Here is a 59,032-nt window from a genome sequence, read left to right as displayed (position 1 = left end):
TACTGGGTGACGCTTGGCAGGGATGTCTGTATAGGAGGTCACAATGCATGGGCATAGGTAGATAGGGGAACAACTCTCCATACAGTGGTCCCTCTCCCCACAGTTGAGGAGCAGTGGGGACAGGAAGCAGGGGAGGATGCTGTACTTCATACAATTGGTGGAAGGTTTGGGGTGGTTCTGATGCAGCTCTAGCTACTCATTGCAGGGGAAGCGAAAGTCCTTTCCTCTCCCCCTCCAACCCATCTAGGACTAGCGGCTGATCCCAGCTCCCCATAGGAGGCACTGGCTGGGGTGTCCCCAGTCCAGTGGTGATTTATTCCTGTGCTTGCTGCTCTGGATGCCCGAAATGATGTATCTGTACTGCTAGGGAGTGATGCATGACTGCTCTTGCAGCTCCCCTTTGCTTCCCTGTCAGAAAATCATTTTTCTGTGTGAAAGAAAAGAAATTGGCAGGGAACATGAATTCTGCCCATGCATGCTGGCACCAAATCCTCCCAGGAATACTCTGTGTTCTACAAAGGATGAGGATCATCAACTGCTTAAGGAAGGGATTTCAAAGTAAGGAAACTATGGAATCATTGCTTTTCCTCTTCTGTGGATTTCTACCCCTTTGCATCCAGTTTCCCATTGCTTCTGGGCACTAGTAGCATCTCAGCCACAGTAACTGGAAATTATTTCCCACTAGCTCTCCATTTCATTCCATTACCTAACATCTTACACTGTATCTTTACGACAACAGTCCAGTTGCCCTGCTTGCTTCCTGCTCTTGGTTCATATGCAAGTTGAAGATCTATACAGACAGAGTGCACCAGGTAGAAATAGCACGGAATGTCTTTGTACTAAAGAGAGTGAACATCTGTAAAAGCTGCTGAAACAAGGAGAAGGCAGCCCCATGTGACTACCTATTTCTCTGCCAGTCACCAGTAAATGCTGCCAGTGGTTATTGAACCACAACTTTGGATCATGGGGTGTGACATTCCACAGGATACAATCTTTATTGTTGAATGTTCCCTCAATTCTCCACCCTAGGGTACCTTTTACACTGCTTTGCTGTGCAAGCAATCACACCTGATCAGCTCAAACACACTCTGCTTCCAGCAGGTCAAATGATTTCAAAGCAAAGGTGTCTCTCACCACATGCTCCAGCAGTCTTACTGGCTGTGCTTCTTGTAGCCAGGATCCCTCCACCAATTCACTGTTAATTTCCTTGTGGTTTTGATGCTGTGAACAGAGAGAAATTTTCTTCTTCCTTGATAGTCATCTCCAGCTGGGATTCAGGAGACAAGTCAGTGTGTGAGGATGGAAAGTGCCAACTTTTCAGTGCCAAAATGCAGATTCCTTACTCAGACCTTTTTTCCTGCCAACAAATGGCCATTTAACAAGGTGATAATCCATTTGATTTTGTTGACTGGCTGTGGTGTCAGTTTGCCTTTTGTCAGTAAGGAAGTGGTCTCTCACTGCTTTTCTAAACTCGGAACACGTCTCAATGTTATACAGTCGTATTTTATAACTTTACATACAGTGTGGCCACATATATTTTTCCGGGACAATAATGATCTGCACATGGTGAGTTTTCAAGTAACACCTCACAAGGCAAAATGCAGGACAATGTAGCACTTTAAAGACTAACAAGATGGTTTAGTAGATGATGAGCTTTCGTGGGCCAGACCCACTTCCTCAGATCAAATATTCCACCTCACAAGGCACACTTTGAACATAGAGATACAGACTGTGACATGGGAAGCAGAAGTAACCTAAGGTTATGTCTAGACTACATGCCTCTGTCGGCAGAGGCATGTAAAATAGGCTACCCGACATAGTCAATGAAGCTGGAATTTAAATATCCCCGGCTTCATTAAAATAAAAATGGCCGTCGTGCTGTGCCAGCTCAGCTGATTGTCGGCACAGCGCGCCAGTCAAGACATGGATCAGTTGAAAGGGGAAGCCTTTATCGAACACTCCTGTAAACCTCGTTTCACGAGGCATAAGGGAGCGGTCGACAAAGGTTTCCCCTGTCGACCGATCCATGTCTTGACTGGCGCACTGTGCCGACGATCAGCTGAGCTGGCACAGCGCAGTGGCCATTTTATTTTAATGAAGCCAGGGATCTTTCAATCCCAGCTTCATTGACTATGTCGGGTAGCCTATTTTACATGCCTCTCCTGACAGAGGCATGTAGTCTAGACATACCCTAAGAAAACAATTGTGACTGATCATTAGTTTCTTTTGTAGTAGTGACCCTAATCTGTGACTAGGGTCTCATTGTATGAAACAAATTACACAAAGACAGGTCCACTCAACAAAGCTCTCATTTAGATTTAGACAACACTCGGGGACGGTGCCCCCTACTTGCTACACGTGCAAACCCAGCCTCCCTGTTTCTGGGGAAAGGCAGGCCCGGTTCTCCCCCTGGCCACCAGCCTCTTTTCCCCCCCCCCCCCCCCCCGGCCTCTTGCAACCCCCATTGGCCTCCAGAATTGTTTTCCAAAGAGTGAAATATATGGTCAGCTATGAATCCTTCGGTCCTTTCCATTTAGGTTGTTTTTCATATACGTTAAGACCTGTAACATTTGATACAATGATGTTGGACCCCAAATTTTTCCTTGAATAAGCCACAGAATTCTGAATTTGGAATGTATTACTGCCTTTTCCTAGGGAAAAATTGTATGGATTACACTACTGTTGTTTTGAATTATAATACATTGCTTAAAAATGAGCTATATGCAGTTTGGTTTGAATTACTGAATTCTTGTGACTTATTACTTGTATTCATTACAAGCTCTGGCCTTTAGTTTTCCAAGCAAAGTTAAATAACACCACTTTTATCCTCCCTTCCCCCTTTCTTTCAGGAAGCAGACTCATTACAGATATTTTTTAGTTTTGTCATGGAGTCATAGACCCCTCTACACAAGGCAGATTGTGTGTGTCAGGGAATTGTGTTCTAGCACCCCAAACATGATAGCACAGATTGCCTTGGATAGGTAGGCAGGGAGAAAGCATGTGGGAATTATGTCTCAGAATTGTGTTTCAGACTTGTAAAGATTAGGGCTCAGTTCATTCAAATCAATGGAGTGATATCAAGGATAAACTTGCTTTTAGGATTGAAACCCAACCCTAAAACATGCGTATAACATGAGTTTGGTACTAGGGCTGCATTTAGAGAGTGGACACGTAGCAAGGTTGGTTTGCAAACTGATGCAATCATTGGAGACTCAATGGCAGACTTATGGTTGTTAATTTCTTGCTGAAAAGGGTTGAACTTCTGACTAATTTCCTGAATTATACTGTAATTTAATCAGTTGTCTTGATGGTTGCTGAACTATGTTTATCTTATACTATACGAACTCAAGAATAATCCAGATGCTAGTTATGAGATGTGGCTTCCATGAAAGCTCCAGAAGCTACATCTTATATTGGAATCATTCCAAAGGAAAAATGAAAGACGATGGAAGGCTTATGCTATACTGAATGGGTTGCATTAGAGATGCTGATGATTCACAGTTGCTTAATTGAAACATGGAAGTTTTCAACCTTAGTGACAAGGGGAAACAGGCATATGACATTGTGCTTTTCCTTTTTAAAAGCCATTTTTAACTTTCATGACAAGATCTTACTTGATTGGAGCAGGAATATGTCACTGCATACTTGATTTGGAAGAACTTACTGCCAAACTCAGTAAGGAAGCAGCCATCAGGGGATTGACAATAGGGGACTTACATAGTAGAATAGAATTTTGGAGGAATTAATTCTGCTTAAAAAATGAATTTGTCATCCATGTTACCCCTGAAACAAATTTTACCCTTCTTTCATGCTCTTTATGGATGCCTTTTCCTTGTTTTGAAGCAACATTAAGTTATTTATCTTTTTCCTGGCCTTTCACATGAGGATTTACCAAACCAGGCATGTCTTATAGGTGTACATTTTATAATCCAATAACTTTATACTGCAGAGCTGAAAAATGCAATGGAACAAACTAGTATTCTAATGTTTGCAGCATTATTGCAGCCATGTTGGTCCCATGATAGTACAGTTTGGACCTCCATGGTCCGGCACCCTTGGGACCTGGCTGGTCTTGAACAAGGGAATTTGTCGGATCACAGGAAGTCCCCTGTCACTGACCTCTCAGGCACCCACTGACTCTGCTTCTGGCCCCAACCAGCCCCCACTCCCTTCAGTTGGCTGTGCTGCTGGCCCTGGCTGGACCCCTAAGCCCTAGGACTCCCAGCTACGCCACCTGAGTGCCCTGCTGCAGGGCTTGTAGCCGCCCCACGGAGCTCCCTGCACTGCCTAAACCCCTGCTGCACACCTGGCTGCACACCAGACCTTCCTGTGCCACTTGAGCCCCCGGCGCTGCAGGACCCCCTACACTGCCTGAGCCCCTCCCATGAGACTCGGGGATGCACCACTGGAGCTCTCTGCACTGGCGGACCTCCTGCTGTGGGACTCTATTGGCCTCCAGAGCTCCGTGCCCCAGAGCTTCTGCCACATCGCAGGATTCTCCACGCTGCCTGAGTCCTCTGGCGCTGTGCTCCCCATATTGCTTGAACCCCCTGCTCACCACTGGCCTCCCTGCCCCTGAGCTCTCTGGTCCAGGAACATCCATGGTCCTGCTGGACCATGAATATTGCCAGACCATAAAGTCTCGGTTTAGGGAGGTACAACCTGCAGAGAGAAAACCATCTTTTGGTGAAAGAGACCAGCTTTTCAAGTTACACACAGGTCACCAACCAGAGCAATTGGTCTAATAAAAGATATGATCTCCCTCACCTTATCTCTCAGTATTCTAATGATCACTTGCCATTAACTAATTTTCATCTGCTCTTCTACAATAGATCTTAGATGCCCTCCTCCCTGCATGCCAGGGACCTATTTTCTACTACTTATACCAAGGGCTCTGTTTGTCCCTTTCCCAACTCTCTTCACTGTGGGGTCCCATGTCATGCCAAAGGCGTTGTTCCTTTCACTTCTCTCCCCCATCCCCAGTTCCCCACACCATGCCAAAGAAGATGGGCATTCCTCCTCCCTCTCTCCGCCAAGTACTCTTCTTCCCAAATTGGAAAGGATAGATAGCTAGTAAGGTACTCTCCCTTCCCCAACTACAGCAGGCTGTAAGGAAGCAGGACCTTAGGAAGGAAGAAAGAATACAGTAATTCCTCATTGAACATTATAGATGCATTTCTGAAAATGTTCATGCTAAACGAAAATGTGCTATGCGAGGTCAATTTTCCCATTAAAAATAACGGAAAAGGTGGGGCTGGGTTTCAGGTGGTGGTGGCAAAGTCAATGTTTTGTTGGTGCTGGGTCATCAATGTCAACATTAGATATCTAGCAACACAAATTGCTGCAGTTTGTTAAAATACAAACACGTGAATGAACGGAGGAGCGCTGTGACCACATGTAGTCATCTACTCATGCATATTACTAATGTTTTCACCAACTTATACCACCACGCGAAGTAGTCCGCCACTTGATTATTTTCGTGTTATTTCAGGGACGGTCGTGTTGCTCAAAAAACGTTTCCTAAAAATAATCATGCTATTGCAAAAACGAGTTAAACGGGCATGTGTTAAACGAGTAATTACTGTACACAAAGCTTTTCTCTCTCCCCTCTCCCTCCCTGTTCCTGCTAGTGAGTAACTGCCCCAAGGCTCCCAGCAGGGAAAGCAATTATTTTTCTTGGGTCATTCGGAGTGCCTGTTGCAGTCTACTGGGTGGATGAGCAGTGGGAAAGGGGAGGGAGAAGGGGAGGATTGTTATGAGGTGTGAATGATTGCCATCAACAGATAATACTGGCTCTGCCTGTCACCTGTTTTACCTCTTTCAGTGTTTTAATTGCTTCAGAGGGGTAGCCTGGTTAGTCTGTAACAGGAAAAACTTAAAAAACAAGTAGACTAGTAGCACCTAGTGGGTTGCGCCCATGAAATCTCGTGATACAATTTACGTGTTTTGTTAGTGTTTTAATTATCACCCAAAATAAATAGGGTTCTGACTATTGGTGCCTAGAACATTTCCTGACATTTGGAACTGATCACTTGGTGTTTCTACTTTCTGTGATTCTATGAAGTTATGTGCTGCAAGCCTATTACTGAAAGAGTTGCAGATTATTTCACCAGTGCAAGTAAACTTTGGTTCCTTTCTATTGAACTTTTTAATCTTCTTAAAAGATCTAAAATAGACTTGAGCCAAAAGTGTTATATTAGTATACTGATATTTTGTTCTTGTCCACTAGGATCTGGAATAAGACCATTGGTTCCACAGAGGCCATTGAGTCTGATTCTGTTTCATTTGGGAAAATATGTCTCTGCATTCATGACAGCTGAAAGCAATCTTAGCAATAGGAAGAGTCAGACTGTGCTTAAATCCTGCAGCATGGGCAGAATAACAGGAAAATCCTGTTTTGAAGGATGAATAAGTAAATATTCTATCCTGAAAAACAAGGGAAGGGACAGCACAGAGAATGGGCCAAATTCTGCCTTGAGTTACACTTGTGCCTTTAATAGGGTTACCCAGGTGTAAATAACATCAGAATTTGGACCAGCATGGGTCTTGACAGAGTAAACCCAATAAGGAATCAGGTTTCTTAGAAGCTCTCACACAACTGAGATAATAATCAGTTTGCTTAATGGCTACATAGACTCAGGCCTCAACAAAAATAACTGTGTTTCAACGGTGTCATGACCCATGGTTATGGCCCAATCTTAGTTTTTTCTTGTCTGTATGGATAGAAGAGAAAGTATGTGATAACCATGCTAAGTAAATGAGAGTTAACACACAATCTTCTACCATGCTTACACCAGATTCTGTTCTCAGGGAACTGAAACTTCTTACAATGTAGCACATCCACAAACAGGTTTTGCCATCGCATATAGAAATGGTTTCCTCAGTAGTGTAGCCAAGAACCTGAAATTAGCTCTTCCAGATGTACCTGCACTAAGGGAAAGAATGTCTAATCAAGAGCAATAGTGTTCCTCCTCATAGGAATATCCACAGGGGAATATCAGGTTCTCCTCTTAGTTTCTTAAGGGATTGTCTCCACTACCAGTGGGATCAACATTCTGGTGATCAATCTATGGGGGGTCAATTTAGCAGATCTAATGAAGACCTGCTAAATCAACTGCCAAATGTGCTCCTGTTTACTCCAGTATTCCCCCAGAACAAGAAGCTTAAGGTAAGTCAAAGGGAGAGTTTATCCCATTGACCCAGCACTGTGTAGACACCACGCATAATCGATCTAAGCTATGTCAACTCCAGCTATGTATATTACATAAGTGAAGGTGCATGATTTAGGTCAACATTAGCCTGTAGTGTACACCTGCCCTAAGGTAACTAGAAGACAGTAAAAGTAAGAGGTATGGCTTCACAATGCCAGAAATCCTGGGGGTCTGTGGGAAAGAGAAACTGCAGACACACATTGGGCACTCTTCTTCCCTTTGCCATATCCTGATCTCTTCTTCATTGGCCACAAACAGGCCTTTGTAAAACTTCAGTCTCTGAAAGGCATGAAGACACAGAGACTTAATTAAAGTTGCTCTTAAGAGTATTAATTTAGACATAGATTACAGTGTGACGGTCTCTCCCCATGCTTTATGAAGTTTGGCTTATGAATATAAAAATGCATAATTGAAAAATGCTTTAAACAAAATACCTTATGTAACCTTTTAATTTCAATACTACAATTTGCTGGATCTGTATATTCTATTTTGGTGCATGTATTAGTCTAGCATGAAAAGTTAGAAATACAAAGTATGAGACTGTTTATAGTTTTAAATGTGCTCATGAAAGCCATTACTGATGCCCCTGAAGCCTTGATGACAGGGTGATCAACTTAATGACCTGTTAACAGCCTTGTTTGTCCTGTAAGTCCAAAGGTGATTGGACTAGTAAGACTTGTGACCATATCACCTAGTACTGGGATTCCATTTTGAGCCAGGTAGTTTTCCATGGAGAGGGGAATGGAGAACAAAGATTCCCACCCTGGAAGGAAGACTATTTGAGCAAGTGGAAGTTATTAGGTCTTTGTCTTCGGCTGACATGACATACTTTAAAAGAGGACTTGGGACCCAGACTGGAGTAAAAGATCATCTTTGACCTCAAGATTATGCCTATAACAAGAACAGCTCTTTAGGGTAAGGATCTACCCTAGAATCCATTTGCCATAAGTTTTTTAATTAATTAGAACTAGCTACGTGTTTTCTTTTCATTTTTTAGTAACTTGCTTTAATCTGTTTTCTTTTGCAATCACTTAAATCCTACTGTTTGCATTTAATAAAAACATTTTTGTTTACTATCAGGCCCAGTGTAAATAATTGTAACCTGGAGTGGGGGGACAATTAGTGTGCATAGCTCCCTTTCACTGATAAAGAGGGCAAACATTCTTATGAGCTTTCTTTGTGTAAAACTTTTACTCAGAGAAAGATGGATTTATTTGGGGTTTTGATCCCTTTTGAGGGTTGGTTTCCTGGATGCTGTGCCCTACAACTGCATCCTCCCAGCGCTGAAATGGTTCAGTGTCTGCACTGCTCTTCAGGGGAGCAGTAATCCCAACTCTGTGCCTTGGCTGGGGGAGACCAGAGAATCTGGTCCAGCAGGACAGGGTGGTGGGGAGCCCCAGAGAGCAAGAAGGCAGGTGTCAGTGGCATAATCAGCATACCATGGAACAATCCCAAGGGGTCTTCTGTGACCACACCCCATCTCAAGAGGTAAACAGGTTGGTCCTCCAAGAATCTCTACTGGTATTTATGCTGTTCATCTTGCTCATAAATGAGCTGGAAACGGGAGTGAACAGTAAGGTGGGGAAATTTGCATATGATACAGAAATATTCAAAACAGTGAAGTCCAAAACTGACTGCACTGCAAACTAATGCACATTGGAAAAAATAATCCCAATTACACATACAAAATGATGGGATTTACATTAGCTGTTACCATTCAAGTAGATCTGGGAGTCACCATGGACAGATTTGGAAAATATCCACCCATTGTACAGTGACAATCAAAGAAGCTAACAATGTTAGGAACCATTTAAGAAGGGATATATAATAAAATAGAAACAATCCAAATGACACTATGTTAATCCATAGTATGCCCAGCCTTGAATATTAGGTGCAGTTCCAGTTCCCGTATCTTAGAAAAGATATATTATAATTGGCAGGGCTCGACAAACAATGTAATCTACTTGCCCGTGGTGAGTAGATTACACCCCGCTGCAGAGTGATCTGTGCATGTGCAGAACGATCTGCGCATGCGTGCAGCGCAGAACCGCACAGCTGGCGAGCGGGGCTCGCTGCCACTCGGCGAATCCTGCTGATTGGAAAAAATATGGTGAAGTGCTACAAAAATTATTGGGGTGGGAAACAGCATCCATATGAGGAGAATTTAAAAAGAATGGGACTGTTGAGTTTAGAAAAGACATGACTAAGGGGCTATATGATAGAGGTCTATACCATCATGAATGTTTAAGAGAAAGTAAAGTGAATAGGAAAATGCAATTTACTCCTTCATATTAATTGGGGTCACCAGTTAAATTAATAGGGAGCAGGTTTAGATCAAACAAATGGAAGTATCTCTTTACACAACACAGAGTCAACCTGTGGAGCTTGTTGCTAGGGCCCGTGAAGACCAAAGTATAACTAGGTTCAAACAACAAGTTCATGGAGGATAGATTTATTAATTTATTTTAAGATGGTCAGGGATGCAACTCCATGTTCTGGGAATCACTAAACCTCCTTGGATCATTCAAAATTGCTCCTATCAGGGATGACTCATATCTGCTGAGTTGGGAGGCACAATGTAAAGGGGGTTGCAAATTGAGTGAACAGAGGACAGACCAACAGAAGGAGTTTGCCTAGGGAAGTTCCCACAGGTGGTTTTTGGACTTCAGGCTTCTGTGAACAGTTAATACACCATCTGAAGAAGTTCTAAGAAGAAAGACAAAAATGGTAAAAGTCTCAGGGGGTAGCCATAACTTAAAAAATCTTAAACAATGAGTGGTCCTATGTCACCTTAGAAACTAACAAAAAAGTGTATAGTATCATGCAGCTTTACTCATCTAAAGAAGTGGGTTGTGCCCAGGAAAGCTCATCATACTATATATATATTTGTTAGTCTCTAAGGTACTACAGGACCACTGTTTTTTAAAGTTTGTTGACAATAATGATAGTGAGTGATCAGCTTTTGTGACTTGCAAAGGGTGTGCCATGTTTGTCTTCCTTCTAGAGGATCGAAGCAATTTTGTCTATACGAAGTGCAAGCCCAAGTATCTGCCCAGTGTTGCACCAGAGAAAATGAAGACTTTTTGGATAGAAGTCCATGTTTGCTCCTGCAGGCACAGCATGCTGAAGAATCAGAGTGGGAAAGAAAATTGGGAGCATGTGGCCTTCAGAAAAAGAAAGAGGAGAACTCGTGTACCCCCAATGCAGAGAGAAGTAAGAAACCATTTTCAGGCTCTCTGCACAGTTATTATGGTGAAGAATAACAAGGAGTTCTGCAGCACCTTAGAAACTAACAGATTTTTTTAGGGCATAAGCTTTTGTGAGTAAAACCCACTTCATCAGATGAATCGCAGAGAATGGTTTGGAAGAGTTGTCTGAGGGAAGAGATCAGAAGGAGATCCTGTTGACCAGAAGGCATGGGATGCATTGTCCTAAGCATAGGGGTTTTATGACCACCACTCCCAAAAGGAGGAGATGGGTGGTGGTGGTCAGAGACTCCCTGCTAAGGGAGAGAGTTATCCATCTGTCATCCAGAGCTGGATACTTGAAAAGTGTGTTGCTTTCCTGGAGCTAGAATTCAGGATGTGACTGAGTGCCAGCCAAGACTGATCAAGCTATCAGACTGCTACCCTTTTCTACTTCTCCATGTGGGCACCAAGCATATTGCAAAGAATTATCTTGAGTGGGCCACTCCAGATTATATGGCTCTACAAAGAAGGATAAAGGAGTTTGAGGCACAAATTATGTTCTCTTCCATCATCCCTGTTGAAGGAAAAGGCCCAATTAGGGATCATCACAATGTAGGTAAATGTGTGGCTGTGCAGGTGGTGTTGGAGAAAGAGCTTTGGATTCTTCAACTGTGGGATATTTGTTCCAAGAAGGAATGCTAAGAAGAGATGAGATCCACCTAACAAAGACTGGGAAGAGCATCTTCACAGGCAGGTTTGCTAATGTAGTCAGGAGGACCTTAAACTGTTCAGGAAGGACAAGCAGGGTAGAAAAGGTGGAGTTGCACTCTATGTCAGAGAGCAGTATGACTGCTTAGAGCTCTAGTATGAAACTGGAGAAAATCCTGTTGAGAATCTGTGAGTTAAGATTAAAGATGAGAGCAACAAAGGTGATGTCCTGGTGGGCATCTACTATAGAACACCAGACCAGAAGATGAAGCTTTCTTCGGACAAGTAACAGAAGTTTCTAGATCACAGGTCCTGGTTCTCATGGGAGATTTCAATCACCCTGACATCTGCTGGGAGAGCAATACAGCAGTGCACACACATTCCAGGAAGTTTTTGGAGAGTAAGGGATAGCTTCCTGGTGCAGGTGCTGGAGGAACCAACGAGGGGTCATACTCCTGCTGACCTACTGATCACAAATAGGGAAGAATTGGTAGGGAAAGTAGAAGTAACCATGAGATGTTTGAGTTCAGGATCCTAACTCAATTTAATTTTAGAATATGATATTACATTTAAATATATATATTTTAAATTCTCTAATGTAGAGAAATCCATCTAACCACTAGTGTTTTCCGCTAAGCCTTCAACCTCAATGTGATGAGTTGCCCTGGGAAAATGTGAATTATTTATGACTTCTTGCTGAAAGCATGAGTAGTGTCAATAGAACCTCATTTGATTGAATGGATTTGTAGAGACAGTTTCCGTAGCAACACAGAGCCTTTCCCAACAAAACATCATCTGACTGGTCATAGGTAATGCAGAAAAGCAATAAATATTTACATACGAAGTAGGGATGTGAAAGTGTAGTTGATTATATTATTAACTGATAAGCTTAGGCTTATCGGTTAATCTGGTCAACTACATGCATTCCCCCTCTTGCTGCCTCTCTATCAGAGGCAGCAAGGGGGAGAGAAGCAGGAGCTGATGCTGGAGGGAGCTGGCTTAAAAGCTGGTTCCCTCCAGCACCAGCTCCGCAGTGCCGCCTGTTCCCCCTTACCCTCTGTTGCTGCCTCTCTCAGAGGCAGCAGTGGACGGGGTGTGCCAGGGGACGTTGCAGCCAAGCAACCTCTGTCCATGGCAGGCCAGAGCTCCCCACAGATAGATGCTACTCAGCATCCCATGGAGCAGCCTCTGTCCATGTTGAGCTTGGGCCCTCCACCGGTAGAGGCTGCTTCACAGCAGCAGCCCCTGTCCGCAGGGCATCTGAGATCCCTGTGAACAGAAGCTGCTCTCAGATTCCCCATGGACAGGGTCTACTGCTGGGGACCAGCCTCTGTCCGCGGCCAGCCCAGGCCAACACAGAGAGAGGCTGCTTTGCAGCAGCGTCCCTCAGACCCTCCCCTCCCATCACCTGCAGCAGCCTCTGTGGGTGGCTCAGACCCCTGCAGGCAGGAAGCTGGTTTTTAAACTGACTCTCCTTGCAGATCAGCTCCCGCCTGGAACCCCATGCTGCTTCCTTTGATATGGAGGCAGTAGCATAAGGATGGTAGGGGGCTCCCTGGATGTGGGGCAGTAGCATAAGGATGGTAGGGGGCTCCCTGGATGTGGGGCCGGAGCATACTGGCTGCCGGCCCTGCCCCTAGGGACTCTTGGATACTCAGGTAACCGATAAGAATTCATGCAGTTACACAACTATTCAATTACCCAATATCTAGCATCCCTAATACATAGTTGGGAGTTACATAATTAAAAAAATAATAATAAAGATGAGTAATAGGTTGCTTTGGATTTAAGAGAGAAAATGTACAGAGAGGTATCAGATCTCTTTTGGACCATATTTTAGTAAATATCTCTATTAACAATCTGGATGACAATGCAAGTAGCACAGTAATTAATCAAAACAGATGATGCTAAATTGAGAGACATAGCATAGAGAAAGAAAGAACTGATATGAAGATGAAGGGATTTTAAATGTTCCGAGGTTATATTTTCTTCTCCACAGTTGGAACAATGCTGGACTGACAAGAGCTGAGACAAGTGAATCCAACAGGTTTTATCCTCATCTAGGATTTTGTTAGCCTTCAGCGTTGGGTCATGGTTATTGGCAGTCTGTATGCTTCTTTTGTAAAGACAAATAATTCATGATCTGAAATCAGGAATTTGTTTGCATTCCAAAAAATTAGTTTTTGGTATTTGATATTTCCTACAGAATGTTAATTTAAAAAATAAATAGCTAACACATCTGTCTGCAAATTTTAACTTCAGACTGTGAACAAGCTAGTGCAGTGATCTCACAGATTGATTTCGGATCAATGTGCTATCACCTTGCTTGTCTATACTAAATAGGACACTCAGGAAAATTAATACAAACTAACTTGTAAATTGAATTAGTTAAACCACATTAAACTCCTGTGTGGATGCTCTTATTTGGGCCCCTTTAGACCTTAATTTGATTGAACAGTGAATTCAGATAAATCAAATTAAGGCCACTTTAATTTTGAATAGCAGCAACCATGCAGGGACTTAATGAAGTGTAACTAATCTACTTTAAATTCACATATTCTGCTTATTTACACCTCTTTGCAAAATAAGTTGTAACAACAAAAGTGGATGATAGTTTACCAGTATTTCTCAAAGTGGTCCACAGACCCACTCTGAGAAAGCTGCTACTGGGCCGCTCTAGTTTGTTTACTTACCAGCTCCGCAGACATGGAGCCTCGCAGCTCCCATTGGCTACAGTTTGCTGTTTGAAGCCAAGGAGAGCAGCGGGAAGCAGCAGCCCGGGTCGTGCTGCTTCCCACGGCTCTCTTTGGCTGCAGAGAGTAAACTGCAGCCAATGGGAGCCGCAGGGCTCCATAGCAGCGGCGGTGGTAAGTAAACAAACTGGAGCAGCCTGGTAGCAGACTCAGAGTGGGTCCATGGACCACTTTGAGAAACACTGGTTTAGACATAACCTCTGTGAACTTGAATGTAATATAAACTTAATGGATTATGTATTGAGCACCAAAGCAAAGCAAGGTCCATGATGAGGGCCGATGGAGACTGACCGAGACTGCTGACGAAGGAAAGGTCAAGGGAAGCATGCACTTCCTTCCCTAATGGACTATGTTTCTTGTTGCAGGAAAACCACCAGACTGAAAAGGACCTAGGACTAATCTCATTGCAGGGCGTGCTCCATCTATGAGCCTGTGAACTTTGCCAGAGATTAAGACTCTTTTTTCACTTCGTGGGTGGCTCTCCCAAGGACATTTATAGACTGAGTTTTAAAAATCCACCCACCTTCATCTGGGACAGGATGGGTTATGCTTATTGTTTTTAATGTGTTATGCTTCCTTGTTTCTCCTTAACCCACCCTTGACCCCTGGATTCACTTTGCCTTTTGTTGTTAACATGCACATGCCATAACTTTCTTTGAAACATTTGTTTCAATAAACTTGGTCCACACTAAGAAAATTAAGATGGTTTAATTACGGTGACTAGGTGGAAAATCCATGGAAAAGTCCACATCCTTGATTGCTGTAGTTAAAATAAACTAAGTCCTCATGTAGACAGTTAAAATTTTTACATCAGCCTACCTATTACCTCTGGGGGAGGTGGATTACCTACACCAGTGGTTCCCAATCGCTGGTCCGTGGATTGGTTACGGTCCACGAACCACTGCCTGCCATAGCTCAAGCCGGCTGTTTGCGGCAGCTGTGGTGGCTGATTTCTGCACTGGGTCTGAGGTGGCAGTAGGAGGCGGCAGAGCAAGAGGAATCTCCCTTCTCCCTCCCCCCAGATAACATTGGTGGCTTGGCCGGGACTCCACGCTCCCTCCAGCGATGCAGACGATTTTGCTGCGAATGGTGCTGGGGCTGAGGAGAAAGCGCCTCTCTCCTTCCCTCTTTCCTTCCTGATAATGGCAGCCGGAACAGGGCTCTGCGCTTCTCCCCCCATGGGGGCACAAGACACTCTTGGGGAAGGAGGAGGAAGCATGTGTGCCGCCAACGGCTGCTCCCCCTGCCCATATGGCAGTAACAGCCATGCTCCCTAGGCGGGCAGCCTCACTCTGGGGAGTGCAGGGGTGGGGTGTTGGGTGAGGGCATGGTGGAGTCACAGGGCAAGAGACTGTTGGCATGGTCTGTAGGGATCAGAGGTTAAAAAGTGAAAGGGAACGGGGCATAGAGGTGGGGATCAAAGGGTGTTAGGCACTGGGGAGCAAGGCGCTGGGTTTGTGCTAGGCAGACAGGTAACATTTTATTTGCATATTCCTTATTTGCACAATGAATATGCAAATAAAATGTTATCAATCTGCCAAAAGTTTCCAAATGGGTTTGCTGGTCTGTGGTATAAAAAAGGATGGGAACCACTGACGGATACCAATCAGAGAATCCTTCCCCTCAGCATAGTAGTGTCTACAACTGATGCAGTACAGCTGCAGCAGCACTGCTGTAGTGATTTAAGTGTATACAAGCCCATTGTTTCAAACAGAATAGCAGTATAATCTAAATCAGGGGCCAGGAACCTAAGGCCCACGGGCCGGATGCAGCCCCCAAGGCTCAGGGCTCCCCCTCCCAGCATTCCTTCCTTCCCACACTGGCACTCTAGCGTTCTCCCCCACTCTCCAGCATGGCTGGAGCACACAAAATCTACCAGCCTGGGCCTCACTACGCTATGGTGAGTGAAGGGAATGTGAGGAGTGTCTTTCTCTTCAGTCAGTCAGGGGCCACATCAACAAGGATTTGTGGGGTGGGTTTTCTTTTTTTGCTTCTCACATCCTAACTTTGCAGACAATAGAAGGGTATAAACGACCTTATTCAACTTAATGTGCAACCTATTCATCATGTCCATTTAAAAATCTTTTATATAAAAGCAGTGGATATCCATTCACTTGAAAAGTCACTGCGCTAAAATATGACAGCAAATTACAAAAGGCTGTAGATCTGTTACAGAGCTGGGCTCACTGCCTATGCCTCCAGTTACCAAAAACCTCCAGACCTCAAGAAAAGCCTACAAATCAAGCTCCACTCAAAATACTGAAACACTACTATTCACTCATACATTCAGCAGGATTTCTACCAAAAAACTCCTGTATTCCCCAGAACAAGCCTCCTACCCAGACTAATCTTGCCTCTATAGTTACATTTCCTCAGCAACTCTGGAAAACTGGATGGTATTCCCTTAATCTCTGTATGAGAGTCATTCAAATTAACCCAAAATCTTAGATCTAGAAGTGAGATTATCTAGTTATGAGTTTGTGGTTGCTTGAATTTTATGTAATCTCTTTCAAATATATAGGGCCAGGTTACAGGTCATCTGAAGTACAAAAGGTAAACGGAAATAAACATGAAGGGAGTGGCAAAGGGTCAGTTTAATAGTCTTGCTTTCACTGCACAGCACCTCCTGATGGTCTTCCAGAAAACTAGCTCATTCCAGCACCAAAGCACCCTTCTTCAGTAATGACTCACCTGCAGTAACTTGCCTCTTCTACTTCCACCATGCCAAGATCTACATCCCTCCCAGACTGTGGTGCCCCATCCCCTGGGCAAATTGCAGTCTGAATTGGCTACTTATCATCAGCAATGAGAGTGGTCTTGCTGCCTATCTCTTCCTCAGCTGGCCCTCTGCAACTCCTCAGGTCTCCTAGTTAGCACCTGAGCCTGGAAGTTAGTTACGTTGGAGCCCTGCTGGCTCCCTGACATTACCCAACACTACTTTATCTATGGTACCAGCCTTTGTTAGGTAGCTTAGTCTACTTCCCCCTATACATTCCCCCATACAGTCTACTTCCTCCCAACATTCTCCATAGCTAGAGAGAGACTAAGCTCCTTCTGCCTAGCAGCCCTTCTCATAGGGCCTAGACTGGCCCTGATTGGCTGCCGTCAGCCTTCCTCCTATTGGCTCCTGTCACAGCCCTCTCCAAGGGTTGCTTTAACACCTTGTTTTTCAGTGCAGGGCACCTGCTCCCTCACTGTCAGTATAAGGTAAAAAATGAGTGCTATGGCACCTTAAGGACTAACAAATGTACTTGGGCATTAGCTTTTGTGGGTGGAAACCCACTGACAGAGTGAACAACAGGGCATGGATTACATGATGATTGCTGTGGTCAGAAGACAAGATACTGGGCAAGAGGGACCACTGGTCTGACTTATTATGGTCATTACTATGTTCTTAACAGTCTCTTACAACTATCTTAAATGGAGGCTTCATTCACGCATCTTCCTGAAGGCTTTAACTCAGGGCTACTTAACACGTGGCCTGTGGGCTGCATGCAGCCCGTTTGCAGCCTGGGTGCAGTTTGGGTTTACGCGGGGCTCAACATGCGGCCCACAGGTGGGATCCTTTCAACATGGCCTCCACTGGGAACATGCTCCACAACGGCGAGGCATCTCCCCAGTGGGGTGAGTAATGAAAGATATCAGCCGACGGGCTGGCTGGAACACACAGGTACAGGGTGTCGGCATTTCTAACCCCCAGAGAGGAGGTGCTAGGAGCGCCGGGGCATTTGGGAAGTGCCGGCTGCTTAGCTGCGTGGGCAGAGTCTGACAGGTGCTGATTGGCTCACACTGGCCACATTTGGGTCTGGCACTGCAGCTTAAGGCTTAATATTTGTATTCATGTCCATCAATGTGAAAGAAGCTATTTGCATATATATCTGCATGTCTATGCAACCATACTTAAGTTGTGGCCCTTGGCATGTACTGTATCACTGTGGCCCCCAGGGCTTCCAAAGTTGAGTAGCCCTACTTTACCTCATCCCATAACAAGATTTCACTCAGCTCATTCAGTCTAAAGCTTGCATAGATACAGTTTAAGTTATAGTTCTAAAACTTTACAAATGTAGATCAAAACTATATTCAAAAGGAGAGGATCAAGAGTTGCAGGGACATCTTAAGGATTTATGGGGCCCTACACAGTACTATTAAACTGGCACCCATATGCTCAAAGGCAAATGGGGATGGATAATGATTTTTTAGAGATATGATTTTCTAATCTTTAGCAACACACTAATGTAATACTTTAAAGTAAATTTTAAACTAAGATCCTGTAGACTAATACAGTAAATTCAGAAAGTGATTTTATATATCTGCTATATATCTCTATAGACCTACATTTGGCATATGCTTGTTATATGGCTTCATCTCCATTTGAATGGCTCTTTCAAAGGTTCAAGTTTCTGCAAATAGGTCTGGCAAGCTTTTTCACTTTTAAGTTAAGTAGATACTCTCCAGAGGAAGCAGAGCCATGGAACAGAGATACAAAGAGGCGAATGGGTGGAATTTAAGACCCAGTTGTGCCCTAAATTTCCAGGTCCTTTATGCAACTGCATATTCTGCATATGGGTAAGGATGGCCACGAAGATTTGTACAAGAATTTGTTCCATTACAGACTGTTCTTTTCACTGGTGATTGGGAAAAGAGAGAGATTGTCCAACTGAAACAGGCAGAGACAAATTCAGGGTGTGTGCAGCACCTTGGGACTAGTATTGCCAGCTGTTTAATTACACAAACCCAAGCAACCTTGGCCCTCCCCTTCTCTGAGGTCCTGCCCCTTTTCTGAGGCCCGGCCCCTCTCTCTTCATCCCCCCTCCCTCTGTCACTCACGCTCCCAATCCTCACTACAGTACTTTCGCCTGATTCAGAAGAGTAGCTGAGTTAGTCTGTAACTGGAATAACGTAAAAAACAATGAATAACCTAGCAGCACCTTAAAGACTAACAAAACATGTAGATGGTATCATGAGCTTGCGTGGGTACAACCCAATTCTTCAGAATAATGGAGTATTAAAAAAAATACTATTATTTTAAAAATAAAAATAATTTTAATACTCCATTCATCTGAAGAAGTGGGTTGTACCCACGGAAGCTCATGATGCCATCTACATGTTTTGTTAGTCTTTAAGGAGCTGCTAGACTATTCATTGTTTTTAAGTACTTTCCCCTGGTTGGGGCCCGGAGTTAGAGTGTGAGAGGGGGTGCGAGTTCTATGTTGGGGCTGAAGGGTTTGGAGCATGGTAGGGGGTTCTGATGTATGAGAGTGGATTAAGATGCAGGAAGGGGTTTGGGCTTGAGAGTTTGGGTGCAGGAAGGGGCTCCAAGCTCGGCCTGGGGCAGGAGTTTGTTGTGCCAGAGGTGGTGTGAGGTACAAGCTCTGGGAGAAAGTTTGGGTGCTGAAGGAAGGCTCAGGGCTGGGGCATGGTTGGAGGTGTACAATGGAGGTGTGGGCTCTGGGAGGGGACTGAGAGCTCTGTGGGAGGGGGCAGGGGCTCAGTGGTGGCATTCCATCTCTGAAATGTACAAAAGTCCCTGCTCTGGCTCTTGTACATTTCAAGGTGGAAATGCTGCATGGAATCCGGGGCCAGCAAGAGTCCCCGCTGGATCTCAGCCGCATTTCAATCTTTGAAACGCACAATAGCCCCTGCTGGCTCAAAGGCCAACCCAGTGCAGCACTTCCACCTTTGAAACACAGCAACGGCCCAGCAGGCTCTTGCTACATTTCAAAGCAGAAGCGCCCTTAACGACTAATTGAATAGTCGATAGAAATTCGATCAACTATTTGATTAGTTGATTAATTTATTTTTAACATCCTTAGTGCCATCCCAGCCTGCTTGGGCTAGGAAAGAACAGCAGAGTGGAGCAGGCTCTGGGTTTGCCTCAGCTCGGGAGAGACCAGGCGGGTTTGGTAACAGAGCACTTGGCTGTCCTCATCGGTGTTGTTTGCGAGTTACCAAGCTTGGGGGTGGGGAAGCAGGCCTCAGAACAGCCCGGGGTTGCCATGCCAACAGCTGAGCGAATTGACAGGCCAATAGAAAACTAGGTCTCGGCTCGTACCAAGCTCTCGGCGAGGCAGTTGAAGGAAGCTAAGGGTGGAGTGGACAGAGTTAGGCGGAAGAAGCAATCAAAATTTAGAACTACAGTGAAAGGCGGGATAACAAGGGAAAACCAATCAAAATGTCAAACCAGCATAGAGAGGCGGGATTACAAACTGCAACGAATCAGGAGCGAGGAAAGAAATAAACGAACCAATGGTAACTCAGTGATGGGGGGGGACCGGGGTTTAGTGTGAGAATCCATTAGAGGAAGAAGTAGCCAATCACAAGTACTTTCGGCGATAGGGGAACCAATCAGAAGCAATGAGGATGAGGCGTGAGCCAATCAGAACACAGTAAGGGAACAAAAGGGGCTTCCCAAGGGCCCGCCCCTCCCCCTTAGAACAATTTCACATGACGCAACGGTTGGAGGAAGAAGAAGTTCGCGAACCGCAGCCGCCGCCATTTTGTGTGTGTGAGACTGAGACGGCGGCGGCTGGGGAGGCGGCTGTAGTACCAGCGGCGGCACCACCAGCAGCTGGAGCTCCGGCCCTGAGGATGCGGTAGAGGATTCCCGAGGCATCGGCGAGGGGCGGCATTGCTCGGCGGCGAAAGCGGCAGCAGCGGCGGGGGCGTCGCGGGGAGGGGGCTCTCGGTCTCGGTGGGTCGGGTCCTGGCGCGGGCCCCGGTCCGAGGAGGATGTCGGGCCCGGAGAGCGGCCCTGAGGCCCGCGAGGACGCGTGCCGCGATTACCAGTCGTCGCTGGAGGACCTGACGTTCAACAGCAAGCCGCACATCAACATGCTGACCATCCTGGCCGAGGAGAACGTGCCCTTCGCCAAGGACATCGTCTCCCTGATCGAGGCGCAAATCGCCAAGGTTTTTATATTCCACCGACTACTACTCCTACCTATACTGCCGGGGGGCAGGGGCGAGGCAGGCTGGGGGGCAGCGTGAGGGTGCGTAGAGGGGAGACAGGGAAATAGGGGAGGGGGCGCTTGGAGAGGTGGGGGAGGGGAACTAGGAGGAGGCTTTAGAGACAGGTGACGGCCCGTGGGGGGAGGGGCAGCACACGAGGAGCCCTGGGGGCTGTGGGGAAGAGACAGGGGAGGAGAGGGGAGTGGGGCGGACGGCTGCGGGGCGTCGGGAAAAGAGTCTGGGGCCACAAAGACGGGCCAGCGTCAGGGGAGTTTGAGGGAGGAGGCAGACGGGAGTTATGGTCCGAAACTGGGCGGGAGCAAGACGCTGGGGGCCCATTCTTCCCACACGAAGTGTAGGACCCCTTCCCTTCCCACCCCAGACAGGGGAGCAGCCCCACCGCACTAACGTGCCACGCAGGGCACGGGACTCACTGTGATAACAGGGGATCTAATTTCCGAGAAGGGAGCGGTCGGGTATCGCCCCACGGAGCCGCTTCCAGCGCAACATGGTTAGTTGGGAATGTAGGCCCGTGTAAACCCGAGACGCAACATGGCGGCCTGGCAGCGACTGGGCGGTAGGACCACCTCGCCCTCCAGCTGGGGTCCCCTGGGCGTGGGGATGGGAGCCAGTGGCTGTGTTTGAACGCGTAAACCCATCAGTTCAGTTATTTGTAGTGCAGTTATAAGGACGTGTTGGGGTAGGCTGATGTGGGGGAGGAAAACGTGCAGCGCTCTTTTCCTGGATAGTTTTAAGTAAAAATAAAAAATAATTTCGTAAAACAAAGGTTTCCCATTTTTTAGATACTAACTGTAGGTCCCTCATAGGTTTGAAAACAGCTGTTTCCCTTTCCAGACATCTGTGGGAGGAATCTACCTTGATGAGAAAAAGTAGGCTGAGAGGGGGCAACATCTGTTTTCGTTAGAAAAGTTTGGTGTGGTGTGATGGGGCTGCTTGCTTAGAGAAATTTATTTTGATGTAGGGATTCTGCTAGGGCTATATAATCTCTGCTCTGATTAGAGGCTTGGTGTGGTGCCTGCATTTAACTTGGTTACAGAAGCTTATTGGTTGAGGGGAGAAATGCAGTTTGTAGGATCCTAACATGGCGCCTAAGAGCACATGATACAAATGGGAAAGAAGATGCTCCCTCAGAGCCCAGCCCAGGCAGTTGCTGACATCAGTCAGCCACGGGCCTATGGTTGGGGGAATATTATATTTTTTAGAAGAGGATTTTCATTAGCCCATAATTTAATCCCAGTAAGATAGCTCGCTTTCATCCCCACCCAAATCAGAGCTACACTTCCTTTCTCCCTTGTCCTTTCTACCATTAGTTGGCCTAGGACTTTTGTATTATAGTTTTAAGTTAAGACTTATGGGGAGAATTGTAAAATTTAGATGGGGGAGGGATAGGCCTCTATTGATTTTAAGTTAAGGCTTTTTATGGGGAGAATTGTAGAATTTAGATGGGGAGGAATAGGCCTCTAAAACTTTCTTGCCTTTCTGTCAGAGCAGGATGGCTTCCAATTGTGGGTTCTCCATACTAGTTTTAAATGTCTTCATTGGCTGGGCTTTGCCTTTCCCTTGGGGATGGGATTTCACAATCTAATATATATCTAATATGGGGGCAATGGATGTGCATATTAAATGGTTTGTCATAAATACCAATGCTGTGAATTTTTTCATTTCTGGGTGGTTTTAATGCCTCCTGGTTTTTAAAAGATGTTTTAAATCCTGTATCTATGGTTAGTTTTGCCTAGCTACTGTTAGTGATTCCAGTTATTTAAGGCAAGTTTTTAGTTCTTCCTGGGAAATTCACCTCCTTTACTCAGCCACTTTAAAAAAAAAAAAAAAAAAAAAAAGTGTTGCCTGGAGACAGTTTCTGTTCAGTGTAAAAACTGAGTGGTCTGCTTTACATTTTAATAAATGGTTTTGAACTGTGTGACTGGTATTATAAAAATTGTAAATAAACTGTATGAAATATGTATTTGTCTTTTTATTTACCATTGTTTAGTGCAGAATCTGTTTCCAAAATCAATATTATTTACATGGTTATTTGTTAAGTGTTTAAAAGTTACATGACTGGGGGTTCAGATATCAAAATGATCTTAAGGTTCATATCCTTCAGAAAACTAATAAAGCCCCTCTCCCCAGAGATGCACATCTTCAGCAACAAATTTCATACATTTATTGAAAGAGAACAGCAAGCATTCTCTTATGAAGGCCAAACCCCACCATGCAAACTGCTGATTGTATCCTTCACTGTTCTTGTTATTATGTTGGGTCCCCCTGACTTCTGGTTAGTGTCCTGTGGGTATCTTTCAGCTAGTAGAGTTCTTTACTATATAATAACTGTATTGGCATCTGAAAACCAAAGTACATACCAAACTAGGTTTTGCGTTTGTGGTTATTGGAATACTTGATAACTATATTGACTTAATAAACACTTCCAGAAATGAAGACTTAACATTTCCAACTTTATCTAACCTGGTTCATAAAATATTATATCTGAAACACTCAAGTACTCAGCACTGGGTTTGCTTTATAACTTCTAAATTACATGAGTCCATGCTAAAACAGAATGATCTCCTGACCAGATTGAAGTACTTCCACGTGCAATTACTTCACAACCTGGTGTATTATGCAAGAGACAGTTCTAACACTTTTTAAGATAGCTTTAGTTTAAAAGGGCCAGAAGATCTCAGATTCTGAGCACAGCTGAGTATATTGAACCTGTGGTGCAAACATACTCACTGATTAAATGGAAAAATATGTAGCTCATACTGTATAAGTAGCTCTCTGGAATATGTGCTGGTCAGACAGCTTATGTGTGTTTTACACATTGATTACAATCTTCCCATTTTCTTTCCAGAATTAAAAAAGTTATAAAATAAGCTACCTTGAGAAGAAGTCAAAACAATCTGAGCCATTTTAATATCAAGCTTCATTGAACATTTGGTCTTTGGCTTCCTAAGGCCAGAGATGTATCTACTTCACATGGTTATTTATATTAGCTCATCCTTAAAGTTCAGTTAGGGTTAAAATATGCACATTTTCTGTACCCAAAATTAAGCAGTATATTGCTGATTTAAGCCATCTTGTGCCTAGCTGCACCTGCTTATTACATATTAAGACATGCCATCTTCTAATTTAAATGTTCACTGTTTATAAACTAGTGCAGACAGCTACCACCTGTGTTTAATAAGAAATTACCCCTTGTTTGCCTCTTGGAGCAAGCTTTCAGGTCACAGTAGTGAAATGGTTTGAAAATAAAATAAAAGTACATTTTTAGGGTGAAAACACAACATAGTTTGACTCTGTTACCCATATACAAGACTTATAGACTCAAAATGCCCTTCTATATTAATTTTTTTCTACAGTTTCCTTAAAGTCACTTTAATGGTCAAGGTACTAAATATAAAACTGTAAAGCAAGAGCACTTCCACACGCTTGTCTGGGCAATGGGTTTTGTGAAGTGAGATGTCATGAATAATTAATGGACCCATTGGACAACCCTGTTTAAACTGCGAGTAAATTCACTGATGTTTCCACCTGGACTTGTGGAATGGCAGATGGGAAAAGTTTTATCAATGGATGTTCCTGTGGAAGAGGAGCACGGTTAACAACATGTGTCTTTTACGTTGTCCTTTCAACAAGTCTGTGTACCTGCTGATGCTTTCTGGAAGTTTGCTGTGCGTTCTGCTTGTGAAAGCCAATGGTAGACATTAAAATTACTTGGAGTGGGAGGGGGAGTTAGGCCAACAAGGCTTTATTTCCTTTGGAAGTTGCTTTACCAATTTCAACACCACTACACTAGTCCTACTGCACCAACCTGGTACCAATCTTGTGTATGAACTTAAAAAAAAATCCTGCTTCTTTGACAATGGAGAGTCCAGAGTTTGAAGACCATCTTCAGTGAAAATCTTGGTTTCCAGACAAGCTCATCTGTACTTTCATGACCAACCTCGTAGATGGACCTGTGGTTTGGGTTTAGAACTACTTGTTTTAGCTGCATGTTTTGCATACAGCTTGAAAATCCAACTGAATAACTACAACTCCTAATAAGATTCCTCATTTGTTTGGATTGCAGTGAAGTAACTAGTCTATTCCAAATGTAGGTTAAAAAAAAGACTGTCATGTTCAACATATAATCTACAGAGTTAAATTTTTGGGGGCCATTCTGCCAGAAGTTGAATTCTGTTAACATGAAGCCTAGGTAAACTTTAATTTGATACAAGTCACAATTATTAGAAGTTGCAGCACTAGCTGATGGTGGTTTAATGTAAACTTAAAATCAGTTCCATCAAATGTACCTGAAACGGTTACATTTGAAACAATAGGATACACTGGTGTGCTATTTATTTTTACCCAAGTCATTTCATACACAAACTTAAAGCAAATAGCTAAACTGTTTGGGTTTTTGTGTGTTAGACACACAGTATGGTACTTGTTAATCATAAACTTTTCTAAGTTCAATGTGTAAAAATTAATACTTTGGTCTGTAGTGTCAGCCAAAATTAGAGATGTATATTTTTGGGATTGGCAACCCTTTAATCTTAAAAATGTTCAAATATATTTGTTATACTAAACTTCTCAGTTTCTTCTTATTACCTCAGGCTCCCCCTACAGAGAAGCTTCCTGTTATGTACCTTATGGATTCCATTGTCAAGAATGTTGGAAGAGAATATCTTACTGCATTTACTAAAAACCTAGTTGCAACATTTATTTGTGTATTTGAAAAGGTACATATGCTTTCAGAAAAGTTCTGTAGTCTAATCAAAGTTATCTCCTGTGTAAATAAATATTTGCCTTTCAGCGTTGGGTTTTCTTGCGTGGTGAAGTATAATGTTTTAAAATTTGTCTTTTACTACACTTAAAACAAAAGCTGTTAGAAGCCTCTAAGAGATGTTACTAGCTCAGGATGATTATCAAGTTTTTATTAAATTAACTTCTGTTAGTATATCTCACTAGAGAAGTTCATATTAGCCTTTTTTCTGTCATGTACTATAATACTTGGTAAGGTCTATTGCAGTGGTACAAGTTAATTTAATAATGTTAAGTGGTTGATATTTTTAAAGATAAAGCCATTTATGCAAAGAATATACATGAACTTTGTCACTTGTTTGAGGGTGATTATTTTTGCCTTTTGTAACTCAAGTTGACTTCATTTTTAAGTTTTTTGCATGTGGAATGACAGAATGCTTTAACTATGAACACTGCATGTTAATGGCATATTGACATTCTTTTAGTGACTTGTGAAAGGCTTTCTAAGAAAGTAAAACCATCATGTTACAAATGCCTTTTTTCTTTCAATGTTGTGTCCAATACTACAAACTCTTTGTTCATGTTTGTCATCCTTAATCACAAGAAATAATTGGGATTATCCTCCCAAGGAAGAAAGACAAACTTGAGTAAAGTTTTTGAAGGACTGGGTCTTAATGGATTTAAATTTAACTTTTCTGCTTATCAAGCTAAGAAGATAGCATCCCATACATTTAACAGATAACATTAGTTAACGTTATTGTAGACATTTCGCATATTTTCTGTTCGTTTTACATCCCATTGAGGATCTCAATGTTTCTTTTGACACTTATAAATAATGTTTTTGAGTGTTAAATTATAGGAACTTTAAAGGAATGTTTCCAAGTTCTGTAAGGTTTTGTGAGTTAAACCAGCAAAAGTTCTGTCCATGATTTTCCAGTGCAATGGAAATTAAAATTGTGGACATTTCTGAGCTTTATAGGTTTACCATCCCTTACTTTGAAACAATCCAATTTATATGCTGTTTTAATCCTTATTTAATACCTAAATATTAAATAGACATCACTTTTAATATTTAAATTGGCATTGAAATGGATAGAAACCATTTGAATACTATCTTGGATCTCTGGCATTGACATTATAAGTCTTGCTTTTATTAGTAAGATTTTTACTTTTTACTAGCAAGAGAAGTCAGCTTTTCAGTTCAAATTTCAGAAGTCAAATTTACAGCTGTTTTTGCTGTAAATTTCAGACTCTTGTATTGAAATAAAAATAGCATGGTATATGGGACAGCTGTTGAGGTACATTTGAGTTAAGGGTCTTCAAATTATTACCATTTATTAAGCAAATAACTTACCAGTTGAATATTTTTGTAAATTTCTAATTCACATCATGGTAGGATGCTTGAAACTATTGATAGATTATAAAAGATACGTTAGAGATTTAGCACTCTTATAGTTGATGGATCCATATCCTTGTACTATTGAGCAACAACTTTAATTGACTTGTAGGTAATTTTCTTCTTGCTACATTTATTCAAATTGTTCTCGAGTTATATAGATTGTAGAGTGAAAACAGTCAAAATCTTGTGATACAGAATGCCTGGTGTCATTATTCAGACTTGAAAGCATAGTAAGTCAGGAAATTCAGAAGACTTTTCTGATTTGCTAGTAGCTTGTTCATTGTCAATAACTATAGATTTATTAATATAGTGGGGGTTTTTTTGGCTGTCAATATTTTAACAACAGAAATTGGGCCAAATTAAGATATTTGAACGTTTTGATATACAAAAAGAAATACCGATTAAAAAAGAATGGTAATAGCCTATGAAACCCTCAAATGCCTTTCAAGCAGCAAATCCATATTTATACATTTCTGCCATTTTAAGGTTTTCATAGAGTAACTGATGTAGGTTTTAGCCGAAAAGCATACATTGGACAAGTAGTGTACTTGGTCCTGTTGGTATAGTTGTGTTTCTTGGAACGTTTTGCCTACTTCTAAATACTGAGCTGTGCTCGTTAAAGATATATGGAGGTATGAGTTTTTTAAGTTAATGCAGGTGTAGAATAAAATATCTGAAATCATGTTTTTAAACATGCTAATCTTGTTTTATATTAACTTAACAAGCCATAGAATTGTTCTGTTGTTTTTAGGTGGATGAAAATACTAGGAAAAGTTTATTTAAATTACGCTCCACCTGGGATGAAATTTTCCCTTTGAAGAAACTGTATGCCCTTGATGTCAGAGTCAACTCATTAGATCCTGCTTGGCCAATTAAACCTCTACCCCCAAATGTGAATACTTCTAGCATCCATGTGAATCCCAAATTTTTAAATAAATCGGTAAGTTTTAATATAATTTCTGCATGAGCAGATGGTGATATACAGTTTTATTGTTTGTGTCCCATTGTGCTGACACGTTAAGCCAGTATTAAAGAATTTTGAAAGCTCTGTAATGGCAGACAGGTAAGTCAAAGTTCTCAGCTATTTCACGTGTCAAAATTGGAGTTTAATTAAAATGCTGAATATTCACAACTGCTTAAAAACTATCACTGTTTGCAAATTCCAATTGTGCAAAACTTTTAAATGTTCCAAGAATATTTTCATAAAATTAAAACAATTAAATGAGATTCAGATACAATTTTGAACCTCTTCCATTTGTTTCTCCCTCCTGGAGTTAAAATATCCTTACAATTATTTTTCTTTGTAGCCTGAGGAATCACCTGTACCTGCTTCTGCAGTTACTTCATCTGGTACCTCTACTCCTCCAGCTGTTCCTGAAATACAAAAGAATTTGACACAGGAGCAGCTAATAAGACAACAACTGTTGGCAAAGCAAAAACAGTTATTGGAACTTCAACAGAAAAAGTTAGAGCTGGAGTTAGAACAGACTAAAGCACAGTTGGTAAGTAAGGTAGTTAGTTTTTATGGTACATGGAAGGTTTTTTTTTTTTGAAGAACTGGAATCTTTTTGTTTTTTGAAATGTTTATAAAATGGTACCTTGGCTATATTGTTTGCTGCTTATGTAGTGGGCTATAACAGTTTTCACTCTTTTGGGCAAGACTAGTTTTTTTAGAATAAGGCCCTGCTGCTGCAGTGGTATCTTTCCATGTGAAGTTAATTGTAAAATTGGGACTTAAGAATTACATATGTATTACCTCACAATTTCTTTGTGTGCTTTTTAATTCAAAATTGGAATGAAGACAGGTTTTTATTACAACTTCATATTTTATTACGATTTACAACGGTTGTTTTTGCTTTCCCAAAGTGATGTATGTCTGGCATATTGAGTTTAGCCTCCCATCTTTTGTTGTAGTCTCTTTAGTACATCTGTACACGTTAAAAGCACACAAACCATGCATTTTCAGCAATTATTCTAGTCATTCTTTAAAAGCAAGACATTTATTTCTAACAAACTGGAGCAGGAAGCCTATATATTTTCAACAGTCATTTCAGGTTTGGCTCCAAAAAGTCAGATATCAGTCTCCCCTTGCATATCGTGTTTATATCTTGAATTTCTACTTTTTCATGATTTCTGGGATAAGATGGAAAAACCCTGAAATTCAATGAGAACCTTCATTTGACATTTTGAAAGATTATATATTCGTAGATAGTCTTTTATGTAGCATTGACATTGCATTGTTTTTCCAATTGATCTTCGTTTCTGTTTTCTGTGATGCTACTTCATTTCAGAACAAGTGCTTAGAGGCCAGGTCCTAGGATTGATTATTTTGAATTAAACCGGTTTAATCATTAACTTTCAAAGCTTTTTCATCTATAATTGTTTTTCTAGATGTGTAGAGCAGCTTAGTAACACAGGAATTTGTGGAGCTTATATTTTACATAATGTTTTTTCTTACCATTTTAGGCAGTTTCTCTTAGTGTTCAAGGGGCAACTACTATGGGTTCAGTTCAAGGACCTTCCAAACAACATGTTTCACAGACTCATATGACAGTCAGAGCTCCTTACCAGGCTTCTGTGCAATCTGAAAAACACAGACCATCTCCATCTTCTCAGTTTCATGATGTCAAAGTAGTAAACAGAGATCCTCGTCTTAATAGGATGGCTCAACAGTCTTCTCATCTTAAAGATCAAAGTCATAGGAAAGAATTTCTATCTACTATAGGAAATCAATCTGATCTCAAGGGAAACAAAATAATTCAGTCCGAAAAACAAAATTCATCAAAGCAAGACAAGTTAAAATCAAGTGAGAAAACACAAAAGAAGGAACCTGATCAGACAGAGGCAAAATCTAAATCACCATCACCTTTGAAAAGCAAGTTATCCCATACTAAAGATGCTAACAGCCAAGAATGTGAAAGTACCAAAATATCTGAAATTAGTAAAAGAGATCCAAGATTAAAAAAGCATCTTCAGGAGAAGCCAGATGATAAAGATGACGACACAAAGGAAAAGAGAAAAAGTATGGAGAGAAAAGAAAAAGAGGAACATAAGACATCAGAACACAGACCTGTTGGCAGCAGAAATAAAGTCATTAATGGAATTGTTCAAAAACAAGACTCTCTTTCAGAAGACTTAGAAAAACAGGGTGGAAAACTAGGAAGAGCCAGTAATAGAAAAAGATCCCGGTCACGCTCTCCTAAGTCTCGATCTCCATCTACCCATTCACCAAAGAGAAGAGAGAGGAGATCACCCAAAAGAAGACTGAGAAGTTTGTCTCCTACGTCCTCTACTCCTAAGATTGGAAAGCTCCGTCAGTCAGGGCCTAAGCAATCTCATGTTGAGGAATTTACGCTAACTACAAGAGAAGAAAGAAATTCTAATAAGAGGAACCTTAAACAGGATGCACGAGATCCAAGGAGACTGAAAAAAACTCAAGAAGATAGACCACAGGAAACTGCAAATCAGCATTCTACAAAATCCACTCCAGAACCAAAGGAGAATGTGGAAAATTGGCAAGGTTCCAAATCGAGCAAACGATGGAAATCTGGTTGGGAGGAAAGTAAAAAGTAAGTTACCAGTTTTGACCTTGATCTTGCTCCTGCTGAAATCATTGAGAGTTGTGCTATTGACTCCAGTAGGAGCAGGATTGGGGAGTAGTATTCAGATTATCAAAACAGCTGAAACTTGTTCTTTGAACATTTTTACTGGCAAACCAGTGTAATAATTGATGCCCAGTTTCCCTTGTGGCTGCAGCACATCAGTCATAATGTGCATAAAGAATCTATTTTTAATTAATTGTTAACTATTTTATTATTTTCAGTTCACAACAGAATGAAGAACATCAAGGAGGACCTAGTAAATCTCCTCATCAGAGGCACAGGGAGATGTGGGCAGCTAGTAAAGGAATTTTGTCACCTCGAGCCCCAAAGCAACAGCATCGATTAAGTGTAGATGCCAATTTGCAAATTCCCAAAGAACTGACTTCTGCAAGCAAGCGAGAGCTACTTAAAAAGGTAACAAATAATTTGCATCATATATAGGGCTGGGAGGGACTATTTAAAAGTTAAATCAAGCTCTCCCACCCCATGCTGAGACAGGGCCATGTAAGTATAGACCATCCCTGACAGGTATTTGTCCAGTCAATTTTTACTCCAGTGATGGGGCTTCCAAAACCTCCTTGGAAGCCTACTGCAGAGTTTAACTTATCTTGAAGTTAGATTTTTTTTTCTAATATCTAATGTAAATTTCATTGCCACAGATTAAATCTATTATTACTTGTCCTACTTGCAGTGAACATGGAGAACAATTGATCCTTACAATCTTTATAACAGTTATTTTAGAGAATCATAGAATACTAGAACTGGAAGGGATCTTGAGAGGCTCACAAACTGGATCAAGGCAAGCCATGGGCTCGATCTGACCCACAGGCTGTAGTTCCCTATTCCTGCTCTAGGTGCTTACATATTGATTGTTAAATACTTTTTTTCTAGTATTTTTTCTGGAGACCTAGGCTAAATGGTCTGAGAGTCACAGGGTCCCCTTTTTAAAGATAGATGCTATGTTTCTTTCACCTGTGAGTGGAGATCTCAGCCGTCCTCTATGAATTCTCAAAGACAATAGCTAACATTTCCGAAATTATTTCAGCTATTTCCTTAATTATCCCAGGATGAATTTCATCAGACTATGCTGACTTTAACATTCGTTAGCTTGTTCTTTCCCTAGTTTTGTTTGTGTCCCTTCTTTCTTGCTAATATTGTGTTAAGTATCTGGTCACCACTAACCTTTTTTAGTGAACACTGAAGCAAAATAGACATTAAACATCTCAGCCTTCTTGATGTTACCAGTTATTAACACTTCTTCCAGACTAAATAAGGACCTTCACTTTCCTTTGACTTTCAATTTCTTGCTCCTTTTCGAAAGTGAAAATAAAGTGTAGTGCAGCTCTTTTGACAGTGGGGAGCTTTTTCGGCAGATCCTATACTCCTCAAAAAATGAGGAGTACAGGATCTGCCGAAAAAGCTCCCTGCTGTCGGCAGAGCTGCGGCTACACTTTACTTTCACTTTCAAAGGGTGCGTGCTGGGTACAGCTCTCGAGCGTGAGTATGCAAATGAAGCCCGGGATATTTAAATCCCGGGCTCATTTGCACTTCCGAAGTGCTTGATTTTCATCCCTTTGTCGGCAGAGGGATGCAGTCTAGACGTAGCCGTGGTGTCTACACTGTGCTGTATCATGGGAGATGCTCTCCTGCCGACTTCCTTTATGCTTTTTAAGGAGATGGAGTACCCAAATAGATGGATCTCCCCTTGGTAATGTCCCCTACTTTCTGAAATTAAGTTGTTCCCAATACATTCCAAGAATTTACTGGAAATTTTGAATTTGCTGTATTACTTTTCCAACAGATGTCAGGGTAACTACCAGATGTTTAAGTTTTTGGTGGCCTAGTAGACTGCTTCCATGACACCATTCCTAATTTTCTCTTTATCCTGAGACATTCAGCTGTCTAGTTCGCTATTTTCTACACTTCAGAACTAGGGATGTTAAATTGCATATAATGAGCTAATTGATTAGTCAATTAGGGGGTAGAGCAGAGCTGCAGCGGGGTTACCTTCCTAACCCTGTTATGACACTGCCTTTTAAATGTATTAAGAGCCTGGCAGTTCTTAATACATTTAAAAGGCAGAGGCATAGCGGAGGGACTGGGTGCAAGTGGGAAGTCAGCAACACCACCTCCTTTGGCTATTTGTATTTGAAAAATAAAGTTTTTTAAATCTAAAACGTGTTTACTTTTTTGTACATTGTAGGCAAATGAACGTCTAACATCTGGTGAAATAACACAAGATGAATTCCTTGTTGTAGCTCATCAGATTCGTCAACTGTTCCAATATCAGGAAGGAAAGCACAGATGCAATGTGTGGGATAGTCCTACAGAAGAAAAATGTGGTATGAAGAAGAAACCACTTCTTTCTGATGCTGAATTAACATATTATGAACATAAGGCTAAATTGAAAAGAACACAAGTTCAGCATTCATTTCCAAGACTTGATCTGTTAGATCCTGATGATATCTTAGACTATCATTTGACTGATGCATTGCTCTCTGGAATAGAATGTGAGCAAACAAAAGGTATACGTGGAGGACAGTTTGACAGAAAAGAGCAATTTGGAGAGAGGTCAAGACGGCATTCTCCCATAAGTGGTAATAGACCTTTTCCTGATAATCTTTCACCACTTGAGATCCGGCGAAGACACGATGAGCAAAATTCTTCCAAGGGAACAAGAAGTTCTAAAAACTTTGATCCTTATGATAGCTGGGGAGAATCAGATGAGTTCAGAGATGCACTCAGGCAACAAGGGAAAAGTACACCAGAGTTTCAGAACATTGATGGAGATGGATTCTGCAAATTTGATAATCGTGAAGAAAGACAGATACTTGGACAGAGTGGTACATATATTATTTTGATATTATTGAGGCTAGGAATCGTGAAGAATTTCAGTAAGTAACTATTCTTTTAAATTTTAGGTGTTCGAGAGGAACCAAGATCCCCATTCGGTGAACATTTCAAGAGACCTAGATATGAAGATCCAGAGAAAACATTTACAGAGAGTCCAGGATCAAGATTTGGGGGCATTGATGTAAAGCCGAGATTAGGTCCACTCATGGAAGACCGACCTCTATTTGATGGCTCGCCTAGACAGCCTGCTGCAAGGGGAGGGGGAGACGGACAAGTTGGTCATTTTGTTGATGGACCTTCTAATAATTCAAGTCCTAGAATTGAAGGGCCACTTGCACAGGCTTCAATGAGGTTTGAGGGGCCACTGGGTCAGGTGGGAGGAGTGGCTAGCTCTCAGTTTGATGGGCCTGTAGGACAGGCAGGGGGTGGGGGTACCCTGAGGTTTGATGGGCCATCAGGGCAGATAGGCCCCCTCAGATTTGAGGGGCCCCTTGGGCCAGTAGGTGCAGGTGGTGCACTAAGGTTTGAAAGCCCACTGGGGCAAGTAGGAAGTGCTATAAGGTTTGAGGGGCCTGTGGGTGGTCGCAGGTTTGAGGGGCCTGCAGGCCAGACTATGGGTGGCCTCAGATTTGACGGGCCTCATGGTCAGCCATCTGGTGGCCTCAGGTTTGAGGGACCCCATGGTCAACCTATGGGATCTCATGGTCAACCAGGGAGTGGACTCAGATTTGAAGGACCTCATGGTCAACCTATGGGGCCTCTTGGTCAACCAGGGTCTGGACTCAGATTTGAGGGGCCCCATATGCAGCCAGTGGGGCCCCATGGTCAACCAGGAAGTGGTCTCCAGTTTGAGGGGCCACATGGTCAGCCTTTGGGGTCACATGTTCAACCAGGAGGAGGTCTGCGTTTTGAGGGGCCTCTTGGGCAATCTGTAGGGTCACATGTGCAAGGAGGGAGTGGTCTCAGGTTTGAGGGTCCTCTTGCCCAGCCAGGGCTTGGTCCTAGGTTTGAGAGTCCATCAGTCCAGACAGGGGGTGGACTTAGATTTGAAGGGCCTTTGGGTCAGACTGGTCCAAGATTTGATGGCTGTCATTCGTCCAGATTTGATAGTCAACCTGGTCAGCTGTCCCTTTTACAAAGATTTGATGGATTACATGGACAACCTGGCCCAAGATTTGAAAGGGCACCTAGTCAACAGACACCTCCTAGGTTTGATGGCCCACCTGGACAACAGCCACGATTTGATACACCAGTACCTCAGAGGTTTGAGGGTCCTCAGCACCAGCCAGATTCAAGGTTTGCAATGCCTCTAGGTCTTCAAGGGCCAAGGTTTGAAAATGTAGCTAACACTGCTGCCTCAAGACTGGAAACAATAGCTTATGGGCAAACTGGTCCATACAGTGAACATCCCAGTCAGACTTACAGTGGACCATCCCATGGTATGCAGTTCCAGAGGCATGAAATGTTTGATACATCTCAAGGACCAAATTTCAATGGGCCACCTGGCCCTGGAGCACAGAACTTTCCCAATCCACTTAACAGAACATCTGGACATTATTTTGATGACAAGAATCTTCAGGGTCCTCAATATGGAAACTTCAGTAACTTGCCTAATTCTGTATCAGTAGGAAATACTCCGCAGCCACAACAGGTAAGATTGTTTAGTATTAAACTTGCCTACATCTGTATAGCAAAATTTTATAAGTTTGAGGGCTTAGGAGACAGCAGCCCTACACATGGCTTAAAATTAAAAAGCAACTAGTTGGCTATCCGATAAGCATATTCTTATCGGATAGTCAGCTAGTGACTCAACTCGTCGCTTCCCCCTCTTGCTGCCTCTGTCTGAGAGGCGGCAAAGGGGGGTACTGGGGAGAGTGGGCTTAAAAGCACTGTCTCTGTGGGGGTGGGGGGGACGACGGACGCAGTGGAGACTTGGCAGCACTTCTGCCTTTGAAATGTATCAAGGGCTCTTGCTACATTTCAAAAGAAGAAGCTTGGCAGGAAGAAGAAGCATGGGGTGAGCAGGGGTCGCAAGCAGTCCCCCACTGGCCTTATGCTCCCTGCTCGCGTTTTGCTTCGGAAATGTACAAGAACCCCTTTTGGGGCTCTTGTACATTTTAAAAAGCAAAAAGCATGGGGCTAGCAGGGGACTCCTTGAATCCCCCACTGACCCCATGCTCCCCGTGGCACTTCTGTCTTTGAAATGTAGCAAGAGCCAGCAAATTGCATCAATTATTTGATTAGTTAATTAAATTTAACATTCTTAATTTGAATATAATTGGCTACCATCTTGAAATAATATTTAGTCCTGCCACAAAGGCAGGGGGACTGGACTAGATGCCCTCGAGTCTCTTCCAGTCATATGACTGAATTTTAAAGGGACATAATCTGATAATATTGGTTCCAAATTGAAAGGGTTTTTTTTTTTTTTTTTTTTTAAAAGAAATATCCTAATATGAAAAATGCGAATTTTTTTTTAATAGGTTCAGGTATTTTCCAGCGTGTTTTAAAAGTTTCTGAAAGTGAAACCTGACCAAAACAATAATGAAACTGGTCTATTTCCGTTAACTGTTTGAATGCAAAAATAGCTGTGATTGGGGTTATAAATCAAATGCAATATTTTAACTAAACTTTGCACAAAATTAATTCCATGGAGAACATTATAAACTTAAGTACATATAAACATTTTCTGCAAGAGAAATAGAGGCCAAATGCTTCTTAACTAGTGTAAGTAAGTAGGAAGAAGCCGTGTGGATATGTGTAGTTTATTGAAGCTACAAAATTTAATGCTCTCAAGAAGGAGGGAGGTTATTAGGAATACGGAATTTTGGCACATGCTATTTGTTGGACAAAAGTTTCCTGTTTAGAAAACATCTTTCACCGGTGGGTTAGGTCAGTTGGCTTCAATATTGATGATTGTCCTGCAAAAATTCTCAGTAGATAGAATTGTGCCAAACAAAACTACCTAATCAGAAAATTTGACTTCTACAAGCATTCTTCATTCTCAGGGGGTCGTAAGCTGAATATGATAAGATCTGCTAATTAAATGCATACCAATAGTTAGGTGTTCTCATATCATAGTGGTAAAATTTTAAAGAACATCAAAGGCAGCAGACCTGAATCCAGAAGTATATAGGCTGAAGGAATTTACTGATCAGTTTGTAGAAGGCAGTTATAACAGTAGAAGTAATTATAAAAATTACTTTTTCTCTCTGGAATTCACTAGCATGTTTTGTTTTTATGGAGACATTCTGGATTCCATTATTTTTTGGTACAAGTGATACCATTTAAATTTTCAGCTAAAAATCAGTATATTTACTTCATAGCAGAGTTTACTTGAAAATTAAATGGGTAGGCATACACTTGCATTTTAATGCCCAATTTTGGTCAAAAGAAACAGTTTAAAAGAAGCAATGGTGAGCCAGTATTGGAAAATGAAGTAGGCCTATTGGCTAAAAGAAACAAACATCACTTGTTAAAATAAGTAAACATGGAAGTCCTTAGCATTCGTTAGGTCCTCCTCATTCCCCCTATATGCTTGGCAATACAAATACAATTTGAATTACTGTGTTGTCAATTTATAAGGAGCCTTCAAAAACATATGCAGCCATTCCATGTTGATGGATATAAATAGGCAATGCAGAATGCAGAGGTTCCCAAACTGGGGTGTTAAATATTCAGTGAGACGCAACTGGGGCCTGGGTCAGCCTGAGCAGGGAAGGAGGGAGTACCACCTAGTTCCACAGCTGAGCCCAGCTTCCTGTCCTACACCCAAATGCCAACCCTGGTCCTACCCCCAGCTGTGGCTTCAGCTACCATACCTGTGTCTACATCCCTCTCCCCCTCTCTTCTGGAGCCCTGGATCTGCTCCTGCCTGCAGTTCTGGGAAGAGGAGCAAATGGGAAAGAGGGTCACAAGGTAAAAAGTTTGGAGACTACTGGCATAATGCTTAAATTGCAGCAAGGGAGATTTACATTAGATATTTGGAAAATTTCCCAACAGTGCAGGGTAGTTAAGCACTGCAACAAGTTACATGGGGGAGGTTGTAGAATCTGTTTTTGGACATTTTTAAGAACAGGCTAGACAAGATACTTATCAGGGATGGTCTAGATCAGGGTGGGCGAAAAGGCCCACTGGGCCTTTTAATTCAGCTCTTGAGCTGCTGAGGAGTAAGGTTAGGGGCTTGTCTTGCCCTCCTCCATGTAGCTCTTGGAAGCAGGGGCAACCAGGTGGCGCTGCATGCGGTCCCCACCTGTAGGGCCAGCTCTGCAGCTCCTACTGGCAGGGAACAGTGGTCACTGGAAGCTGCAGGGGCATCATGTAGAGCTGCAGGGGCCCCCTTTCCCATAGAAGCTGGAGGGAGGTTGGGTTGCTACCTACAGGAACTGCTTCAGGTAAATGCTTCCCAAATCATGCACCCCTGAGCTTGCCCTGCCCCAGCTCTGATCTTCCCCTTGCCTCTTAAGCCCCTTTGCCCCAGCCTGGAGCATCCTCCTTTGCCCCAAACCTCTCAGTCTGAGCCTAGAACTCGCACCCCCAACTGGTGCCCTCATTCCCTGCCACTCCCGTGCTCCCAAATAAAGATGTTAAAATGTTATCTGGCTAATCATATAGTTAAGCACCGCTGTGCAGAGCCATAGCAGAGGTAGCTCCAGGATCTGACTCCAGCCAGAAATGAGCAGTCCTGACTCATGCTGGCTCTGGAGCCTCCCACGCTGTGGCTCTGCATTTTAAATGTAGTAAGAGCCACTGTGAACAGAGGCTGGTGCTGGAAATGTACAAGAGCCCTGCTGTGCCTCTGCCTCCCCTGTGGAGATGCTGCTAGGGGGAACCAGCTTAAAGCTGGTTCCCACCAGCTCCTGCTCCCCTCTGCTGCCTCTTTCTGATAGACGAGGGGGGGGAGTGACTAGTCAAGTCGCTACTCGATTATCCGAAAAAACATTTGCTTATTGGATAGTTGACTAGTCGCTAACATCCCTACTCCCAAATCCCCTGTTCCCACTGAGAGCCCCCACTTGCCTTTAGAACCCTTTAGTTCCAATCTGAAGCACTCATCTGTACCCTGAACCCCTCAACCCCAGGCCAGTGTCAGAGCCCCAGGCCATCCTATATCCCCCCCCTGCACCCTGACCCACAATTTTGTGATCATTTATATACCTCCAGGCCAAAAAGTTTACTCATGTGGCTGTTTGGCTGATTGAGCGTGGCTAGTTCACTATCGCAGTAGCCATTATAGTGCCTACTGCTTCAGAACTGGTTGGACATAACGGGTAACACTCAGACTCAGTCTGTTCTCAGTGCAGGAAGCTAGACTAGATGATCTTTTGAGGTCCATTGAAGTCTTATATTTCTATACTGGGGATACTTAGAAATGAATAACAAGAAAGAAGATTTTGTAATTCAAATAGCTATGAAAAAAGTACATAACTTTTTACTTTTATAGGTTCCTGGTATATCTGTATCTTCTCAACCTGGATCTTACAGTCAAGGACAAACGTATTTACCTGTACTTCCACAAAATCCCGGAAGCTTTGTTCAGACTCAAGCAGGTATGTACGCAAATTTGTGCCAGCAATTTTAAATTACAGGTTGAACCTCCGAAATCTAAAACTCTCTGGTCTGCCAACATCCGTGGTGCGGCAGGATCACGGATGTTGCTGGATCAGAAAGCCCTGGGACCCAGGAATGTGAACCCCATCCCTGGGGATCCCTTGCGGCGTAGCAGTGGGATCGGTGAGCCCTGTCCTTGGGAATCTCTGGCAGGGTAGCAATAGGACTAGTGAGCCCCATCCTTGGGTATCCCAGGCCGGGCCAGGCAGGAGTGGGGCAGCCAGAGGTGCAAAAGCAGGGCAGCTGGCAAGTACTGTCTCTGGGGGTTCCCTGTAGGGTGGGGGAGAAGCAGGGCCATGGCAGCTGGGGAGCTCTGTCTCCGGGGAGCCATAGCAGGCTGGAGCCCAGTGGCAATGGGGCTAGAGCGGAGCCAACCATAGGGGTGGGGTTGGGAGGAGTGTCCTGGGATGCCGGTGGCAGGGACCTCCCCATATCTGGCTAATTCCCTCATTTGGGACAGGTCATGTCCCAAAGATGCCAGACAAGGGAGGTCCAACCTGTACTAGGCAAACTTTGTGCATCAGAAACGACAGAACGTAGCAGCTACTCAGGTAGTCGACATCTCGTCTACTGGACAATATGCACTTCGTGGCGTATTGCCACCTAGCACTATACTGGGGTCCTGATTCAGTACTTGCCATTTAATTGCTAATAAATAAAATTTCTGTAATACTTGAATTTATTTTGGAAGTTCTCCATTCAAGTATCAATCAGGTCGAGTACTGATTAGTTTATGTAACCCATGTGTTCTCTGATGTTCATTGCTTACTGAAATACATTCCATTTTACATATCACTATCAGGAATATTCATCATCCAATCCAAATTCTGTGAGAAAAGATTAGCCCTCAGATAGAACCACCTCTGTTTTGCCATTCTGTTATCTCATATTTTTCTCTCCCCTCTCTGTTCCGCCATTTTTTCAGCTTTTCGTTTACCAGATTTCCTTTTGTTTTGTGCTCTCTTGGTTCTTTGTTAGTCAGCTTCCCTTTGCAGCTACTCCCTCCCCTTACATACTAAGCATTCAAAATTTGTCTGCCACCCAACATACCATACATGCTTGTTTTTGGAATATATTCTTTTCTTAGTCTGAATCTAGAAAATAGTTACATTTGATTATTTGATTTTGTGCACTTAATATATTATGAAAACCTTTAGTTTTGGTCTCTGATATGCAGGCGTGTATGGTGTAACTTGACATACGCACATCAGCCGTACTGCTCCGTGTGCCTTCTCTCACCCATACAAAAGCATTTTCAGCATTATGGCATACTAAAAACTGTGCTTAGCAACTATTTTCTTTAAAACATTAACTTTTCAAAAAATTGTTTTAAATGTGTATGAATAAAATACACAAGATGACTTTTATATCAAAGTTTGATTTTCTTGCATGGATCAGAAATATTGTGGTGTTGCTGGTTTTTTTCACTTAGGATCCGTTCCACTTTCATATCCTGATAATCATCTTGGCCAGCTTGATGTAAATGAGTTGTTCTCTAAACTCCTTAAGACAGGAATCCTCAAAGTGTCAAAACCTACTGATTCCACTTCAGCACGTATGTATAGCATTTATCCTCTTAAACTGCCTATTTAGGGGAAGAGGTAGATACGCTGGAGGGCAGGGATAGAGTCCAGAGTGAGCTGGACAGATTAGAGGATTGGGCCAAAAGAAATCTGATGAGGTTCAACAAGGACAAGTGTAGTGTCCTGCACTTGGGACAGAAGAACACCAAGCATTATTACAGGCTTGGGACTGAATGGCTCAGTAGCAGTTCTGCAGAAAAGGACCTGAGGATAACAGTAAATGAGAAGCTGGATATGAGTCAACAGTGTACCCTTGTAGCCAAGAAGGCTAATGCATATTAGAGTGCATTAGGAGGAGCATTGCCAGCAGATCCAGAGAAGTGATTATTCTCCTTTATTCAGCTCTGGTGAGGCCACATCTGAAATATTGTGTCCAGTTCTGGGCCCCCCACTTTAGAAAGGATGTGGACGCATTGGAGAGGGCCTAGCAGAGGGCAACCAAAATGATTAGGGGGCTGGAGCGCGTGACCTATGAGGAAAGACTGAGGGATTTGGGTTTTAGTCTGCAGAAGAGTGAGGGGGAGATTTGATAGCAGCCTTCAACTTCCTGAAGGGAGGTTCCGAAGAGGATGGAGAAAGGCTGTTCTCAGTAGTGACGGATGGCAGAACAAGGAGTAATGGTCTCAAGTTGCAGTGGGGAGAAGTCTAGGTTGGATATTAGGAAAAACTGTTTCACTGGGAGGGTGGTGAAGCGTTGGAATGGGGTGGAATCTCCATCCCTAGAGGTTTTTAAGTCTGGGCTTGACAAAGCCCTGGCTGGGTTGATTTAGTTGGGATTGGTCCTGCCTTGGGCAGAGGGCTGGACTTGGGGACGACCTAAAGTCTCTTCCAGCTCTAGGATTCTATGATTTTAACACGAGTGTACTGAAAAACTCCCAGTAAAAATCTTGATATGCAAAGACTCTAATTTTTTGTCAAGTAGATGTTCTAATGATTTTCTTATGGCAAATAAAATGGATATGGTGTCCTATAATTTGGGAGTGCCCATTTTGGTGCACAGAGTGAAGTGAACTGTGTTTGGTAACTTCCTTTTAAAACTTCCACAGTTGAACAGTTTACTTGTAGATTTTAGCTAACTAACACAGCCAGATTTCCAAATAAAATCAGTCCGTCTGCATAAATCTGTCTTTGGTTCCATCCTTCCATATTTGTTTTAATAAAAACAATTGTTTAAAACATCGTTTGAAATTGCTTTAGCTTATGTATTTTATAGATTTCTTTCAAAACCAAGGATTTGGATGAGTTAGAAAAGTCAGTTGAAAATGTGCCCAAATTCAAATTGTCGATTGAATTGGTTAATGCAGTGTAGTGTGTATGGCGTTACCAGGTTCATTTTATTCTTTGAATAAGTTGAACTATTTCAGAATAACATCTTGGCAGATTGACAGTTTTCCATCTGCGCTTTTTAGAAGTGAATGAAACTTCTACCCAACCAGCTCCAGAAGAGGACGAGGATGACCAAGATCAGAGTGAGGATCAAGATATCCCAGATCTCACGAACTTTACAGTTGAAGAACTAAAACAGTACGTGTACTAATGTGGGCTCAGTGTGCACTCTGGGTAATCATGACACAATAGTATATAGGTAGTTGAATTGTCATTTCTTCAAGGTAATTTGGGAATCTTCTAATTGTAGAAGATTTTGATATTACAGTAGAGTGAGAGTGAAGGAAGAATACAACTCTGTTTCATTATTATATTAATGGCATATCATTTACCGTAAAATCTTCCATGTGAAATGTATTTATACACATTTAATTCTTAGAAAACATGCAGATTTTTGAATTGGACCAATATTTAAAAAATGCAGTTTGAAGTCAGTGGAACTGTTCATATGCGCACCTGCACAAAGGTTTGCAGTTTTGATCCTAATATTTTTTTTATTCACATCAATTTGCTTTTTTAGATCATTAGACTCAGTAGATCTAAAACTGGAAGCATGTGCTAATATGCTTCTTATGTATGGTTACCTAGAGATCTCTGAATTCATTTTAGGTCTTTCACAAAATTAGAAACTATGGAAACCTATGCTCTGACACCTGTTTTAGTTATATAATGACTTCACTGCTTTCTGTGTTGGCAATGAGAATCCAGCATACTTCACTGAAATGTTTTCTCACCCTTTAAAAAAATCACTTTCTGAGTAAATGTTAACACTTGGCAATTTTTTTCTCTTGTAGGCGCTATGATAGTGTTATAAATCGACTATACACTGGTATTCAGTGTTACTCCTGTGGAATGAGGTTTACAACTTCACAGACTGATGTATATGCAGATCACTTGGACTGGCATTACCGACAAAATCGCACTGAAAAAGACATTAGCAGAAAAATTACTCACAGAAGATGGTACTACAGTTTAACAGTAAGTAACACAATAATATCTTTGAATGTGTCTATATGAATAAAGGAAAAATTAGTCCCTGTGCAGGTGCACTGAATCAGGTGTGTTGCATGGGATGTAAATCAGCACAAAATTTGGCCTTTTTATAATTGATCATCTGGGATTTCTCCCTCCCCTTTTTTCTGTCAGTGGATATCTTATTATACAGGCAGTCCCCGGGTTACGTACAAGATAGGGACTGTAGGTTTGTTCTTAAGTTGAATCTGTATGTAAGTCGGAACTGGCGTCCAGATTCAGACACTGCTGAAACTGACCGCCAGTTCTGACTTACATACAGAATCAACTTAAGAACCCGAGGCGTCCCCAAGTCAGCTGCTGCTGAAACTGATCAGCAGCTGATTCCAGGAAGCCCGGGGCAGAGCAACTCTGCCTGGGGCTTCCTGTAGTCAGCGCTGGTCAGTTTCAGCAGAAGCTGACTTGGGACGCCTGGGGCAGAGCAGCTGGGGTGCTGCTGGGTTGCTCCAGTAGCGCCGCTCCTCGGTGCTACTGGACCAACCCAGCAGCACCCCATCTGCTCTGCCCCAGGCGTCCTGATTCAGCCGCTGCTGAAACTGACTAGCAGCGGCTGAATCAGGACCTGGGGCAGAGCAGCTGGGGTGCTGCCGGGTTGGTCCAGTAGTGCCCAGAGCGGCGCTGCAGGACCAATCGGCAGCGCCCCAGCTGCTCTGCCCCAGAGTCCAAAACAAAAGCCTGGTCTGCTGGGGGGGGGGGGGGGGGGGGGAAGCACACTAGCTGCGCCCCCCCCCCCCCCCCCCAGCAGACCAGGGACACGGGGAGCAGAGCGGCAGCGGGGTGCCGCGCCTCTGAGGCTTTGCCAGAGCAAAGCCTCAGAGGCGTGGGGAACCGCCACTGCTGCCGCTTCAGTCTGGGTGCCTGTGGTCTGCTGCACCCAGACTGAAGCCGCAGCCGCGGGGGGGTCCCGCGCCTCTGAGGCTTTGCTCTGGCAAAGCCTCAGAAGCGCGGGAACCCGCCCGGTGCCCCTGGTCTGCTGGAGACGGTCTCCAGCAGACCAGGGGCACCGGAGCAGCTTACGAACGGGGCTTTCTCGCCCCAACCTCCGGGGCGAGAAAGCCCCGTTCGTAAGTGCGGATCCGACGTAAGTGCGGATCCGCGTAAGTCGGGGACTGCCTGTATATTTTAGAAATGTCTGTCTGTTTATCTGTGAGTCCATTTGTTCAAGAACTCCTAAAAAGGTAAGAGCTTGGACTGTCAAATTTGGTATGTAGCTTCATCTTATAACTTAAAGCAAGCTCAGGGTTTGATTGTGCCAGAATAATGGGATGTGTGTGGAATTCAGTTGTTTCTCAGGAGGTTTGGCAGGAGGGCCAAAGAAAGACCAGAGGGGGGGTCAGTAAGGCACTCGAGATGGGGACTAGGACAGCTATAATCCCATTGGGCTGGCAGGAGTGGAGAAAGAGACAGGTGTATCGACTATATATTTCAGAGTTTGTGTGCCGCCTTGTCTGTGTGTTGTGTGTCATCCAGATGGGGAACCTGCACCCTTCCCCTGGCTGTGCCTACAGGAGCTGCAGCAGCCATGGATAGGCACTTTTCATGTGGCCCCAAGCTACTGGGGTGAGAGAGGGCTAGGGTTGAGAGAGGGCTAGGATTGTCTTCTCTTCCTCAGGGTAGCCTGCATACTGTACCCTTATGTCCAGCCCCACCCCAGAACAATGTTTTAAATGAAGAAAAACTAAACTTTTTGAGTTAAGGACCTGAGCAATACCAGGTAAATCTAGTAAGAGCATAAAAGAAAGCTTTATAGAGAACTAACAAAGTCTTAAGACTATTGACCCTTTTTTGATAGTCTCAGTTAAACAGGAATGATTAAAACGAGGATAGGTGTTGAACTACATTGTTGCTGCAAAGAGAGGTTCCTGTAAAACAGGCTTGCATTACAATGGAGCAGTGTGCAGAAACCTGCACGGCTACATCTCATACTGTATCTTTAATGAGAGAGTTTCAGTGACAGCATCTGAAGAAGTGGGCTATGCCCACAAAAGCTCATGATACCGTCTACGTGTTTTGTTAGTCTTTAAAGTGCTGCCAGACTATTTGTTGTTTTTTTAAGTTTATCTTTTATTAAAAATGCTCTCACCTCTTGTCAAAATAGAACATTTGGGGTTCTGTATTTCTAAATGTGTAAAAGTTATGATTAATGAAAAGATGGCCTGGATATTAATTTTATTAACTTCCTTAGGACTGGATAGAATTTGAAGAAATAGCTGATCTAGAGGAACGTGCCAAGAGTCAGTTCTTTGAAAAAGTACATGAAGAGGTTGTATTGAAGACACAAGAAGCTGCTAAAGAAAAAGAGTTTCAAAGTGTTCCTGCTGGACCAGCTGGAGCAGATGAGGTGAATTTGCATATTTAAATTACCTTGATTAGCCTACATAAAGGGATGGTCTAATTCTGAGCAATTTTACAGCTTTTCTTTTTATCCCTAAGTATTTTATGAAAACTGTGACATTTTATCCTTGTATCTAACAAATACATGTTAGAAATGTACCTGTTTGGAAGCTGAAGCTTGGATTTAGCAGACTTGCAGTAGGAGAGAGGGTAGAGGCAGGCAAACTGAAAAAATTCTTAGTCGGCCAATAATAAGCTTTCTAACTTGTGTTTTTATTCAGGCCTTACTCAGAGACATTACCACTGAAGCCAATGGAAATTGGCTTTATTAAATGCTGAATAATAATTAAGTTCTTAAATGTTACAGAGTAGCAACAAAATTATGATAGACATCCTGAATTTTATTTAAAGAGGAAAGTTATATGATCAGCTATGAGTTGTTTATACTGGCAGAATACCAAGGTGGACAAAAGTTTCTGTTACCTACATTAGCTGACACTTAACTATACATTGTGTACATAGGAATGTGATGTGTTCCAATGTGTTTACCTTGATTGTTAAAATGTCCCCTTAGTAAACTGTAGTTAGCTGCTTCTACAGAAACTGGAAAGCACAAAAGCGTTAATTAAATGTTTGTAAATTTACTTAGCTATGTTTTTTCCCTTCTTTCAGAGCTGTGAAATTTGCCAAGAGCAATTTGAACAATATTGGGATGAGGAAGAGGAGGAGTGGCATCTCAAGAATGCTATTAGAGTAGAAGAAAAGGTATTCTGAAGCTTGTTACGTTTGGAGTGTGATGGTTGGGATTGCTAAAAGCCATGGTAGATTGAAAAAATAGCATGGGTGTTCAAAGGTCCTAATGGTGGAGGGGCAGCTCAGTCTGTCCTCACTCTTGAAGAGTTTTCTCTGCTGCCTTTTAGGTTTAATGGTGCACCAGAACTTCTGCACCATATAGGAGGGGGTATCCTCAAAGTATTTATATTTTAGCATACATGCTAGCTCATTCTCTGGTCCCCCGCTGGGTCTCAGGGCAGCTCTCATGCTGCCCCTCTGCATTTTCAAAAGGACATAGCAACGGCAGCCTGTCCGCTTGTCTGTGTCAGCTGTGTCCCTTCAGAAATGCAGAGGGGCAGCATGAGGTGGTTTGGGAGGGGGAAAGGGGGCATGGCAGCTGCCACTGTGGCGTCCCTTTTAAAAATGCAGAGGAGCAGCATGAGGGTTGTCCTGAGACCTGCAAGGGGCCAGAGAATTAGCCAGCGTCTTTGCATTCCGGCTTCTCTCTGTGATCCCTTTAAGAGTTCAGAGTGGTAGCCAGGAGTTGTGCTCAGATGCAACCTGAGCCAGAAGTGAGTGCTTAAAGCGCCCTTCTTTAATGACTAGTCAAGTAGCCGATGAAAATTCCATTGACTACTCACCTAGTAGATTAATTGATATTTAACATCCTTAGTCTAAATTAGCTGATACCACTCAAGAAAGATCTTGAGGTCATTGTGGGTAGTTTTCTGAAAACATCCCCTCAGGCCTGGCCTACACGAGGAGACAATGTTGAACTAAGTAAGATACACAACTCCAGTCATACGAATAGTATAGTTGAGGTCAATGTACCGTATATCAAAGTTAACCATTGCATCTGGACTGTGGGGGGGTCAATGGGAGAAACTTTCTCCTGTAAACTCCCTTTACTCTTCTTGATCCAATGGACTACCATAGTCAATGGGAGCATGATCAGTGGCTGATTTAGTGGATCGATCCTGTAAATCGACCCCAGGGAGATAGATCCTCACAACACTGATCTCCTGATAAATGTAGACAAGGCCTTCATGTGCACAGGTAGTCAAAAAATGTACAGTGTTGCAAGTCAGGAAAGGGTAGATTGGTGTTTCTCAAAGTGGGTTCCTCCATTGGATTCCTCTCTCAAGTTCTGCTACTCCTTCCCAGTGCCTCCTGCATGCTGGGGGACACCAGGTAACAGCTGTTTCACAGCATATGGAAGGAGTAGGGTGGGGGCAGAAAAGGGTGTGAAGAGGAGGTGCAGGGATGGAGCAAGGGTAGGAAGAGGTAGGACAGGAATGGGGCCTTGGGAAAAGAGGTGGAGTTAGAAGCAGGGTCTGAGGGGAGGGAGGAGGCGGCTTAGGGGCATGTGAAAAAATAAATAAAAATGGGTATCCTCAGGATGCTGAACAGTTTGAGAACTTCTGGGATAGATAAGACAGAAAATAAACCTCTATATCAAGGGTGGGGAACCTTTTTTTAGTCAGGGGCCACTGACACCCAGAAAAATCATTCGGGCACCATATGAGAGAAACAAAAAAAGCACCCCTCGTCAGTGCGTACTTTCCAATGCTGGGGGGAGCCCCGAGCTTCAGGGGCCTGATCCGGGCAAGCTGGAAGCTGCATCTGGCCTCCGGCCCCCAGATTCTCCACCTCTGCTCTATATAAACCCATAGTATGGCTACATCTTGAGTACTAGATGCAGGTCTGGTTGCCCCATCTCAAAAAAGATATATTGGAATTGGAAAAAAATGATGAGGGGTATGGAATGACTTCCCTGTAAGGAGAGCTTAATAAGACGGACTTTTCAGCTAGCAAAAGAGATGATGAAAGAGTATATATTAGAGGCATCAGGTTTAAAACATACAAAAAGAAGTATGATGAAATGCATCCTAGAATACTCAAGTTGCTGATAAAGGAAGGATCTGAACCTTTAGCTATCATCTTTGAAAAATCATGGAAGATGGGAGAGATTGCAGAAGACTGGAAAAGGGCAAATATAGTGCTCTATAAAAAGGGAAATAAGAACAACCCAGGAAACTACAGACCAGTCAATTTAACTTCTGTGCCAGGAAAGATAATAGAGCAAGAATTTAAGGAATTCATTTGGAAACATCTGTAAGAAAATAAAGTGATAGGGTAACAGCCAGCATGGATTTGTAAAGAATAAATCATGTCAAACCAATGTGATAACTTTCTTTAATACGATAACAAGTTTTATGGATAAGGGAGAAGCAGTGGATGTGGTATACTTAGACTTTTAGTAAGGCATTTAATACGGTCTCGCATAATCTTATTAATAAACTAGACAAATATAATTTAGGTGGGGCTACTGTAAGATAGATGCATAACGGGCTGGATAACCATTCTCAGAGAGTAGTTATTAACGGTTCACGGTCATGCTGGAAGGGTTGAGGTTCTGCACAGGTCTGTTTTGGGACCGGTTCTGTTCAATATCTTCAACCATTTAGATATTGGCATAGAGAATATGCTTATTAAGTTTGCAGATGACATGAAGCTGGGAGGGGTTGCAAATGATTTGGAAGATATGGTCATAATTCAAAATGATCTGAACAAACTGGAGAAATGGTCTGAGGTAAATAGGATGAAGTTTAATAAGGACAAACCAAAGTACTCCTCTTAGGAAGGAGCAATCAGTTTCACACACAGAGAATGGGAAGCGACTGTCTAGGAAGGAGTACTGCAGAAAAGGATCTAGGGGTCATAGTGGACCACAAGCTAAATATGAGTCAACAGTGTGACGCTGTTGCAAAAAAAGCAAATGTGATTCTGAGATGCATTAACAGGAGTGTTGTGAGTAAGACACAAGAAGTCATTCTTCTGCTCTACTCTGCACTGATTAGGCCTCAGTTCGAGTATTGTGTCCAGTTGTGAGCACCACATTTCAAGAAAGATTTGGAGAAGGTCCAGAGAAGAGCAACAAGAATGAAAGGTTTAGAGAGGCATGAGCTATGAGGGAAGTCAGAAGGAATTGGGCTTGTTTAATTTAGAAAAAAGAAGACTGAGAGGGAACATGATAGTGGTTTTTAAGTACCTAAAAGAGTGTTACAAGGAAGGAGAAAAAATGTTCTCCTTGGCTTCTGAGGATAGGACAAGAAGCAATAAGCTTAAACTGCAGCAAGGAAGGTTCAGCAAGGATGGTTTAGGTTGGACATTAGGAAAAACTTCCTAACTTGTCAGGGTGGTTAAACTCTGAAATAAGTTGGAGATATTTGAAAGCAGGTTAGATAGACATCTATCAGGGATGGTCTAGATCAGCGGTTCGCAAACTTTTCCATATGGGGACCCATTTTGATAATTCAGGAAGACTTGGTGACCCAAGGCAATTCAAAAATGGGGGGAGGAGGGAAGGCAGAGCCACCTGGGGAGACACTTGGTGACCCTTTTGAAATGTAATGGTGACCAATATTTGGGTCCCGACACATAAGTTTGGGAAACCCTGGTCTAGATGGTGCTTGGTCCTGCCGTGAGTGCAGGGGAGTGGACACGATGACCTCTTGAGGTCCTTTCCAGTTCTAGTGTTCTGTGATTCTATTGATGTGTACTGCACAGTAAATCTGTGGAACTCTTTTCCAGAGGATATTGCTAAGGCCCTATATAACAGGGTTCAAAAAAGATTGATAAGTTTTTAGTAGATTAAGTCCATCTGTGGCTGGCATGTGCAGGGGTAATGTCCCTAGCTTCTGTTTGCCAGAAGTTGGGAATTGGCTTCAGGATGATTACCTGATCTGTTCATTTCTTCTGAAGCAACTTGCATTAGCCACTGTTGGAAGAAGGATACTAGGATAAATGGGCTTTTGGTCTGACCCAGTATGGCCCTTCTTAAATTATATTTATATGTATTTGGAACATATGAAATACGCACCACTGTTATATTAACCATTATAACTATCTGAGTGTGGGGAGAGGGAAATAGTTGATGCTGAGAAGGGATGCTAATAAATGGATTTGCGGTCATGATAATTAACTGCTTAAGCCGCATTCCTTGCTTTTCATACCTTGTGATGGTGGAACATACAGTCTAATAACTTTAACATGAAGTTTTGGTGGAGAAATTATATTTATGATCAGCATTAAGGACAAAATATATTTTGCTCAGATTTACCTTTGGGCATTAGAAACCAAGCATGGAAGACTTCAGTTCAAAAGTGAATTCTTAGGGAAGTTAGGTTATGCGACAGTGAAGTGCATAATCAAAAGTGTTCTGCAAACCTAATTTCATAACCAGTGCAACTGATACATAAAGTTCATTTGTTTGTTTGAATATGTAGAGAAGTCACATGGTTTTCCTTTTTTTAGATTTATCATCCATCATGTTATGAAGATTACCAAAATGTAAGTGTTTCATTATTTATGCTCAAACATTTTATTATGAGGTTGATTTTTTTCCTTTGTATTGAGAGATTTTGTACAGAGTGAATGTATTCAGAGCATGCTACCCATTTCTGTCACATGACTAGAAAAGGAACTGCAAGAATGATGGTGTAATGGTAACTATAGAATTGAAAACTAATTGGGAAGCTTATTGCTTAACTCTATGGTGTCATAGCAAGTCAGCTTATATATCAAACAGCAATAAACAAAAGCCATAAATAGAATATATAGGTCCAAATGTATGGGGTTAAAGCTTTTAAATCAGAATAATTTGCTGAATGGTGTGAATTGATCCTGATGTGATTTTTGTTTCTAATTTTCCTTAGATGTTTAATGTGAATAAATTCAAATTCTTGGGTTGGGGTTAGCGAGGAGCATACTATGCTTTATGGCAATATACATCATCAGTGGCTTTCAACTTTTTTAGTTTGTGGATCCCTAAAAATTTCAAATGGAGGTGTGAATCCCTTTGGAAATCTTAGATATAGCTGTGAATCCGAGGGGTATGTTTAATAACAGGTTAAAAATCACTGTTATATGGTAATGACAACTTTCTGCAATCCTTAGACGTAGTCTGCAGTAGGGATGTGAACAACGAGCCAACTATTGGATAAGCATTTGTTTATCGGATAGTCAACAGGCTAGTAGTTGCTTCCCTCTTTGCTACCTCTATCAGAAAAAGGAAACTGGAGGGAGAGGGGGAATGCTTCTAAGTGGCAGCACTGCATGGAGACTGGTGCCAGATCCTGGACTCCATATGGCACTGCTGCTTTGAAATGCCGCGTGCAGCCTGGGGGCTAGCTGGGAGTCCCCAGCTGGCCCGGGCTGCACATGGCTTTTCGAAGCAGCAGCGCCATGTGGAGCCCAGGGTCTGCCACTTTGAGAAGCTGCATACAGTCCGGGGTCCCCAGATGGCCCCGTGCTGCACACAGCATTTCAAAATGGCAGTGCCACGTGGAGCCTGGTGTCAGCTGGAGACTCTCCCGCTGACCCTGGGCTCCATGCGGCATTGCCGCTTTGAAACGCTACGGGCAGCGTGGGGCCAGCGGGCTTTGCTTGAGTCCCCCACTGGCCCTATACTCTCCACAGTACTTTTGCCTTTGAAATGTAGGCTGGGGCTGTTGCCTGCACTTCAAAGGTGGAAGTGCCCTTATCAACTAATCAAATTGCATTGACTATTTGTTTAGCTAAATTGAAATTTTACATCCCTAGTCTGCAGTCCTCTGATTGAAAACCACTATACTACAGACTTGTCCCTTATTTGACATAATTTTCATTTAGAGAATGTTAGGTTATTTTTGCTAAGACAATAATGTTACAGAGCAAACCAACTTTCTAAGAATCTTGGTGAGGGGAGAAGCTTGCATTTTAAATAACCAAATTAACACAGCCTGTGAAGCAACGTTAATAATTTTTCTATCACCCTTTTAGTCAGAAAGGAAGTAACTGTCTTAGCGATATGCAAAATTGTGTATTTATTGTTAATTTTCATTTGACAGACGTCATCATTTGATTGTACACCATCTCCCAGCAAGACCCCTGTGGAAAACCCACTAAATATTATGTTGAACATTGTCAAACAAGAAATACAGGAGCCCTGTAACAGTCCTAAAGTCAAAGAAGAACCTGTCGACACCCCTGCTACTTGTATAGAAGAGAGCACACCTGCATCTACAGATATTAAAACAGAAACTGATAAGGTTGAACCAGTGTAACTCAACTTGAAAGGTATGATTTTTTACAGAACAGAAGAGCTGCTGTGTTAATGCTAGAAGGCAAATACTTTTTATATAAATAAAATGTTCTCATGGGGCAGGGCCCCAGCTATTATTTGGTTAATAAATACATTTTTGTATTTGAATTTTTTATTGCCTGCACAGTTTCAGGTGTCGATTGTGTGAAAGTTCTGTAGATGCGTTCAAATTTAACTGAATGGAATTGTATATGTAAAAAAATGTACAATTTTCACTTGTGGAAATGTAAATTATAAATAAAAGATATTTTTGCTATATATGGAGTGTAATGTTTATGCACACCATCAAATGAAGAGTTTCTGTACTTTTTTCAGCTTAAGTGGAATTAAACAGAGACCTCAATTTAGATCTCCAGTTAAGCAAGAATCTGAAATATAAAATAATTGAAGGAAGTTATTTGGATTCATAGGAGAGCTATAAGGAAAACAATGCAGGAGCTTTCTCAGACAGCAAATCTTAGATTTCTTTTCTTATTAAATTTAATTGAACAAAATTGCATACATATCCAGATATAAAAAAGTAACCGAAAAGACAGTTTTGGATAGAAGAGAGAATTAATAACCACCTGTGGGCTTAATTTGTGGTTACTACTGCCAACTTACATTTGATTAACAAACCAGTATACTTGCTTGTTAAAGCAGATTTTTAATGCTTCTTTTCAAATAGTCAAACATAAGAATTTAGTACAGCTGAACAATTTTTTCTTAAGTTACAGAGGAGAAAATGAATGTAAGAGTGCTCATTTTGAAACATGGTTAACATTTTTCTTTTGTTGGTTATGACTGGATTTAGACGGTAAACCAGATACCATGAGATGTGAATATTTCTAACATGTAATAAATAGAATTAAGCATATTTGAGTTTGAATCTCTTTATTTCTTGATGGGTTTTGGGGTAATTTGTGTGTCTGGAAATTGAAGTTAAAGTAACTTATAGCTGAAATATAGTATTTTAGTATTAGTATTTTAAGAAATTATCTATTAAGAAGCTTATACTTCATGCTTTTAAAACTACTAAGCTAGGGTTAAATACTAATGGCCAAATTTCAGTTCACTTTGCTAAATTCTAGTGAATTTGCCTAACACAAAAGGATATTTCTGAGACTTGAAGTTGCAGTACTAGTACATTCCAATATCAGAAATTAAGCTGGGGGGGGGAGGTGTATTGTCAAGTGAAACAGGGAATAGTGGTTTTGCAACTGTCACAACCTGAGATTCTGATTGGTGCCACAGTTGGCATTACCTCACCCTTTTAATCTCTTTTGAGTTTAAAGTGATGATTTTCATAGTTTAAAAAGGAACCCTTGACATGGAGTTTTCCTAGATACATAAAGATGTAAGTGCTATAAAATTGGAGAGGTACTTTGAATTTTGAAGTCTACAAATCATTGTTTTACTTAACATTTAAAATTTTTTTTTCAATAAAGACCAGTCTATTCATGGTCCCTTGAGTAATCACTAGGAACAAATAACACTACCAGCACATAATTAAATCATAACATGAACTGGTATTTTCCCAATGAAGTTGCAAATTACTAATGGAGAGCATCAATTCTAGATCAATACCCTTTTAGACTGAAAACCTCTCTCAAAAACCTCTTCAGCATCTGGGATACCTCAGTTATGTAATGGGTAACTAACTATGGATGCATTTTAGGGTACTTAGGTAATTTTTTTGAATAATTGTCCACTTATGTTCCAGGCCTGATGTGCACATTCCCCATCCACATAATTGGATTATTTTGGCCAACAGTGCCAATCAGGGCCATGCTAGTGCCATTGGTGCACTCATCCCAACACCCTGTCTCCGTGGTCACCAACCTGTCGATCACGATCGACTGGTTGATCAGGAGGGCTCGACTGGTTGATGACGAGGCATTCGGGGGCGCCCCCCAATTCCCCCCATACCCAAGAAGCCCTGCTACCTACCTCCAGCGACAATGGAGGTAGTGCTGGCTTCCTGTGGGGTGGAAAGAAGTCCAGCAGCTGCGCATCACTTCAGGGGTTTCAGGAAGTGCACTGGCTACTCCCCCTCCCCCAAACAGCTGGTGCAGTACTACAACCCAGGTCTGTGAAGCACCGGGGATTTACTGGGTGGGGTGAGGGTAGAAGTCCCCAGAAGCAGCATGCACTGGGGCTTCCCTCCTTTGCGGGGTGTGTGTGTGTGGAGGGGGGAGGAGTCCCAGGAGGAGGCATGTGCCGGAGCTTACCCCCTCTGCGGGAGGGGGAGGGGAAAAGAGTCCCGGGAGGAGGTGTGTGCTGGGGCTTCCCTCTGCCCCGGGGGCGGGGGGGAAGGGGTGGTGCGGCTATTAGGAGTCCCCAGAGGAGGCATGTTCCGGGGACTCCCTATCCCCTGCCCCCACGAACACCCTGTCCCCACTGGCACCTTGCCCCACTAGCACCCAGCAACCACTGGCACCCTTCCTCAGTACCATGTCCCCTGTTCCCAGCAGCACAGCTGGGGCCATAGTAGTGAGGCTTGAATGGGGTGAGTGGGTTGGAGGAGAGTTTCTTTGCATCTCACTTGTGTGGTGTCAACTGACTTTTCTGTAGGTCAGTGACCCCTGACTCAAAACAGATTCCCCGCCCTTCTCATAAATAAAGACAATGCTGAAACTTTCTGTGCTTGACATTTTATTTAAAAATTAAGCCTGCCCAACAAGCCCCTAATTGGGGTCAAGCCCCCATCTGGCCACACCATCAGAACACCCCTGCACCTCCTAGATCTGACCCTGTCATACACTGGAACCCCCTGTCCTGAGCCTCTCACATCCCCAAACTCCTGCACCCCCACATCCTCAGACTTCTGCCACAACACTCCTGTACCATCTACGCTGCAAATCTGTGTCCTGAGCCCATCATACTCCCAACCTCCCTGCCCTGAGCCCCTCACTCACCCCAACCCAAACTCCTGCACCCTCACATCCACAAGCTTCACTAATATGGCCTCAACTGTGCTGGTGGGAGCATTATCCCAGCCCTCCACCTGACCCCAACATGCTCCAGCCTGGAGCCCCCTCCTCGAGCCAGCATCCCCTTCTCCTCTTGCACCCAAATTCCCTCCCAGAGATTGTACCTCTCACCCCTTCCCACACCCAAATCCTTCCCACCCCGGAGCCTACACATCCTGTCTCAACCCAATGAGGGTATGGCAAGATTGCAGGAGTTTTTCTGGGGTTCCAGAGGTAGCCTGGAAAAACTCTTCCGCGTCCAGGGGTGTGTTTATTCTTCCACTCTTTTTAGCACTCTGTCCCTGCCCCGTGCTCTTTCGGCAACCCAAGGGAGCTTCCGAAAGAAGGGGTTTTTCTAACATTTGGCCCAGTCTAGACAGGCCAAATGTTGGAAAAACCTTTTCCTACAGAAGAATCGGAAAAAAAGCGGCAGTGTAGCCATACCCTGGGAGTGTATAAGGGCTGGGGATAGCAAGTGATGGAGAGGAGAACAGAGAGGGCGGAGCTTCACAGAAGGGGTGGGGTCTTGAGGAAAGGATGAGGTGGTAGAGCTTGGCTTGTTCTGACATTTAGAACATGATCTTGGGCATAAAAAGGTTGGAAACCACTGCTCTACCTGAAGGTATAAAGGGATGGATGGGTTCAACCATTTACCACAGAATTCAGGCATTAAAGACTGCAGGAGGAGGGAAGGAGGCTGGATTGTGAAATACATGTGGCCAACACATCTCAAAGAATCAGAGTTACTGTTGAGTAACTAGTGACTATCTACATGTATTCCACCTCTGGTGACTGGGAAACAGTGACCTCATAAACTGGAGGTTGGATGTGTGCAATGATTGCAGGCCAAAGCAGCTGTCAGATATGGAGGCTTTGTACAGGGAATAGTGTGTGTGTGCGTGCGCACACTGATCCCTGTATAGTGTGTGGGTGTGTGCACTGATCCCTGTATAGTGGTGCTGCAAATTTCTGCCATGGGTACTCTGCTTGCTACAGAGGCTGCCTGAGCCCTGGGGGAGTGAGCTCTAACCAGCTTGTGTGAATCCAATCTAGCATGATTTAAAGCAACTAGAAACCCATTTAGATAGTAAATATTACCTGGCCTTTTGCTGTACCTGCAAATGTTACTAAGAGCATAGGTCAGCTCCTGAAGGACACTATGCTGTCAAGGTAACACACAACAGCTGTCTCTACTTCAAATATGCAATCTGTCCTCCCAACCCCTCCTTCCCGGTCCCCAGCTGGAATGGGGCTAGGGAAAGAAAACAGGCAGGTGAATCAGCTATTCAAATGAAAACAACCTTAGGTAAAAATCTATGGAGAGACCTGTGAGCAGGACCCTATCAAATTCATAGCCATGAAAAACACGACACAGACCATGAAATCTGATCTTTTGTGCGCTTTTGCCATATACTACTGAGATTTCACAGCGGGAAACCAGAATTTCTCAAATGGGGAAGTGGGGAGATTGAAAGGTTATTTTAGGGGAGATTGTGGTATTTCCACCCTTGAGAACAAAAGAACGACCATACTGGGTCAGACCAAAGGTCCATCTTCCCTAGTGTCCTGACTGCTGACAGTGGCCAATGTCAGATACCCCAGAGGGGAGTGAATACAACAGGTAATCATGGGATCCCTCCCCTGGCATCCATTTCCAGACATACACGCTAGGGACACAATTCCTACCCATCCTGGCTAAAAGCCATTGATGGACCTAACCTCCATGAATTTATCTAGCTCTTCTTTGAACTCTTTTAAAGTCCTAGTCTTCACAACCTCTGGCATGGAGTTCCACAGGTTGATTGTGTGCTGAGTGAAGAAAAATTTCCTTTTTTTTTAAACCTGCTACCTATTAATTTCATTTGGTGACCCCGTGTTCTTATATTGGGGAAATAAGTAAAAAACTTCCTTATTCACTTTTTCCATACCAGTCATGATTTTATAGACCACTATCACATCCCCCCCCCTCTAGTCTCCTCTTTTGTTAGCTGTAAAGTCCAAGTCTTTTTAATCTTTTCATATGGGACCTGTTCCAAACCCCTAATAATTTTTGTTGCCCTTCTCTGAACCTTTTCCATTGCCAATATTTTTTTTTAGATGAGGTGACTACTAGGGATGTTAAATTTTGAGTAATTGACTAATTGAATAGTCGATAAGGCAAAAGTGCTGCATGAAGTCCGGGATCAGTTGGAGATTCCCCTGCTGACCCTGGGCTCCATGCGGCACTGCCACTTTGAAACGCCGTGGGGAGCCTGATGCTTGGCTATTTGCAGCATTTCAAAGTGGCAGTGCCCTGTGGAGTCCAGGATAAGGTGGGGACTCCCCCGCTGATCCTGGGCTACATGCAGCACTGCTGCTTTGAAACGTCGCATGCAGCCTTGGGACACCCTAGCTGGCCCCGGGTTGAATGCAGCGTTTCAGAGCGGCAGCACTTTGTGGAGCCAAGAGTGTGGTCCCAGGCTCCATGCGACACAGCTGCTTTGAAGTACTCTCTCCTTTCCCCCCCTCCTTGCTGCCACTTTCTGACAGAGGCAGCAAGGGAGGGGAAGTGACTAGTCGACTAGCCTCTTGACTGTCTGATAAGAATTAACTGATTGGATAGTTGACTAGTCAACTAGTCCTTCACATCCCTAGCGACCACATCTGTATGCAGTATTCAAGAAGTGGGTGTACCATGGTTTTATGTAGAAGCAATAAGATATTCTCTATCTTATCCTTTATCCCTTTTTTAATGATTCCTGACATTGTTTGCATTTTTGACTGCCGCTGCACACTGAGTACATGTTTTCAGAGAGATCCACAATGACTACGAGGGTATGTCTACACTAGCCCCCTCGTTTGAACTCGGGAGGCTAATGTAGGCATTCGAAGTTGCAAGTGAAGCCTGGGATTTAAATATCCCGGGCTTTATCTGCATCATTCCGTTCGGGCGCCATTTTTAAATCCCCTTAGTCCGAACTAACTGCCCGTGGCTACACGCGGCAGTCAAACGTTAACTTGAAGTAAGTCCTTAGTTCGAATTAACTGTTATACCTCGTGGAATGAGATGTAACAGTTAACTTGAACAAAGGACTTAGTTCGAGTTAACATTTGACTGTTGCGTGTAGCCACGGGCAGTTAGTTCGGACTAAGGGGGATTTAAAAATGGCGCCCGGACGGGAAGATGCAAATAAAGCCCGGGATATTTATATCCCAGGCTTCTTTTGCAACTTTGAATGCCTACATTAGCCTCCCTAGTTTGAACTAGGGGGCTAGTGTAGACATACCCCAAGATCTCTCTCTTGAGTAGTTGTAGCCAAATTAGTCCCCATCATACTGTATGTATAGTTGGGATTATTTTTTCCAGTGGGTATTACTTTAAATTTCATTTGACATTTTGTTGCCCAATCATTTAGTTTGGTTGGATCTTTTTGAAGCTCTTCACAGTCTGCCTTGGTCTTAACTATCTTGAGCAGTTTGGTATCATCTGCAAATGTTGCTACCTCACTGTTTACTCCTTCCTCCAGATCATTTATAAATAAGTTGAATAGGATTGGTCCCAGGCCAGACCCTTGGGGGACACCACTAGTTAGCTCTCTCCATTCTGAAAACTTAGTATTTGTTCCTATCCTTTGTTTCCTCTCTTTTAACCAGTTATCAGTCCATAAAAGGACTTTCCCTTATCCCATGACATCTTATCTTACTTAAGAGTCTTTGGTGAGGGACCTTGTCAAAGGCTTTCTGGAAATCTAAGTACACTATAACCACTGGATCCCCCTTGTCCACATATTTGTTGACCCCATCAAAGAACTCTA

The 59,032-nt window shown here is 42.9% G+C and overlaps 1 protein-coding gene and 1 long non-coding RNA gene across 2 annotated transcripts; one reads left to right on the top strand and one right to left on the bottom strand.

Annotated features, from left to right (window-relative positions):
- Window positions 1-20,125: 20,125 nt before the first annotated feature.
- LOC142826567 (uncharacterized) lies at window positions 20,126-21,379 on the bottom strand. The gene is made up of 2 exons (XR_012900779.2): window positions 21,243-21,379; window positions 20,126-20,661 (listed from the first exon to the last, which is right to left on the bottom strand). It is a non-coding gene; the product is annotated as an uncharacterized LOC142826567 (long non-coding RNA).
- Window positions 20,590-53,143, top strand: PCF11 (PCF11 cleavage and polyadenylation factor subunit). The gene is made up of 16 exons (XM_006132176.4): window positions 20,590-20,769; window positions 25,422-25,547; window positions 27,720-27,908; window positions 28,276-28,470; window positions 29,435-30,537; window positions 30,792-30,984; window positions 32,774-33,413; window positions 33,492-35,074; window positions 38,867-38,972; window positions 40,466-40,588; window positions 42,026-42,140; window positions 42,797-42,980; window positions 45,220-45,375; window positions 46,041-46,133; window positions 50,460-50,495; window positions 52,034-53,143. Exons 1-16 carry the CDS (start codon window positions 20,590-20,592, stop codon window positions 52,247-52,249), a joined length of 5,238 nt encoding a protein of 1,745 aa, XP_006132238.1. The 3' UTR covers window positions 52,250-53,143.
- The last annotated feature ends 5,889 nt before the right edge of the window (window positions 53,144-59,032 follow it).

The sequence above is a fragment of the Pelodiscus sinensis genome, chromosome 1 (genome assembly GCF_052426305.1).
Source record: "Pelodiscus sinensis isolate ZL-2025 chromosome 1, ASM5242630v1, whole genome shotgun sequence".
NCBI lineage: Eukaryota > Metazoa > Chordata > Testudines > Trionychidae > Pelodiscus > Pelodiscus sinensis.
The sequence above is the reverse complement of the archived record's forward strand: the minus strand, read 5'-3'. Positions and strand labels throughout refer to the sequence as shown.

What these genes read in the sequence shown, in the direction of transcription:
- PCF11 (XM_006132176.4), top strand. Translation starts at nt 20,590, where the DNA reads ATGTCGGGCCCGGAGAGCGGCCCTGAGGCCCGCGAGGACGCGTGCCGC. An exon ending in GATGGTACTACAGTTTAACA is followed by an intron (nt 42,981 to 45,219) that starts GTAAGTAACACA and finishes TAACTTCCTTAG; the next exon opens with GACTGGATAGAATTTGAAGA. An exon ending in CTATTAGAGTAGAAGAAAAG is followed by an intron (nt 46,134 to 50,459) that starts GTATTCTGAAGC and finishes TCCTTTTTTTAG; the next exon opens with ATTTATCATCCATCATGTTA.